This window comes from Photinus pyralis, unplaced genomic scaffold, assembly GCF_008802855.1.
Source record: "Photinus pyralis isolate 1611_PpyrPB1 unplaced genomic scaffold, Ppyr1.3 Ppyr1.4_LG1, whole genome shotgun sequence".
In the NCBI taxonomy this organism is placed as follows: Eukaryota; Metazoa; Arthropoda; class Insecta; order Coleoptera; family Lampyridae; genus Photinus; species Photinus pyralis.
In genome coordinates, this window is record NW_022170249.1 from 52762110 (window position 1) to 52834198 (window position 72089).

General features: G+C 36.9%; 2 protein-coding genes across 2 annotated transcripts in view; both read left to right on the forward strand.

The window, feature by feature from the left end:
• The first annotated feature begins 16227 nt into the window (after window positions 1-16227).
• LOC116162555 lies at window positions 16228-17029 on the forward strand. Its single transcript, XM_031476199.1, has 3 exons — window positions 16228-16492; window positions 16547-16941; window positions 16994-17029. Exons 1-3 carry the CDS (start codon window positions 16228-16230, stop codon window positions 17027-17029), a joined length of 696 nt encoding a protein of 231 aa, XP_031332059.1.
• A 54516-nt stretch (window positions 17030-71545) lies between these two features.
• The window catches only part of LOC116159444, a 1297-nt gene continuing 753 nt past the window's right edge, over window positions 71546-72089 (forward strand). The window contains exons 1-4 of the mRNA XM_031472411.1: window positions 71546-71665; window positions 71727-71829; window positions 71885-72013; window positions 72073-72089. The exon at window positions 72073-72089 is cut by the window's right edge and continues 216 nt beyond it. Of these exons, the coding sequence (XP_031328271.1) occupies window positions 71929-72013; window positions 72073-72089 (102 nt within the window). The 5' untranslated portion in view covers window positions 71546-71665; window positions 71727-71829; window positions 71885-71928. The remainder of the gene's footprint in view (window positions 71666-71726; window positions 71830-71884; window positions 72014-72072) is intronic.

The following is a 72089-nucleotide window of genomic DNA, read 5'->3' on the forward strand; positions in this document are numbered from 1 at the left end:
AGAAAAAGAAATCAAACACAAGGTCAGCTACAATTTCACCATTCATTCATCATTTATTTCATTTAAAATCTTCCATACATATTGTTCATGTTGATACATAATTTAGTTGAGAAGTACCTGTTTTTTTGTCAATACTCAAAATCAAATGTAAAATACTTATAATTATTTCAACGACGGATTTTGTTCCGGTAGCGCTATCCCTTCTTTATTTAATTTTTTATTCGCCGTTTAATTTTTTAATTGTGGTGTTCCTTTCATTAAGAAAAAAAAACCTAATTTGTAAAGGGTACTTGATACTTTGTTTGTATTAAATATAAAAAAATTTCATTTTGTTTTTATTGATCGCTATTGGCGTGATAGTGTGAGCAGGAGTAGTACAATGGTCTTCTGCACCAAGTTTGTAGAATGTGAATGACTAACGATTTTTATGTCAATACTGTTTAATGTTTATGTCTAAGTTCTATACAGTTTATATACAAAAATCATACAAGAATTGGCTAACTAACACAGTTAAGGTTGTATAAGTTGCTACATCAGTACTTACTACTTGCATATTATATTTTTAATCTTACTCTAGTTTCTAACTACACTAATTTCCTCATTTGTTTGTGCTACCTCTATTTTCATTGTTAATATTTTGAGGATGATTGTTAATTCTTTTTCCGTGGTGGTCATTTCCATGTTTTCGATGCTCCCTAGATGGCTATGAGGGCTATATGACTGCTCCCAGTAATTGAGAGGCTGATGAGATTGTTGTCTGTCCCGGTATATTACGATGTTATACCGGTGGTCTTCCGCGTTCCATTTGATCTTCCCTACGTCGTCGGCGTCGGCCGTAATAACGTAGCCATGCTTTCTCCATCTTGTTACAGGACCCCAAAGATCATGTTGCAATATTGGTCCCACATACATCATCTCCTTTAGACTCCTCCCATCTGCGCCTTTAGATGATGGGTCAATTACTCCTTTCCGCTTGGTTGTTGTACTGGACTCCTTCATGATTGCCTGGTTCGGGATGTATGTCATGTTCTCCCTTGAAATTGTAGCTAGTTTCATGTGTCCAAGGTGCAGATAGTCGTCCATAAACTTCTTGTAGGCTTCCTCCAGTTTATTGTCCTTTACAAATTTTTTCTCCATCTACTGCTCTTGCGACTGCCGATAATTTTCTAGGGTGCCCGGATCTTCTTTGGACGGTATTTTTATTGTGTACGATTCGTCACAGTGGTTTGGTGGTAGAGCTCTTCACTCTTCTGCTTGTTGGGACATTTCCACTGCTCTAGGAATTTCCTCGAGTCCCCAAACTTTTTTCAGCTGTGCTTCCTTCCTCTTCTGCTCGTGATGCCACGGTGAAAATTCGATTGTCATAAAATCATGGCCGACTACTAAAAAGAAAATCTGAAAAAAATGGTATCAACTCAATGAAATGGGAATAAGTCAGAAACTGTTAAAGATAGCTATAGGAATATGCATGTAATATCAAGATATGCCAATTTTGATTCTTTATCAAATGCAATAGTAAGAAAATGGTCATTTTATTAAAAAAAAACTTGAGTTTTTAGATTTTTGAAATTTTGGATCTTTTTAGGTGCGGTCGTATGCAAATTAACTTTTTTTAAAGTACACTAAAAAACCTATTCTTTCTCTATTTGCTGGCGAAATATGGATTGCCATTACTACAACCGTTGTCAGGTAATCAATTATCAAGGTACCGTCTGCATCCGCCATTTTTTTCTTCAAAGTCAAATTAACTTCAAAACCATAAATGGTATATAGACATGTGGGTAGCAACTAAAATTTTACGTAGAATCCAAAAATGGAATAAAATAGGGGTTGCTATTTAATATAACGAAGTTACTAGCTACTTCCGGTATTTCCGGAAGTGCACCAATTTTGAAAACATTTTAAATAGATTTGGCCTTCAGAGTATCTCCTAAATACAAGTTTTTAAAAACCTTTTCTTCCCCAGAAACGTTTAACTAAAGCTGACAAAAAACACCCTGTATATCGACCAAATAATACAATATTTTAGCGAAAAGAAATATATTTTACGAGTGCATACTTATGACACAAACGCCCCATCTGAAAGGATGGAATATATTACAAGAATGTATTCGGGACAACTCATTTATCGCCGTAGACAGTCTAATAGATCTATTGGACATCGATCACAGCATTTCTTAAATAATTTAATATACATATTTTACATTTCTTAGATTTATAACATTCCAGAATAACCGTTTGCAACGACAATTCACTAATTATGCACGTGATAACGTCCATGCAATGTACAGTACAGTCTCTTGTAAAAGTAATGTCCCTCGGATAGGTACCTACCACTGTAGCATAGGCAACCAACATCCCAGTCGCCTAGTCCAAGTTGGATTTGCGGGTGTGCGAGGTAGCTATCTATAGTAATGCGATTCATTTTCAGCAGATATTCCCATTTAGCCAAACTAAATACTAGTTAGTAGAATAAAAGTGAATGCCATCGATTTATTAGCTCAAAGGATCTGCGCTGCACATCCTTGGCTTGGTGCAGTAAACATTTTTACATTTCTTACAATTGGTTTGGTGCGTTTTAAATTTGCAAATAGTTTAGCTAGAGACTATTAAGACAAAATAATGGCCTTTCACTTTTTAATTTTTTGAGTAGGTTTTCTTCTAACGAAATAAAGGTGATATTCTTGTCCTTTAATGACATTGAAATTCCAGTGTCATTAATAATTACTTGCGAGTAGGTCTCCTCATGGAATGCGATTAATTGCCCTACAAGTGCACTGTGCAACAATACCTTTCTTTTGTAACTAGCATCAGAAATTAAATGATATGCATTTGTGATACTTGGTCGTGGTTGATTTAATATCGAATTTAGTTTAGGAGAGCTTTTACGTTGCATATTTCTGAGTAGGTAGGCATTTATAAGGATATTTTTTAGTCCAGGTTATAGGTATAATATTTTTTGACAAAAAAATTAGTTACCAGTTAAACCGGCTTTTTCATGCAGGTGAAATGATTAGAAATTAGGGAAAAATAATTAAAACAGCCGAATTTTTCCGCGGGTGCCATCCCGGGGTTTGAAAGGAATGGGAGGTGGTAGTTACAAAAGGAACGGCATTGTTGCGCTTCCAGTGCAGATAATCGCATTCCATTAGGAGGCCCGAGTAATTAATAATGAGACTTCAATTTCAATGTCAGTATAAAACGACAAAATCATCACATTTATTTTGTTAGAAGAAAATCTACTCGAAAAAATTAAAAGTAAATGTCATTATTTTAGCTAAACTATTTCCAAATTTAAAACGAACCAAACCAATTGAAATGTAAAAATTTCTATTGTATTAAACCAAAGATAGGTTAAAGCAGCGCAGATCTTTTGAGCTAATAAATCGATGCCATTCATTTTCATTCTACTAACTTATTTTTAGTTTGGCAAAGTGGGAATACCTGCTGAAAACGAACCGCATTAGATACCTACCTACCTCCCACACCCGCAAATCCAACTTGGACTAGTCGGTTGGGATGTTGGTTGCCTATGCTACAGTGGTAGGTATCCGAGGGACATTACTTTTACAAGAGACTGTACACTTTGCCTGGTTCTTTTATGCGCTGACGAGTTAGTAAAGAATTATGCTAACAACTTCAACAAAAAAGAATCATAAATCAGAATTTAATCAGTTTGCAAATGTAATTAGTTGTATTTATAGTTCACACTCTGTTAAAAGTCAGGAGAATTACACATTACTGATGAGGAATATTCATGAAATTTCCGAGTTATGTATTACATTTTTCCCGAAATTCTCTTTTTTAGTATAAAATTTCAATTTTCGTATAGAACTTTTTATTAATATTAATGTGTCAGTTTTGACAGGAGTCTGTTAAAGTGACAGGAGGCAGGAAAAGTAGTCAGGGAAAGTGTTACTGCCACTGTCATGGAAACGAAAATTTCCCGACATAAAGTAGGCATGAAAATGAAGGTTTCATAACGATTTCGGGAATCTACAGTTTATCAAAACAAACCCGACAAACACGGAATATCTAATCACACTATCAGGTTTTGTTTTTAAAAAATTCAAAACTTATCATCCCTTATTTTTAGAATCTATCGGTTTGCTTTTCGCTATGTAATAAAGTAGAAATTAATCAGTTTCAGGAAGTTTAAAATTTATTACAACTTTATTTCAAGTGCTTAATTCGTCGAATCCGCCAGTAACAAATGCTCTATTTGTAATTTGTTCTTTCATGTTCGCAATAAAATCTGACATTTAATCAGATCGCCGACAGCTGAGGATGTAATACATACATTTACGGATATAGCATGAGGTTTTATTACATCCTATCTACGGTCAACCGGTGTGCAATATTAAAATGTATGGACAATGAAGTATCCAGTGCTGATTTGGGCACATCCCGTACTTTTAGCACGACTTCCTAATTATTCGATCAAAAACTCATCCATTTTGTAATGCTTTTCGCAAGCTTAAAACTGAACGATTGGTTATACATGGCAAAGTCACGTAAAATATTTGTTTTTCTATCCCCTATGATGAAATGTATGTTCAGATGTATTACTTTGTATTACCTTTCTAAATATATTCGGGACTAAGAGAGAAATAGCTAATTTTGATACTTTTATAAATAATAAAAGTACCGATTTCAGCACTGAATAAGATGACATTTTATATCGAAATAGTTTGGGAGTGAACTGTTTCCGGTCTGGGTAAACATTAAAACTTAACTATTTACTTCAAACTTGTAAAAAAAAAATAATTTTGCGTGCGTCTTCTTAAATGATACCTGAAAAAATCATCTAAATTAATGGATTCGTTTGGGCACTGGGGTGCTATTCTTGACCTCACTCGAATTGGTTCGTATTCGTTTTAAAACGAAGTATGAAAATTCGCATACGACTATCATTTGCTATTCATGTGTACCCTTCGTACCACTTGTAATTTCAATTCGAATGATATGTTTGGCAACGTAGAATTTGGTAGTAGTAAATACCTTCATACGATAGGTTTCCTTGACAACAGTTTGTATATGTTGGGCGCAATGCCCGAAAACGGCCAATGGTCGTTTTTTTTACTCAATCTTAGGATTGGGCTATTTAAAACGACCAAAGCCCGAATTTTCTTTCCATTTCGGGCTTTGACCGTCTCCAAACACCCAAACCTAGGATCGTGCAAATATGAAACGACCAAAGTTTAATAAATTCGGTTCCAGTGTCCAGGATGTTAGGGACATTTTAGTATCTTGGATGGCAGATAACAAGGGCACTAATTGGGCTAACGGATTGCGATTTGTTCAACTAAAAAAAATACATCTTTTCATACAGGTATACACAGAAGTCCGTATGAGGCGATGTTTGGGGTTCCTATACGTAATGGCCTATTCGATTCAAATATACTTAATATATTTTTTTACATAGTGATGAAATTATCGGACTTTTCTTAACGAAAAATCGTATGGACCACTATGCAAAAAAATGTCGTGTACAACACGTGTTGAAAGTGTCTTTTTTCCATGAATTTGCTTGATTAACTCGGGCTTCGCCCTCATTAATCAAACTGCTAATTCATGAAAAAAAGTATCACTTTCAAACCTAGTTGCACAAATAACTATTTTTTAATGAAATCAAAATAAAAAATTTTTGTACATGAAAAATAGGGGTTGGTTTTTAAAGTGTTAATGTAATTTTAAGAGGGAGATTGGCAAAACTGTTACATAAAGGGAAGGAGCGGGGATCAAAATTTCGAAATAAGTGTGTTACGTCATTTATGGGTTGCCTCGCCAAAGATTTTGAATGTTACTGAATTTCTATTGAGTCACTATAAAAATGTGTGTCATCAGCTTTGGGTGTTTCCTAATTACTCAGTCTTAGGTTTGGCTGCTTCAGAACGGCCAAAGCCCGAAATTGAATTAGAATTCGAGCTTTGGTCATTTTAAATAATCCAATCCTAAGATTAAGCAAAAAAAACGACCATTGGCCGTTTTCGGGCCAACATATACACAACTGCTTTCTTATAACTGAGCAACTTACAAAAAGTGCTTATGGGCCCCACAGACTTCCGACTTGTTCGTCCGATTTGCACGACGTGTAAATCGGATGGTACCTATGTCGAATAAGTACGACAGACTCCACGTGTTTGTTCGATCGGAAGGCAAAAAGTCGGATGTTGATATTTTACATGACGTCCGATTTTACCCATGCACTTCCGATTTCTTTGTCCGATCGTGCCAACTGATTTACACGTCGTGCAAATCGGACGAACAAGTCGGTCTTCTGTGGGGCCCTTAACGGGTTGCGAACAGTGGAACTTATAACATCTAATTTGGCCGCTTCCAAGAAATCGTACAGCAGCCAAAACCTTCACAAGAATGACTATGCGTATGTAGCTGTAAGGCCAGACAGACCGAGAGACTTGTCTTAAGTCATGCAAGTGCGTTAATTAACATTAACGTGCATGTGAGAGTTTCAGCCCCAGATGGACGTTGTTGCAGGCGTTCGTTAACTCACGTGCAATGTCTCTTGTGTGTTGTTTCGTTAAATGAAACATGTTCATCACTCAATTCCTCAAATGGATTTTTAAACACATTCTGAATACGGTGGACAAGTTACGTCAAGGTAAAAAAATGGCACATGTCATAAATTCGACTGGTTTATACCGCTCGTTGTAAAAACGAATGACATTTACGAATTCGAAATATTTTCGAACGGTCAAGAATACCATTCGACCAAAGTTCATCGTTTTGATTCAAAAAACCAATAACCTTGATAAATACGTAGGGTCAAGAATAGGACCCCAGGCCTTAATCAAAATTTATTTGATATGTTTCTTATAAATAAGAACGGTTCGTAACTTTACTACACGTACTTGCTCCATTAATTATTCGAATTACTTGGGACATTGTATCGCAGGCTGACGATTAAGCTTGATACTTGAGAATGTGAGTGACTGGTAATCACAGCGTTCATGTCGTTGGGAGTTTTATTTTTAGTTAAAGGGACATTCAAGATAAATTATAACAGACGTATTTGGTATGTTTTAGCGACTGTAGCGTTATGCATGAGACGATTTTACTCCCGTTCAAAACATGTAGTGCATACCGAGCGAAAAGAATGAAAACTCTTTCTCAGTTCGACCAAAAAGTAAGATTTCGTACAAATACTTTTCAGCCTACTTTCGTTTCTCAATAATACCTAATATCTAAAACATATATGTACAGTGTGTAAAGCGATGGGGTATAAAAGAGGGAATTTTTTTTAAATATTGATTTATGAAAAAAATGTATTCTTCATGATATTTTGTGCTTGCTTTGAAAGTACCAATAACGTTTCGATAATCTAAAATTTATTTATAAAAATCTGGAAAAATAATAAAATTATTTTTTTTTAGTGAAAGTTATTCTACATTATAATCAAGATAGCGTATTGCTATCAAAGCACAAACAATCGAAACGTTATTGGTACTTTCAAAGAGCAAGCAAAAAATATCATGAAGAATACATTTTTTTCATAAATCAATATCAATATCAAAAAAAAATTCCCTCTTGTATACCCCATCGCTTTACACACTGTATGTTAGTGCATATTCCTATCGTTGGGGTTTGTGGATAAATGTACTGCAAAATGATTGTATATCCAATTACAGTTATTAAAATAATACAGCATATACCGTATAAAGTAACGATGGTCGAAGAACCAAAAGTTGTCAGGTTTTCCGATTTTGCTTATTTACGAACATATTCAAGCAGCACACCTAACCTACCAATTGGTGATACAAGAATTTTTCTTCTATTCTTGATATTAAATTACAAACCATTCCATAATTTTAGTTCGTGTCTCTTAACGAAATTTTTCGTTGAACAATGGAAAATAAACATTCACTTCCACAAGTTCTTCTTCTCCAATAATTCCTACAAAAATAGTATTTTTAATGAGGGTCTAAATAAAAAATAAAAAATTTCGGAATCCAGTCATATAAAAATATGATAATATTATTAATTTAATAATTACCGTCTGGAGATGCTGCCAAATAACCAGTGTGTACGTCCACAAATATTCCACATTTTGCTTTTAAATTTTTCTTCAAACTTGCTAATGGCTACAGCTTCGTTAATATTTCCGTACGCCATTGCTTCAGTTTTAAAACTTGTAGCAGATCCTTCATTTAATTTTATGCAAAATGTAAAGTTTAAAATACGCGGGTATTGCCCGGATGTACAAACGGGTTTGCCGTAGTTAAAGCAGGCGCTGGAAGGGAATTGGATAGTTGATCTTTTAACGTAGTCACATTAAGCAACGTTTTACGCTAAAACCTTGTGGTTGTGGTTAGAATAATTTTTAATTATTTCACACCAGCGCCTGGTTTAGGTATGTTCGTTCACAAGTCAGTAGTTACCCTAATGTAAAACTTTTAGTTTGTAAAGTTATAACAAATAAAGCCAACTCGTCCTGCCATCTTCTTTCAAACCCAACCAACCTACCAAGCTACCGGTGCAAACTATAATTCCGGGAAAGTATTTGGTTGACTAAATTGTGGCACATAGTTGACTCTCTTTGTTTACACACCACAACAAACTTGGAAGCTGTGAGTCGAAACATCCTTCCCGTCAAATACGTAAGTGAATCAAATTGACCCACATCACAGTTTCTTTTTCAATAGAAGCCACATCCTCTTTGGTCACCTGTTAATAATGCAAAAGGTTACGTAAATGTCGCGTTGATGTCAAAATACTCCGTTGTGTCAGTATTTGGCAATGTTTATCCAAATATTAACAAGACAAATAACAAATTCGTACTTGTAATTGCTGGATTTTCTCCATTACTGCACTTACGAGTTGCTCCTCGCTCAGTTCTATTGCTGAAATATTGCTTCCATAGATTTTGATTAGATTAGATTTTGTATCTGATTTTATTTTAAATAATTGCTTACTGTAATTCTTGATACAGTGATTTGTGCATAAAAGGAAAATGAAAACTTTTCTTAAGAAGTTTGAAGATGTCCTCCTAAGATATTACACTAAGATTCTATTCTATAAAACTTATTGTGTTCGAACCTCGATCTAGGATACTTGTACGGAGGACGCGCGCACGGTTTTACACTGTGCGGACAAACGTATCTTCTTAGAGGGACAAGCGGCTCGAAGCCGCGCTATAGAAAGCAATAACAAGTCTGTGATGCACTTAGATATCTTGGAGCCTGTGCCGCACGCGCGCTACACTAAGGAATCGGCGTGTGCGCAGATAGCCGTCGGGCGAGACGCTCGGGTAATCCGCTGAAACTCCTTCGTGCTAGTGATTGGGGCTTGAAATTCTTCCCTATGAAAGAGGAATTCCCAGTAAGCGCGAGTCATAAGCTCGCGTTGATTACGTCCCTGCTCTTTGTACACAGCGCCCGTCGCTACTACCGATTTAGATGCAGCATAGTCGGTTGAATATTTCTGACCTCTGGTGCTGACTGTGAAGACCTGGGTTTCCTTGGCTTTTCTTTCTGCATTCCCGCTGATTCCATTGGCATTTTCCTTGAGAGCGGTGAAAATCGTAAAGATAATGTTTGATATCTGATTTGCTGCAGTTATGTTTGCGAACTCTTTATCTTTCAGAGTAACTATTAAACTACCTTAAACAACCTGTCTTGTGTCGTTTTTTGTTGTCATAACATATAAATGTTAAATTTTGATCGGGCGAAGTTGATTGTTCCAAATTCAAAATGGTCGTCACCAAGCAGTGGCCTTGAAAGATGCTGGAAAACTAAGGGCCGCGGTGGTTGGATTGTATGCCGGGCGCGCCCATCATGAGTGGGAGGAAGGTGAGCCTCTTGCCTGGCCACCTCCTCGCAGCTGCCTCCCGGAATCTCGGCTGGTCGTACATTGTTCTCTTCAGGTCCCACGATTTGGAAAGCGTACGTGGGCCTCCCCAGCACACTTGAACATCGCATAACCTCTTGTGCAATTATAAGTGAAAAAAGATGCTGAATTCAAAAAATGGAAATAATAATAATAATAATATATAATTCGTGTTGCTATACATATTGTACTTACACATGTCAAGGTTGTCAAAGAAAAAGAAAGAAAAATATAGTGTCATTAAATTCAAGTTGATTGCAATAATAACCAAATTTTGTTGGATAAAAAATGGCATTAAATAAATACAGCAACTTTTGTTCGTACATTTTTTAAATTAGATAAATATCTAAAAAATAGAAGGAAACTTTTGTCTCACTCTGCATGGTTGTTATATCCTCAAACGGTGCACGCTGACTAAAGTTACAGGCATTGTATGTTCATGTGAAGAGCAAATTACTAAAAAGTTAATATTTTATGACATTTAAGTATCTAAACGTAGTTTTGCTTCATCCAAAGGAAGGGTTCAATTTCCGCAATTAAATATGTATCATAAAATATAGCTTGACGTGCTTTTAGCAGACATATTTGCATAGATGGAGAAATACTCATTTTCAGATCCAGAAATTTGGTTGCCGGAATTATTTATTAGAAATATTACAAGGTTACCGACACAATTTCGTAATTGTGTTATTTCCACATCTTAAAAACATTCGCACATTTGCAAATGAACTTGCACTTTCAATTGTTCGTTATCCACGAGTAGATATTTTAATTCATCATCAATGCAAAACTGCGGAAATTACGCAATTCGCAACCTCGATTTTCGATCGCCGTCCGTAGTCAGATTATACCTGTTTCTAAATTTGAAAAAGAACTTTTGAGAGCTTCCTTGCGACGACGATGAAAATGCGACTAGGATACATTTAAAAGCAAACGGGAATATACTTTTTAAGTGTATTGAGCTGCTGCCGCGACGATGTAATAAATCAGTAACGAAAAGGCAAAGTAATCGGTGGGAAACAATGAGATTTTACTCAAAAGGTGCCGAGCGTTATGCTATCTGCGGGTGTGTAGATCCGATAAATACACCAAAAACCCACCATAGGATTAGATGTATCTTGCATAGGATTCTAGAGAAGAAAATTTATTGAGATAAACGCTAAAACACAGATTAATTGTATATAAATTATAAACAAAACCGTTTGACCAAACACATCGAGATTTTGCTCTTATAAAAGCCTATTTCAAGGTGAAAAACATACGACTTTAGTTTATTTATCCATTTTACTTCCTTTGAGTACGTTATTTGGGCAATGTATTGTTGATGAGGCGACCAATTATAAAGGCGGTGATTTTTTAGCGTAGGCGGTATAAATTTTTTCGCTGCATTTTGTGACAAAAGCATGAAACTCTGTACACGTGTTCATTAGGTCCAAATCAAACTTTTGACCCGCAGCACCCACCGAAATTTTCGTGTGGGTTCAAAATTTGAACACTTCTGTTCAAAAGGGCGTTCAAGGTTTTAAACCTGTAAAAATTGACGAATTTTGGCATTCTAGGGGTCGTTTTTGAATGATTTAGGGTCACTGGTGCCAATGGCGGCATTTAAAAAATTGCATATCTGACCCTTAGGCTCCAAATTTGGATTATTTTCAAAATAATGGTTAAATTTTGAATTTTGATAGTTTTAACCCTGCGTGATGTTTCGGATGTCGATTCCAGCTAATTTGGACGTGCACTACACGCTAGAAATGTTATATTGACGTTAAAACAGTTACTATTGTGTAAATAGGTCGTTAATCGTTCAATAATTTGTTCAAAATTTGGAATTTGGAAATTCCATACGTGGAGGATTTTGCCGTTCTTGGTGTCGTTTCCATATAATTTGTGGTTGCTGATGCTGATTTTGTATTCAGAAAACAGATGCGACTCATAGTTAGGCCCTTTTCATACTATTTTACTTATTAAGAGGGAATGTTCGGCGCAGTCATGCCCTTGTTGGCCCGGATTGCAACAACTATTGAATGACAAAGAAAGACGAAAGAGAGGGGCATTTCATTAAGATTCGGAAGTGGACATGTTCTCTGACGGGATATGTCGCCTATGCTTCCATTATTGCCCTCCCGTCATCGTTTGTTGGGAAATCTGTGCTTCCAGTCAGTCTTGAGCTCACTCCATGACAAGTAACATCACGCAGCGAGCAAGTTCCGTCCGACTCGTGCCCCTTTAAACAAGAGTGTCTCCAGCTGATGGCCCAGAAATGGGCAAGTTGACATATGAAGGATAAAAAAATTATTAATTGTAGGTATAGTGCAGAGCACATAAACTTTTACTCTTGTACTGTCTTACCTCTACAACCACAATAATTGTAATAAGCAATTATCGGTCAAGAAAACCATGACACTTGGGTTTTTGGACTGGTTGCTTTGCATTTTGCTACTTTTTTTCATCTCTAAACGGGGGCCGCTGCCCTCCCCCGCCCCCTCTGGCGACGCCCTTGCCTTGAAGCGAGGATATCACAACGATACCGTGAAACACCATCGATCGCGACGCAGTCCCTGGGCGTTCCCTGAAGTCGCCGAGGCAACCCCAAAGTACATCAGACAGCCTGCCATACGATTAGGCCGCGAGTCACAGGCGTTTTAGGCTCTGCGCGTCGCTGTAGGAACTCTAAGCGCATATTGAGAGACCGTTACCACCATGACCATCCAGAAGCTGGTTCTGGCCGCCAGTCTAGTGCCTCTTCAGGTACATCAATAGCACTGGTAGAAGACTACACTTTTAGTAAAAGTTTATCAAATTTAGTCCCTTGGAACTTCGATGCACAGGCTTTGTGCCACTTTGCTTGGTAATGAATGAAAGCAGCTTTAAAATCCCCTCCATTCGTTGAGTTGTTGCACCAGATAACCGGCCTCTAGCGTGTATGCATAGGGTACTGCATAGGTAACTGCTCCAAGTTCGTACCAAGAGATAGATAGCTCGTGTTACGCTTCGCAAGCACTGGATTACTGGCAGAACACACAAGTTTTTTGTTGAATTGCTCTGGCATAAACAACACACTTGCCAGCGCACCGCTGACCAGTGAGACTGGCGCCGCCAGAACCACCAGCTTCTGGCTAGTCAGGTCATGGTGGTAACGGTCTCGCAGAGTTCCTACAGCGACGCGCAGGGCCTAAAACGCCTGTGACTCGCGGCCTAATAGTATCGCCCGCCGTCTGATGTACTTTGGGGGCTGCCTTGGCGACTTCAGGAAAAGCCCAGGCACTGCGTCGCGATCGATCGCGTTTCACGGTATCGTTGCAATATCCTCATTTCCAGGGACACGAGTCGGACGGAACTAGCTCGCTGCGTGATGTTACTTGTCGTGGAGTGAACTCAAGACTGACTGGAAGTACAGATTTCCCAACAAACGATGACGGGAGGGCAATAATGGAAACATAGGCGACATATCCCGTCAGAGAACATGTCCACTTCCGAATCTTAATGAAATGCCCCTCTCTTTCGTCTTTCTTTGTCATTCAATAGTTGTTGCAATCCGGGGCAACAAGGGCATGACTGCGCCGAACATTCCCTCTTAATAGGTAAAATAGTATGAAAAGGGCCCAACTATGAGTCGCATCTGTTTTCTGAATACAAAATCAGCATCAGCAACCACAAATTATATGGAAACGACACCAAGAACGGCAAAATATCCTTCAAGTATGGCATTTCCAAATTTTGAACAAATTATTGAACGATTAACGGCCTATTTACACACCAGAAACTGTTTTAACTTCAATATAACATTTCTAGCGTGTAGTGCACGTCCAAATTAGCTGGAATCGACATCCGAAACATCACGCAGGGTTAAAACTATCAAATTCAAAATTTAACCATTATTTTGAAAATACTCCAAATTTGGGGCCTAAGGGTCAGATATACAACTTTTTTAATGCCGCCATTGGCACCAGCGACCCTAAATCATTCAGAAACGACCCCTAGAACGCCGAAATTCGTTAATTTTTACAGGTTAAAATCTTGAACACCCTTTAGAACAAAAGTGTTCAAATTTTGAACCCACACGAAAATTTCGGTGGGTGCTGCGGGGCAAAAGTTTTATTTGGACCTAATGAACATGTGTACCGAGTTTCATGCTTTTGTCACAAAGTGCAGCGTTTACCTCGATATTCAGTTGTACCGCCTACGCTATTTTAGAAATGTTGCACATTAAACAACTTAACATTGAATTTTAGATCGGACATTCAAAATCCTAGTAGTTACTCTCACTCAATTAATAAAATGTTATTCCATACCCGGTAGTCTATTCTTAACGTGCCATATATATCGAATGTCAAGATCGTGACACTGCTTTTTAAATACCCCTGTACATATTGCTGTGTAAACAATGTCAATGTGGACGTTGATGTTTGGTCCAGACGCTTGAATTAATGACGGGTCAGTAATGTTAGTTTCTTCTCATATATAATACAACAAGAGATCCGAAAATTGTCGGTAACTTTTGCATATCGTAAATAGGAGTATTTGGTGTGACGAAAGCGCGAGTGTCGATTTTATAAAGCAACAAATATGAGTACCTGCGTGCAAAAATTTGTGTTTAAGAAATCGTTACTCAACTGATCAAATCAGGTATTGGAGAGCAATAAGCCTTAACAACAACAGGGCCTAGCTCCGCAAATTCTATTAAACCTTATTTACAACCTGACCAACATCAACATTCCCGCCTGGTTCAGTGCCTTAGAAAAGATGAGGAGAATTCGAACCTCTTAAGTGAAAAAAGCGAAATTGAGTCCAGTCTATCTTTGCTAGAAAATAGTTTTACGAAAATGAGTCCAACCTAGCTTTGCCAGGAACTAGTTTTAAGAATTGTACATTTTACAATTGTAATGTCAAGTGAATCTGTTTAATTAACAATTAAAGTTATGTATAAACGTAATGCAAATGTAATGTAAGTCTAATGCAAGTATAATACAAATGGCAAGTGTAATCGCGGTGACAACTTTTCTGCCAAAAAATTGCCGCTGCTATTTTTTATTGCAGCTTTTAATTGGTCGATAAAAAAAATTCAACTATTCGATTTGGCCAAAATAATCGAGGTGAATTGTCAAATTAATTAATTTTCTGGTGGGTATTTACGTGTTTAACACAAAATGATTATTGTTTCTAGTCGTATCCAAGTGGTTTGTTTTTCCCGTTTAAAAAATTAATTTCTAGAATTTTTAAATGTAGGGCAATTAAAACAGTCTCCCAAGAAAAAACACCACATCAACCAGTTCTGCTTGAGTCGCAACGCTGATTAAAAAACAATCATACTTGAACATCTTTTGTTTCATCATGGCACACTTGGGATCGGAAAAGAACTTTTTTTCTCTGAAAAGTAGAATTACAATCTAACTATCGGACAGTAAAAGGACGAGACATTAACTACTACATGAAGAAATGTTACAATGCTCTTCCTGACTACATCAGGGATCTGGAAGAACAATTCAGAAAAACAGTCAGTGTTCGTGCCAAAGCATTCTATAGTAGGTATTGATGGTAGGGTAACGGGTACAGTTGTTGGCCGGTCACTAGTGATTGGCCACTTTTACAAAAATCCGAAATATTAAGGTTTTCAAAAATTATAAGGAAATAAATATATTTACATTGCAATCTGGCAACATTGATGTTTAATTTGGCTAACTGTCATCTGTCTCATTTTAGTTATCTTGTTGTTACGGCGCGTATTGTTCGAAGCTTAACAGGTGCATCCAGTTTTAAGAGTTTTACAAAGAATTTGTTAAGGAAGTCTATCAAACAGGTATGTTATTTTGGCTAATAGTATTTTGTATCTTGGTATATTACAGTTTCATAGCGATTTAGGGGGGGTATTTCTTACATTATCGGTGGTTTTAAAAGTAAGGTTATAAATTTTGGCGGTAATTTTTAGTGGCCAACAACTGTGTCTTAAATATGTACGCGTTATAATGATTGGCCTACCGGCCAATTACTGTACCTGCTTTAAATTAAAACGTTTATTATAATTTAGGTTGTTTTAGCCTATTGGTCAAATACAAGATTATTTAATGCATTTTTTTTTAAATTTTTATGGCAATAACCAGTGGTTGGCCGACTGCCAATCACTAAACCACCGGGTGGCCAATAATTGTAATGCGTAATAAGAATATATTCTTTGTCTAGATTAAGTTAATAAAATTAGTGCCAATGTGGGCAATAGAAATCAAATTTTAAAAATAAAATTAGAATTATGCGTATTGTAGCTAACATTATTACTTTTAAATTATTTTTATTTTTAGATTAAAAAATGCCAAATGTTCAGAAACGTATCACAAAAAATATACAGAACAAGACCTTCGGTCTGCTTTTGAGGCCATAGAAAACGGCATGAGCCAACGAAAAGCCGCTGAACAATTTAATGTGCCAAGAGCAACACTGCAGTTTAGAGCAAGCGAAAAGTTTAATGAAAAAACTACCCTTGGCCCCAATCCTATTCTTTCTTTGGAGGAAGAGAATCGTTTAAAGAATTGGATCATAACATGCCAAGACAAAGGTTTTCCAGTGAGAGTGGAAGATATACAAGACTCGGTTAAAGGTTTTCTGGACGCAAATCCGCGTGCCAATCCTTTTACCGACAATCGCCCCGGAAGAGGTTGGTATAGATCCTTTTTAAAGCGACACCCAGATTTAAGCGAGAGAACTCCAGAAGCGGTGACAGCAGCAAGTTCAGTTGTGTCTGAAAAAGATATAAAAAAATGGTTCACCAGTGTTCAAGAATACTTGCATCGTAAAGGTTACTTTGATGTTCTTCAAGATCCTTCACGTGTTTTAAATGGGGATGAAACCTGCTTTCTCTTGTGTCCCAAGAATAAACGAGTATTAGCTGTAAAGGGAAGCAGAAATGTATATCAAATAGAGCATCACTCAAAAGTAAATTTAACAGTTATGTTTACCTTCGCAGCATCCGGGGAAGTAACGGCACCAATGGTTATTTACCCTTATAAACGGATTCCTAGCAATGTTGTAAATTCAGTTCCACGAGAATGGGGCGTAGGATGTAGCGATACGGGGTGGATGAAGAATGAAAACTTCTATGAATACGTAGGAAACGTCTTATATAAATACCTAGTTGATAAAAACAGAAAATTTCCAGTTATTTTGTTCGTCGATGGACATAAAACTCACTTAACCATTCAAACCAGTGAATTATGTTCCAAATTACAAATCATTTTAGTGGCATTGTATCCCAACGCGACTAGAATTATGCAGCCTGCAGATGTTGCTGCATTTAAACCATTAAAGGTAAATTGGAACAGGGCAGTATCAAAATTTAGACGAGAAAATCCAAACTCAGTAGTTACCAAAGAGAATTTTGCATTGGTACTAAATACAGCCATTTGTGAATTAAAACCAGATTCCATCATTAATGGCTTTAAAGCAACTGGATTGTATCCATGGAACCCTGAAGCAATAGACTATTCCAAATGTTTAGGGAAGATCAACGACCCGAATAAAGATATTAATCACAATATTTCTGAGACAAAATCAATAACATATGAAGAGTTTGTACACACAGTTGGAGCCGCAAAAATATTAGAATTTGAAAATTTGGAAACTCCCGAAGAACTAAATGGAGATTCAAAATTGCTCTTTAGTATATTTAAGAAATTTCAAAATACCACGGATCTACCCACGATTCAACCTACAGAGACCGATGGAATTACAAATGATATACAACATATCTCTATCATCACAGACAACCATATACCTTCAGATAATCCACTTGAGCCGGCAGAGAGCAATGAAATCATATGCAACATAGAAGATATTCCTATTATCACAGAAGACGACCTACTTTTGGATTTTCGAGTTCAACTTCCAGAAAGCGGTGATATCACATATAACATGAAAGATACTACTACAGTCACAAAAGATATAATGGCCTTAGATATTCCATCGACATCCAATAATATCCCTTTACTTAATCAAGATATCTTTGGAGAGGCTTCAGAACAACAATTAACAGAAGAAAATTCACTGTCGAAAAATACTGGCACCTCAATTGACAAATTCTTTTTCTGGCCAAAAACCCCAGAAAGAAAGGGTAAAAAACAAACAGAAAGGTTGCCTTTCGTGCTTACTTCTTCGGATCGTCAAAATGCAGAGAGGCGTAAAATTGAAGAAAAAGCAGAGCAAGAAAGAATAAAATTAGAACGGAAACAAAAGCGAATTGACGCAAAAGCAAACCATAAGGGCCAAAAAAATAAGGAAACCAAGATCAAAGTAATAAAAAAAATTGCCACAAGAGATAATGCTGAGAGCAGAAAAAGTCAAACTGTTGTGAAAAAGAAAGAAAATTCTTCTTTATCTACTGACAAACGAGTAGACCATATTGGTGGCAGCAGCAAAGAAAGATTTTATTATGACCTAAATAATGCTTCCCGAGATCCGAAAGTTAATACACATGATAGTGTAGGTGCAGATATTTTTAAAGCAGACACACTTTTAAATCATACAATTAAAAGCACTACTTTGAAATGTGGAGTTAGAGTACACATACCAGAAGTAATTAACCCGAAAAATGAAAACCAAGAAATATCACGGAACCAATTTCCTGATTCTGTAGAGGAAAATGATAATCTGTCCACAATTGATAAAAAATGTTTTGATGTTTGCAACAATTTTAAATTTTCAAACTGGAAGAATACGCCCCAAAGCAAATATACTAATTTGGAAACCAGCATAGGGAAACGTGCTGGTGAGTCGGTTAAAAGAAAGTTGTTTTTCGAAACTGAGGGGTATCCAGAAGTTGAAAAAATACGTATTCTTTCAGATATAACGGTGAAACATTCAGAAGACACCAACCCATCTGTAAAGAATCTTTTGTATACTGGATTATGTTATTCTTGTACTTATAACATAACTAAATCTAAAATTGGAATAAAATGTCAATTTTGTATTAGAGGCTATCATATTGGCACTTGTGCAAAGAATCAACAAGAAATCGAAAACTTAGATAACTTTGTGTGTTCTGCCTGCAAAAACAAAAAAACGAACTTCAAAAATCAAGAACTTTGTAATGGCCAATGACTGTAATTTTATATGCCAATAACTATGTTTGTATGGCCAATAACTGTCTAGTTTTATAAGTTTTTAAATTTGTGTTAATTTTGAATATCTATTATTATTTTTACTTAAAATAATATGACTTTTTGTAAAATTTGATGTTTCATTATCATTAAGAAACCCTTACAAAATATTTCACTTTAAAAGATACCAAATTACAATTTTAATTCAATTCGCTGTCCCTTAAGTGGCCAATGACTGTACCGGTTACCCTAGGTCACATTTTGTTATATTTTTAGTATAAATAGTAACTGGCACAGTGCCAATAACTGTGGTTTGTAGTGCCAATCACTGTACTTCGCCTGTGGTCGGAGCCTTTTAGAAACATTCTTTTTCANTATTGAGCTTCGACAGCTATGGTCATTAGCTCTTGTTGCTAATTTAAATGTTATTGTACATGTCTATTACTTTCAAATACGACATTAGGTCTCGATAATTATCACTAATGTTGTAATTGCTTCTTATAAGCTCTAAATGGCCACATTCAAAAATGAAGTGTACTACCGTTAATTCGTGTCCACATCTGGCACATATAGGAACTGGTTCTCCCTTCAGTAGGTATGTATGCGTTACTGCAGTATGGCCTATTCCCAATCTAATTAATTTTGATATGTCTGTTCTAGTGAGTGCAGGATTATCCCATTTAGCTATGGTAGGTTTGATGTTTTTAAGGTGAGTATTACACATATCCCAATCATCTTGCCATTTGGAAACAGTTACACGATTATATTTATTTTTCAAATCTTTGTGTTTTATTTCCGGTACATCGACCGCATCCTGTTTGGTTGCTTCCAGGGCTACCTTGTCAGCTTCCTCATTACCCTGTATGCCCACATGACTGGGGACCCATAGTAAGGTAATATGCTTTCCTTGATTTTCTAAGTATACGATAGATGAATGACACCATTGTGTTATCGTATCATTGTCACAGTTTACTATCGATTTTATAACGGACAAGGAGTCTGTTACAATGCAGAAGTGTCGATAACCCAGTGACATATCACAGTACTTCAGCGCTTGCCTTTCGGTTGAAAATTTTGGGTCAAATTTTTAACTGCTTAGTGAATTGCTCAAATTTTAATTTCACTCTAACGACAGCTCTCATTTTGTAAAGTGTATTGGTAATGAATAAGCGGAAATAACTGAAATTTCTGTGTTTATTAACCCTCCCACTATATCCGTTATCGATTGATTGAGATAACATTAACGCAAAAAATCAAACATTACTTTCAGTAGAATGAACAATAGACCTGTTCATTACTTCTCAGCTCATCAGGAAATGACTTCATTCACTTGTAACCGAATTATCTTTATGGTGCTGATTTATTTATTTTTCAGAAATTTTAAAGCAAATGTAAACTGAAATAATTACTCCTACCTACCCTTTTATTCTTTTACAATCCCGCTTGAAGAGCCAGTTGGTCCTTCTGACACTCTGAGTTTCAGGTGTCGTGTTTACATGAAACAGGGTGACATTTTTTCATGTAATGATGGGAGTACGGAACAACGACTGTTGCAAAAGAATGCAGGTACCTATTTAAGAAAGTCATAACTCATAAGTCACTTTCTCCAAGTGAGTGACAGGTACGATATGCACGTCCATATCAGGGATTATTTACCCATATTTTGGTAAAGCTTTCGTAAATGTCTTAACATCATTTCTAACTGAGGCTAATCTTGCTGAAAGTGCATGCTAATTTCCTTCGTATGTCCCCATTGTCGCCAACTTAACTCTCCAAAGATTGTGTGATTAGAAAGTCTATAACTCCTTCCAATAGAATTTAATATAATTCCCCTGTTTCTAGGACTGTTGATCATTGATTCTGAAGTATAGTAGGGAAGGAACGCAAAATAAAAGACTACGACGGCGTAATAGTATCTATAATTCGTATTAGAATAATTCTTTGCATTTTGGTCAGTTATTTTAATATTGAAACTATTGTCAATATATGAGATAAACTGTTGCAATTGATTCACAATAAAGCATGATAAATATAAATGACAATGTTACACATAAAATATGATATAAAAACACGTTAAAAGTAAGTTGCAAAACAAAGAACTGGTTGGAATACAAGCAGGTAACAAAACGAGGTAACTGTACAGGGTGAGTCAACGATTGCGCGGAGTAACTTAATGCCTTGAAGATAAGATTTTTCGATAGAGTGCTATTGTAATATGATATCGTTGAATATTCTTCACATTTTAAAAATATTTGGAACTATACAGGGTGCGCCCACAAAGAAGGTCGGCAAAATGGTACATGTATTTGAATGAATTTTTGAATTATACGCGTAATTGTACGCCCTTTTTATTATATGGTTAATGTCCGAAAAACTAGTATTTTTAAAGATAATTTGATTTGTAAGAAAAGTTGGGCATTTGCAAGCGCCAGTATAGGTAAAATAATAAGTTTTCCGTTGCACGTCATTAATTTTCTGACGTCGTTCTTATGCAGAGTTGACAAACATTTAGTATACTATAGAACTATTTACAAATCATTGTATCTACTGCTTGCACATTTGACCTACTAAGCATGTAGTATCAACAATAATTTTAGAATCGCTTTTACGTGCATGAAATTACCTTTAAATTGCAGCCATAAAACCACACTTTTTTTATAGTAGGTACCCCACTCAGTACCTACTCATAATTAATATATCCTTACAATCTTGAAAACTTGAATCAAATAAACATTAACACAAGAAAATTATACAAAAATAAACCCACCAGACAATCTATAAAGGATACAAATCTTAACTCCATATTCAATTGTCATGAAGTACAAGATATTTACGTGTACAGGAATGTCGAATATCAATTGCTTACAAGCGATCGACTTTTTAATGTTGGAGCTTTATGTAAGGATTAACACTTTGAAGTTACATACTGGAAAGTTAAGAACCGACAGCAATTTCGATAAATTCATTAATTAACTTTTCTACATGGTTTAAAGGCTTCACAATTTACATGTCATACTTCACCATCAAAGCCAGGGGATAGTATTTTGCAGTAATAAGTCACTTTTATGTAATTATTTTATAATCTTACAATGTAAATAAGTACAAATTACTTAATTTGCAAATTAACAAGAATCTTCTGTGTCACTCTCACTATCTTCCCCTAAATTTATTATAATTGGCAGTATATCTTGCATATCTAACATTTTTTCTCTTTCATACCATTTCATTATTTCACCTTCAGTGTGTTTTATTGAATTTTTCCACATATCACGACATTAACTGCTTCTTGCCACATATTTAAACAATCAGCCTCTGTTCTCCCATCTCTACCAATATGTTTATTATAATAATTTTTTGTTATACCCCATATTAACTCTATGGGGTTAAAAATACAATGGTAGGGTGGAAGGCGCAACACTTTATGACCATATTGTTCCGCTAATTGGTCAACAAAATATGTTTTTTCTGGTTTATTTCTGGAAATAAAAATTTTTATATATATATAAAACACGTATGGGTACTTACTGTGACACCTTCAACAGAAGTTCACTTTTAAGCATCTGCTCAGAATATACAATTCCTTCATTAGTTAGCCAGCTTTGAGTGTCACCTTTTTTCCATGAAGCATTAGGTGCTTTGTTAACTTCCATATTGTGATATGGCGCATTATCGATAATAATGACAGACGGTTCACTTAAATTTGGAAGCAATTGATTTTGAAACCAATGTAGGAAATTCGTCTGGTTCATTTCTCCGTGATAATCACCACTTGAAGTTTTTGATGCAAATATTAAATTTGCACCAGGTATGAATCCTTTCTCATTTCCAGCATGCAGAATTATTTGTCTGTAGCCAAGGATACTATATAATATAAGGATTGCTCGACCACTGAATTTTTTCGCCGCGTGTAGTGACGTCACTCGCGGACCCAGTACCAGCGCATGCTTTGATTAAGGCCGATTCCCATTATAGCAGCATCGAGCAGCGCGGCGCGGTGAAAAGCTGCACTGAATTGTTCGCATGTAAATAAGTAGATCCGTTTTCACCTAGGCAGAGCGGTGCAGAGCAGAGCGGCGCGGTGCAGCGCAGCAAATTTAAACGCGTCGGGAAGCATTGAAATTCGCGGCGCTGCTTTGAAACGCGCCGCTCTGCGTGTAGACGGACAAGTGGGAATCGAGGAGCGAAGCAGATCAGCGTGGTGCTGCGGCTTGTGAAAAGCATTTATTTGTCTTCTGTGTTGAGCTTGCGTGTGTTAGTGGATTCGCTATGGACGGACAAAGAAAAAAAATTAATTGTACTCGTCCGCTTTCTTTTTCTTCTTTTTTCGTCGTGTACATGGCATAGTGCCGCTATAAATATTATGAAATCATCTGGTGATGATGACGATGATGGCTCTTCTTTGAGCGTGTAAGAATACATTCTCCCTTAAACTGAACACAAGCAGAAACGCTGTTTCGTCACGCTTCCAAAGGGTGGGGGGAATACCGCTCTACAATTTGCTGCTAGCGACGCGCCGCTCGGTGCTGCTCTAATGAGAATCGACCTTTAGGATTACCATAAAATACGTTCAAATGGGTGTTGTAGGCAGGCATTTAAATTAGAAACACTTGTCCATTAATCTCGCTTGCAGCACCATATCCATTCCTTGCGTATTAATCCATCGGTTTTAGGGAAGTTATGGTAGGTAAATGACTTCCGGGTTAGTGATTTTTGTGCAAACACGGCTGTTGTTACAGTCTAATATTGCACATCGGCATCCTGGCGTCCATGCAAATACGTTCACAACTTAGCAAATTATAACTGTCAATTCTGACAGCCGGGTCCGTTGGTGACGTCACATATGACTTAAACTTGGGCAACATTACAAGTATAGGGATCGAGCAATCCTTATATTATATAGTATCCTTGGTCTGTAGCATATTTTTTGCTATAATTATTGTGACCACCATTAATAATAAACCAACCGCTTTCCATCAGTTTTGATAGTTTTCACACTTCTTTCATTACTATCTTGCCATGAGCGTTGTATAGTGCCATTTTGGAATATCCACGTTTCATCAAGAAAAACAAATTGGTACAAATCTTTTTCCTTGAAATCTTTGTATTGGCGCAGAAAACGAATTCTTTTACTTGCCACATGGGGTAGTTCCATTAGACCTCGCCTGGGCTCGTCTTTTCTCCATTTAAATCCAATTTCTTTTAGCACTGTTCGCAATGATGCCAATGAACCATGAAAAATGACTTTTTCACGAAGCTGTTCATGCACAGATGCCAATGTAACATGCACTTCTGCAACTCTGATTACACAAAGTGTGATCAACTTACTGTTTTCGTACATTTCATAAATTGTGTTTCTAATAGGTACCATCTAATGTTCAAATTATATACATCTGTCACAGGCTTAAGGCGAGGACGATTCTTTGAAGGCGATTTCAACACTTCATTCTTCTTCACCGCCGCTGATATGGTACTGACCGTGGAGATACTGATACTTAAAGCTTGTGCCACTCTCTACGATAATTACACAGTAGAATAGGTACACTATAATGTAAAAATTATGCTTTTGTTACCTCTCTTACTGCCTGCAAAGGTAACAAGGGGCCTCCAGGGTCACGTTCTTGTTCAAAATACAAAATTAAAGATGCTACCATTTTTTTAGCAGTGCTATCCAAATTCTTCGTCATCGTAATAGATAATGCTTCACAGTACGACACAAAGTTGTTCTGCAAAGAACAGTTTGGTTTGTGGAATTAAGAAGCTTGATAAAAAGGCACGAAATTGCGATAAACTAAACGATCCGAAACACACGCAAGGTGACAGAATGGGTGACAGATAGCAACATAACCTTAAATGCATAGTACAGAGTCGCGCCAACGTCGCATTTCTGTACCAACCGTATAATTTTAAATAAACTGTTTTTAACTTATAACAACACATCCCATTTAAATATTTAGGTTGGTACGTGAAATTATTCATTACCATATTTCCTTTGTCGGTATCCACCTCCGACGTTCCAACGTGTAACGTCTCGTTGTTTCATTGAATGTACCCTTTGTTGTACCACTTTTGCTTTCGTCGTTGAATGACAGGTTCTTATTTTGCGAAATAAAGTTGTCTAAATTATTTATCTAGACATATTTACATGGATGGGGTTGTTATTTTTTGAGGTTATGCCATATGTTTTAATTTAATTACCTACCTTTCAAATTACATATATATCGCAAACCGAAACCCATTTATTAATGGTTTTTTACACATTTTGTCATGCACTTTGCCATTGTCGTATCGAACTGCTCTGTGATCGATCCTGAATACAGAAGTTGCGGAAATATAATTAACTATAGTCGGACGGTGTATTATCTTCTTCAACCGGTCATTTTATTTACAAAGGCGATGATTTTTAAAAGCAAACATCAAGTGACATGGTAATCATGGAATTACGAATAATCAGCCCACTTAGAAATCTGTTCGTGTAATAACGTCAGTATAATTTCATTTTATTTCCCTTATTATTAAATTATATTGTAGGTATAATTGCGCGTGCTTTAAAGACTATTATCGACTTGTTTCTTAATATACTATTAGAGTGTCAATGACCAATAATAATATTTTTGAGTAATAATTTAAAAATAATAAAGGTTGAGCACCCGGTTCGATTATAGTAGATAATGTATTAAGGGATAAAACAAGAGTATAATTCCCTGAGGGAACAGTAATACTCCGTTTTATCCCGTGGTACATTCTACGTTTTATTTTTTATTGATAATAGTAGAATTGCTGTTGAAAAGTAAATTAATATGCAAATAAAAATTTCACATCTGATTCGCGTTGTTGCATATGGGGTTGGCTGCGACTGCCATGGTTACCTAGTTACGTATATAAACAACAAAAAATGCTGCGTCCGTCATTTTGAAAGCAATTTTTGTGTCGTTTGGCTTTGTTCAAGAACGGAAAATGTTGGAAGGGAATGAAGATGATGATGTTCCCATGGGGGAATAAAAGAAGCTGAAGACACTCTTAAGGAATTAGTGCCGGCGACTTCAAAAACATTATATGAAGACGAATACTCCAAGTTATGTAAATTGCGATCGGAAAAATCCTTGAAGATTGTGAACGAAAAAATTCTTTTGGCGTATTTTAGTGAACGATCTAAGCAGAGAAAACCGTCTTGTTTGTGGACCTACTACTCCATGCTATTAGATCCATGCTGCGTGTGCGAGAGAACCTAGACATTTCAAGGTATTATTTATACACATTATTAGCCGAATTTGAACAATACTAAGACGTTCTTTTAGATTATAGTTATGGGCAATTGAAAACGTTTTTAAAAATAAGAATTAGGGATTTAAGCCCAAGAAGTCTAAGATTCGCCATTCCCTGTCTGAGGGAAATCTGAAAAGTACCTAGATGTATTTCAAAATGTTGTTTTACACACAATTGCTACGACAATGGATCTGTATATCACAACCTACAAAATGAATGAAGTTAAGTATCGTAAAAGAAGACCATTTTAAGAAATATAACATGGTTACCACCTATGAAATGTCATTCTCGTTCCTTCTGTAGGTTTTGACTTAAGCGCGGTTTAGACGGTACGATAAATTGTAACAATTTATCGTAACGATTCGATCGTTTGGTTGCGTGTGAACAGAGGATTGTAGCGATTTATCGGAATTGGAATTGGATTGGATGGTTGATGGCGGCCGGCTTCAATTTCTGCGAATCGTAGCGATAAATTGGAACGTGCAAACAATAACAGCGATTTATCGCTACGATTTGTGATTAATGTTTCCAACGTGAACCATTTTTGTATCCATTTGGGCTACTTATAGATTGTCTCTAGTGCACACGTTTTACATTTGGCGAGTTGCGATCAAGTTTGGGCACCCAAAAAAAATATTTAGCGACACATGGCTACTCATAAATCATAAGCGAGATTAAGAGTCTATTGTAAGCAAGCAATGTAAGCAATAAAATGCGAGTATAATTTATATTAGTGGACAGAACCAAAAGACAAGTTGAAAAGTAAAAAAATAAAAACTGTATTAAACCGTGATCGACAATGAGATTGGAACAAGAAATCGTTACATGTAAACAGTACGCACTCTTTCTGATTTATTGAACGATAAATTGGACAATCAGATCGTTACGATTTATCGAAGCCAAGATCGTAACGTCTAAACCGCGCTTTATATTACACGATTGACAGCTAACCATTGTGTTTGACTTTACCGCAAATGTCAATTAATTGTCAAAGTAGTTCTATTGTTCAGACAGGGAATTAGATTTTATAACTCTCGTTGTTATGACAGCGGGAATTATGGGTCTGTTTATGTGGCTATAGACTAGTATTTTAACCACCATGTAAATTATCAATAAAAAATAAAATTATATTATTATATTAAATTATATTTCAAAAATTAAGGTATTTCCATGACAATAATAAATAAACAACTACGATCACTTCTTTTCTATTGAAACTTGAAACTTTGACATATGCCTGGCGTCGCCGCCTCTCCCAGGATTTAGTCAACTGTCGTGAGGATGCGTCCCTGGTAGGCACTATCAGGGACGTTTCACCACTACTTTGTTGCCATCGCGCTGGGCCGCGACATATGCCAAACAATGTGGTGGAGTTTGTGGATTGGGGGGGTTGTGGGGGGGCGGCTAACTGGGTGTTATCCGACCCGAACGGGTACGGCCACAGCTTCGCCACTGGTATTCTGCCTTAGAGGGAACTCTGCTTTCTAGTGATAGCTTCTTCTCTGGGCGTCTTTCATTATTGAATTGGTTTTGATTCATAATATTAATCACCAAAAGAAAGTACATTAATTATACGGAGACTAATTGGCTGGAAATTATTCAGATGATTTTAATAACATTGGTCGTGATTTTACAAATTGGAAGTGAAAGTACGTTGAAAACGAGTTGGTACATTGAATTCTGAAAAAGTTACATTAATAGCATGGGATTTGGATCTTCCGAAAACGTTATGGGTACAATAGAAACGAGTTTTGCTGCATTGAAGCACATTCAATTTTGAACCAGGTACAATTTTTCGCGGCCAATTTCACGGGAGCATGCATTAGAAACGAGTTTTGCTGCATTGAAGCACATTCAATTTTGAACCAGGTACAATTTTTCGCGGCCAATTTCACGGGAGCATGCATTTATGCAGCCATCAGTTTATTTAGGAGAGACTGTTTGTCTTGTTAAATTGCTACATGTTAAGCTACTGTGCATCAGATCATAACAAAATAACAGCACTGTAGATAATGGGCTTATGGACTAAATGCCTCTACGCCTTGTACCGTCGTTATCGCACTTGGAGAGATGTGGTACTAAAATTACCGATATACGAGGGCATATGGTTATAGTCAACATGACACTGCCGTATCTTCACATTTCTTTGGTAGTAGCGCATAAATTAGTGCCAATTATTTCTGAAGATTACGAATTTTGTTCTATCATACAAAAAGATAAATCGTCAGATAAGTTGGGTACCACGATTTGGTCTATACACCGCATTACGATTACTCTGGGGCGATTTAACTACATGAAACTACATTTTAGTCTTGCCATACACAAAACACTCTTTAAACCTAATTAGCTCTTTAATTACGACTTTTCCCGGTGCAGATCCTCACCCCGGTACAGAAAAATGGTTTAAATCTGACCTTAAATTTCTGATCCACGGCAGACAGTGGGCAAGATCAACATCCTTAAATTCCAAACGAACTGCTCTTAAATTTTGACTTAACACTTATAGTCCAAGATCCCCACACCTTACCTAATTAAATTAAGCTAACTGAAACCAGAGACACCTGAACGTGAAACGCACAAACTTTGTCCTACAGTTTCCTTTCTCCGATGCAGTATGGTCATGTTTTCCTTATACTTCACAAAACGTAGCCCTCATCGACTTGAAGTCGCCTTCCGACGCTTCCAATAAAATCGCTCTAAATGCTTGTATTTGTTGAAACTTTTAGAGTAACAAATGCGAAAATGAAAGCCACAGAAACGTGTATATATTTTTTTTCAATATGACAGCCAGACAATATTGCTACAATCAATTGAAATACATTTTAGCACTCTACTAATATATGAACGAAAGAATTACCAAACGATAAGTACTTCAATAGTATAAACGTAATCAATAAAAACTGCATATAAATGATAATAGCCAATACAAGGAAACCTCAAATCGATAGGTCCGTACTAATTCTTAGAATTTTTTTATCTAATTCAACAGTTTCTATCTAGTTTTTTTTTTATTATTTGAACAAAGAACATTAGCAATCAGAATTATATTTTAAAAAATCCATTCTATGAGCCAATTTGATCATATGTATGTAATTGTCTTGAAGAGGTCGGTGTCCATTGAAGCTGCCTCGTCCCTTCCTTCACCTAGCGGTCAAGAATGTTAGTTTCACGGTGGCGGATTCCCATTATTCAGTAGATCCCATGGCCATTTTTTTTTAACTTCGAATATTGGGTTGTTAGTGGCGTTAACGTGTCGTTGGGATGACCTATAAGCCTATTACGGTGTCTGACCGCTCTGTTCTTGATTATATCTCGAACATATGAAATCTTGGTGTCAATATGAAGCGTGTGGTTTGTGACGGACCAAGGAGCATCCATGAGAGTTCTTAGTGTTTTAGACTGGAATCTTTGTATGATGTCTATTTTAGAATAACTAGAACAACCCCATAGTTCACAACCGTATGTCCAAATAGGACGTACTAACGTTTTGTATAACCGAAGCTTATTTTCTGGGGTTAAAGGTGACTTTCGGTCTACCAGTCAATACATCTTTTTGACCTTCAAATCCATCTCTTTGCGCTTCTTTTGTAAGTATTTTTTCCATGTTGGATTTTTATCCCAGTGTAACCCTAGATATTTGACTTCTTCAGACTACGGAACAACTACGTTATTGATGGTTACTGGGAGACACATTCCTCTTCGTGTTGTGAATGTTATGTGGACGGACTTCGTTTCGTTCACTTTAATTCTCCATTTCTCCAACCATTTCTCTATTAGGTGTAGGTGTCCTTGGAGTAAATTTGTAGCAGTTTGGGGATCTTCACTGCACGCGAGGACTGCAGTATCGCCTGCGAATGTTCCCATTTCGGTGCAGTTCGTGCTTGGGATATCGGCGGTGAATAATAGATATATAAAATGGGGCCCAAGACGCTTCCTTGGGGAACTCCAGCGCAGATAGATTGTAATTCTGATGTTTTATTGCCGAATTTTATTTGGAAGTTATTAGAGTTAGTGGAGGTTGTAAATAAAGCGCTGGAAGTCGTATCAGAACAAATATTACTATTTAAATATATCGAACAAAAATTACACGTCAATAGAAAATATATATTGACAACACTCTTGTTTATAAGCTTATCTCAATGGAAACCGTTAATTAAATTTAAAATTCTAACAGAAGTAGCGATTGGAGAGATAGGATTAGAACAGGAGATAAAACTGGAGTGGGAGCAATGCTTTAAGTTTGGTTAGTAACCCTTTGTGTCACACTTTATCGAAAGCTTGTCGAACATTTAGAAACGCTGGGGGTGCAGTACTTTTTGTTGTTTAATGATTTTTGAATAATGTCAGACACTCGGTGGCACTGCTGAATAGTAGAGTGGCTTCGTCTAAATCCAAATTGGTGTTTTGGAATTAAATCTTCTAATGATGCGTCTTTGTTTAACCGTTTAAGTATAAGCTTTTCTAGGAGTTTCGCAACTGTTGGTAGTAGACTGATTGGTCTGTATGACCGAGTCTCATTCGGTGCCTTTCCTGGTTTTAAAATTAGTATTATCTGCGCCACCTTTAGTTGTGCGGGCTAATGAGTCAAACGCAGTATAGAGTTGAATAACGCCAGTAATTACCTTTCTGCTTTTTCAGCTAACCGTTTAAGGATGGGCCCAGTTATGAGGTCGTAGCCTGGTGCTTTTTTGTTGCTTAGTAGTTTTATCTCCTGCCGTAATTCGGTAATTGTAAAGTCTCGTATTGGGTGTGAAAGTTGTAGTGGAGCCTCAAGGAAGGCATCTATTTCTACATCTGCTGCTTCTGAGTTGGGCATAAATACTTCTGTCAAGTGTAATGCAAACAGATGAGCTTTTTCTTGTTCAGTTCTGGCCCACGAACCATCACGTTTTCGTATTGGTGGTACTTGCGTCTGGGGTCTCTTGAAACCTTTTGTTGCCCTCCAAATGCTAAATCTCTGGATAAAGAAGTTACATATTGTCGAAAGGTGTCGTTTTTTGCTTCGTTTAGTTTTCGTTTTAGCTTATTAGCAATTTGATTAAATCTAGTTTTATCGTTACGTCTGTGTATACATTGCCAAATTGCTCTGGCTTTTCTTTTTTCTTTCACCAATTCCAATACTTCTTGTGGGATATTTTGCGAATCAGATCTTTGCCCTTGTAATTGTGACGTAGCGTCCCATGGTGCTTCTTGTGTGGTGGTTATGAGTTTGTTAACTTCGCTGTCTAACTCTTTAATTGTTTTTAGACGTATGTTGGTTTCAAGATGTTGATTCAGGTATTTTTGAAAAGTGTCCCAATTTGTCCTTTTGTTACATAGCGTTGGTTTAATTTCCTTTCTAATTATTGTAGCACTGATTGTAACTATAACAGGCGAGTGATCGGAAGATAAATCATAGCTGGACGTGATATGTATATAATTAGTTGATACCCCGTTGGTTATAAAGAAATCTAATAAATCTGGTATTTTACTTGTGTCGGTTGGCCAGTATGTTGGGCTACCTGTTGACAAATATCCGTAGTTATTATCGGTTTTGAGTTGATTGAACTCTCTTCCTTTTGTCAATCTGCTACCCCAGCGAGTATGCTTCGAGTTAAAATCTCCACCAGCTAGAAATCTTGGTCCTAATGAATGGAAGAATGGTTGTAGCATGAGTTTTGTTATTTGGTATCGGGGAGGGCAATAGACGGCTGCTACTGTAATTGGGCATGGTAGTTTTTCTACTTCGATTACTGTAGCTTGCAAGAAGTTTTCTTAATATTTTGGAAGTTCTTGATGTGGAATCGACTCCCTAATAACAATCGCTGTGCCACCATGAGCAGTGCCATCTGGGTGCTGACTATCGTAGATAAGGTAATGTGGTATTTTTAGATAGGTTCTTGCGGTAAAATGTGTTTCTGATATAAGTAAGATATCGATGTTGTTAATATTAATTATACCGTTTTTTTAAAGATTGAAATAGTCACGTTATCTCATACAATCACCTTTATCTTTCTCAAATAAATGAAAAGCTTAATAAATCATATCGAAACTGTCACATTTTAATTAATGAGCACCTTGATAAAAAATAAAAATTACATTCCTTAATCTAACAATTCTAGAAAATACCTAATCATTTATACAGACAATAAACAAATACAACCTTGACTGCACGCTTGATTTGGAAAATTGTTATATACTAAAACGTAATAAGACTCACGTTAAAATAAAAATGTTGACGACAATATAATTAACAATTATGCACCAGAATTCATTCTAAATGTCATAAAACAAAATACAACGTCCTGCCTGATAATGTTTACACAGCAGTATATAATACCGATTAGTCGCTAGAGGGAGCTCCCCGACCTAAGTGAATTGTTTGATGACCTATCGCGCTGTTGTAATTAAAGATAAACCGATACAACTGAATATCGAAATAATTTTGGGGACATTTTGCTCACAAACTTCTGACCTAGAATCCAGAGAATAGTTATATTGAGCCCACAGTTTTTCCTGTGTCCGATTCGCTCGAAGTCCTATAACTTTTGTTTCGATTAAGCCAACCTTGAAAATCAATAGCGTCCGTCCTGAATGTCCAAAGTACCCGTACACCAAATTTCAACACAATCGGTCACTTTTTAAACGAGTAATAGCGCACAATAAACGGGCAGCTAGCTCACGGATGTTACAATTAAAAAAAAAAGAACGTGAAAAACTACAGCGATGGTTCGTGCTGGGCATATATCTTGGACGTTGGAACTTACCCAAAATTGAGCGCCACCCAGCTTCTCTGTCATTAACTTTTCCTGTATGAAACTGAAAAACTTCAAGGGAAAGTAAATATTGGTTTATTATAATTAGTATCGGATACAATCACTCCAAAATGAATGAACGTTTTCCATCCTTCCCACAAATGTGTACGGCGTCGGGTCAGGTAGACACCGCGAGCTCATTGTGTTCAACCGTGCTCAGTTCCCTGAGCGAGTAGTTATTCTATCTGCAATTTTGCTTTACTTATTGAAAATTTAGGATTGCAGGATTACAGCTGCACAAGACGCATTTGCAATTTAAAAACCTCAGTATCCGATTAACAAAACCGTTGTAATAGCTGTCCTCAATATGTTGAAATCATAGAAAAAACTTTAAATTCAATCCTCGTTAAACAAAGCAATAGTTTACGTATGGATCACATTCTTAACCAACTTTGCAGTCTCGTTCTGGCTCGAAACCTAGAATTTGCAGACCCGAAGGGCGTTCGTTTATTAATGTGGACGTTCTATCTGTACCGAGTCGAATAAAAGTGCATTCTAGACTTTACACATAATCGGGTGTACTAAGCGCATTACATTGTAACCTTGCCTTGTGGTTTCTAAATAAGAATGTATCGGCACGGTTCACTATAATTTGAACTTTTCCGCTGGAAATTCTAGATTCTGGTCCAATACAGCACGGAAATTCTCATCAACGGATAGCAGAGATCTTTCTTAGTAATTTCCCAGGTATTAATATTGCACTGTTTATCCGGTCGTATTTTTTAATTTAACAAATAGGTAGGTGGAATTTAAAATATACATATATGAATCCCTTCCATTCGCCGTGCGTTAGAAAATATGGCGCGCGCTGCCGCCGAATTTATGTGATGCAATAGTAAACTTATAGCTCGTTTAACGTGGCTTTTGTAGGTATTGAACATTAGGATAAAATATCGGAATCGATGGAACTCGAATCACAGTTCAATTTATTCATTCCCTTAAATAAAAGGTTGAAATTGGTATATGCGTATACGGCATTTGAGGTAATCGAAACAATTCGTAACGAATTTTGAACATTACACAGTTAATTGTATAGTAATTATAAGGAAATAATATGTAATATAATAAAATGAGGGGGCTAATGAAAAATAGAATCTTTTAATTTTAAAGGAATCACAAATGCAGCTGTTAAAAAAACACGTTTTCTGTACCACAAACTGTGAAACTTAAATCCTCTTTGAGCCCTACAATTATAGTTGGCCAAAGAAATACATCAATTCTAGTAAAAAAATGTTTCAAAACCCATTCGTGGATGTTGCCGCGTAACACAACTGTAAATGCCTTATTGCTTTTATTTAAATTGATAGGACATTGTGAGATGATAAAGGTGGCAAATTTTGCCTTTGTATAGATATTCCGAATTGTTAGAAGTCAATTTGTTTAAGGCATTATTTTCTGTATAAAAATCTAGATAAGACAATAATTGACAACTCTTTTGTTTATACGATAAGAGACAAATTATTTATAGTGAACGCTGAGTGACGCTCTGTTACGTTCGAGGAGGTTGAGTTTCTATAGCAGTTTTAAATGCAGAGCTTTGTATATTTAAAAAGTGTTTTTGTTATACCGGTACAGTCTCGTTGTAAAATTGAAGGCCGACCTATTCAGTTTTCTGGAATTAAGTACATTGAAGATTATAAACAGAACCGGAAATTAACAAGATTTTAATATTTAGTGTTGATATTAATTATAAACAGAAAACATTTAACTAGAGCTTATAACTAACGTTCTAATGAAATAATAAGAAATTTAAAGGGATAGCTCAACCCAATTAATAGTGAAATATGAATAGTTTGTGTTAATCTGCCATTACTATAACCGTATTGTCTCACAATACAAAGAGCAAAACATAACTAAGCTGCCCCCATCACACATCATATTGCTTGTATGCACATGTTACAATATAAAACAATCGGGAGTTAATTACCCATACAAACACACCTGGAGGGCAATTTGTGCGCCTACGAACTGGGAAATGATAAGCATAGATTAACATACACAGATAATTTGTGCGATTTAATGCAAAATTCTGATGTTGATTGAAAATTGTTAAAAAAAAAGCGGCCGTAAAGTCCTATTTTGAAAGCTTTAACGATCGAAACGGGTTTTATTTCCCATACTTGGTGAGATCCTTCTATCATCAAATCAAATATTAAAACCGTTCTACCATCCTGAAATTTATTTACTAATAAAATACGCTCGGTTACACGAAAACATTCTTTTCAATTTTCCATTTTCAGAGATTTGAAAATTAAACCGATTTTCTTAAGGCTAGTCATCAATTTATAAAGAATTTCGCTTGATAACCAATTTAGGTCAATCTTAAGTTAAGAAACTTTTGAATCATTACGTATTGCTAACATTACATTACCTGAAGGTAACAATAATATTACGTGCCAACTTATTGTTTGTATAAACGATATACATTGTTAGATTCTTTGGCTCGATTTATTCCTCTTCCCACGTCTGCATATATTTGTTGGAATTGAACGTTACGGTTCGATGAATTTGTTAGTTTAAGCAGTTTAACACGTACTGATTGGGAGATGGTTTTTATTTACCCTCATAGTATTTGATGGTGGGGTGGTAGAACGTTTCGGGTACTGTAAAAATCATTGAAAAAGCCCAAAGACGACTATTAGTATATTATATAAAAATGATTTCAACATATTACATAACCGCCTGGTTTCACACACGATCATTGGTTAATCAATGATCATAAACATAAGGTAAGGTTTAATTTCTAGAGTTATGTTTCGGCCGCCGTTACTGTAAACAAAAGCTGTAATTTATTCGCCGTTTGCAAGCGTTCCCGTCTTCAATTATCTTTGTTGCTTCCGAAAGCTCTTATCATATAGAAGACGAGGAGGCAAATTAATATTTTAGAATTTCAGCTGCGTCGTGCAGGTTTAGACCGGTATTAAGGGACCTTTTGGCCTGACCTGAGCAATTCCAAGAGACAATGGGTGTTAATTAGAATTTTAGAGATGTTATCAGGCAAATTAAGTAGATACTGTAATGAGATGCAGAAACAGCTTCCGATAAATTCGGAAATGGTCTCAAAAGAAGCGCTCTCAATTAATTTGAATTTTTAGACCAATCACAGATTTTTAGGACGTACGCAGGCCGCACAATTTAGTTTTAATTTTTGGATATAGAGAACCGATTACGTGTCGGCTCGAAAACCGTCGATCCCTCCATAAAATAGCCGAATCTGCATCTTCGCAAGTTACGTTCGTAAGTGCCGTAATTTTGAGCGTTTCCTAAATTTACTTTGGCAACCATACTGTATTTACATAAATCATGGAAATTTAGTCTTTAGTGTTTTAACCGAAACGTAGGATCTTTTGCCTTTGGCATGTTTGCCAGTTGGCAAGGCACGTTAGCTTAATGTTTATCACCGTTCCGTTAAATTGAAAGTGTTCGATACTTTTCATTCTGTAATTATAAGGGGGGTACGTACAGCTTTAGTTTTCCCGTAGCTACCGCTAATTAATTTATGCTTTGTTGCTTGCATTCCCGTTGAGGCAATCGCTACCCTGTCCGTAATTCTCCTTTCAGATTCTTCTCAGGAGACGCCAAACAAAACTCTTACGTGGCAATATCGTCGCTCGTGACTATACGCGCGCAAAGGTTTACTAATAGGCATGTGAATAAACGGCTGTATGCACGTAATGAATATTCGACGCAGAAAGGATTTTTGTATATCGTGCAAATGTCTTTATTGAATTAAAATGCCGAGCGCTTTCGGCTACAAGTCATCTTCGGCGCCTCTCTACAAGTAAATAGAACCATAAAAGTTGTTTGAAATTGAATTGAAGGAAAAAATCTACTTGTCACAAGTTACAAAGAGTAAAAAATGAGACTTCACAAGTCATCACAATTATACAATAAACATATACTTTTGCATTTCTGTGTTTGCCTCTCCGATTTAACTTGTCTTCTTGTCGTTAGAGGACATTTAGTTTGTATTGCTTTTTTATGTTAACCATTAAATTCCCTTATATGGTCATGTATCAAATACTGCTCTACTATTCGGCAGAGATAACTATCCGTAGCTTTGGCTTGGGTAAAATTTCGAAACTTGTGGCGTCTTCCAGCAACCTGCAATAGAATTGGTCGTACTAAATTCCCGAATTTGGGGGTTTGACATATTTTCCAATGGTCGAATTGATTTAATACTGAGCGGAAGCATCTTTAATCAATCGATTACCCGGTGTGCCGACAATTTGTTTTTGGACGTTCGGTTACAATTTTTTCCGAAATGGACTTTTAATACGGAAAACTCGAGCATCCCAAACGTAAGTGTTTTCTTGTGCACGAATTGAGGTTACCGATGTTCTTTTTTCTATTGTAGCGGAATAAATACTGACCATATAGTAAATTTTGGAGTCATTTGGGACGTATCCAGTTCTTTTCTTTTGTGTACTGTCTGAACAAGAGGTTAGCATTATTGTGGGTTATAATGTAGTCGCAATTAGATTACTTTGTCTTTGCAAAGGGGTTAATATTCAGCCGGGGAAATTATCGACCTACTGCAGATGAGTGTGCTGTAACACATCCCGTAGAATCATAAAGATCTTAAGAGCAGCCGAACGTAGATCGTGAGAGAAATATACCTGTGGAATTGCCCACACAATTTATCATTAGCGGTGACGTACCTTCAACTTTTTTTTCTTTTGTTAAGATCTAAATATCTATGAACAGTTTATTTGACCCACATTATGTACCTAAGTGGAAATTTTTACGTGTAATTAGTATGCTTGATCGTTAGGACTGTTTAACTATCATACGAATTACTCTAGAGAAGTAATCACTTGTAAGGTAAAGAGCTCGTTACTACGATTAACTTCAACACCTCAAGCTACCGATTATAGTACATCATTTTAATTTTAATTTCTAGTAATTATACTTGTCGTTGCTTAGCGGTACGAGGTGTCAGATAACTTCAGGGGTTGTTAGTGGGTTAATTTTTGCGTTAATAGTTCATGGGAAGATTTCATTTTTTTTTGTATTTTGCATACTCTTTGGTTAATAAACAATAATTTTTCTTATGGGTCAATTGTTGACTCTTTTTATACAGAAGCTACCTTTCCTAATTCCGGTGGCTGCAGATAAAATTGTTAGTTGAATTAGGTGGCGCCCGAAAGATTTGAATCGAAGCACCAGTAAGTATTACTAGCGGAGATTTACTTGGAACCTTTTATAATAATTTGTTGTCAAAGTTTTTAATTCACTTACCTACTACCCTGAGTAGGAGCATATCTCTCTACGCTGTTAACTATTTGGCTATCGGAGCTAGCTGGCCGATCAGCGACGTGTGTTGATTTCAAATTGCACATGGTATTTTATAGTGCCCTGCATTCAAAGCTTGCGCGTTATACGTACCATGTTTCTCGATACCGGGTGTTCAGTAAAGATGGACAACTTCACAAATGTACGGTGCGGTCATAACTTCGGGGCGCAAAACGAATGCTTCCTTACAAACAAATGATTAAATGAACGACCCTCATAACTTACAGAAAGAAAATTACGAAAAAGAAAATTATGGAAATGAGAGAAAGGTCGACGAAGAAGATTTAAATATTTATTGGCGTATAGAGAAATGTAGTCAGCTTAAGGTGCGGTTAAGGCAGGGATGATGGGAATCGTTTGAAACAGAAGACGGTGGGCCAAAGTGTTAATAACGAATCTAGGGAATGCTATAGCGAAATTTACATTCAGATGGCAACGTTACAGAGACATCGCAACGGTTCTATACGCGAGTATGTTTCCAAAACCAGTTGATCCCAGATCCTTTGTGTCATATCGATGTCCAAATGGCCGCAAGTGTAGTAGATTAACACGTTGAGGGACACTTACGCCGTACAGCGTCATAGATTTATATACAAACTTGACATGACATCATACAGCGTCCTCCGTTTAAGTACGTGTATTCGACAAAACGCTGTGCAGCGTCAATCTTGCAATATAACCCAATGATACTTGAATACTTCTGTCACACTTACAATTTCCATTTTTGTTCGCTAATACCGTTTGTTCCTGAAGTAGTGTACGTACACTGTCGTTTTGGCGGGAAGTCGTGTTTATAAGTTGTTTGTTTTTGTAATTAGTGATTTTCTGTAGGACAAGTTAGTCATAGGTATTGCATATCGATTTCTATGGGTTCAAGGATCAGTGCTATTGAAAATGAGCCGGATTAAAAGTATGGTTTCGGAATACGAGCGGAGTGGCAAAAAATTCCGCTACTGAAAATCGTATGCGATTCTTCGTACCTTGTTCTTGTTACTATTACCAAAGAGTACTCTTTGCTATTACTGGTAAGGGTGAGTATCCAGCTTGACGTCTATCAGCGTCGTGGCCATATGGCGTATGAGACACCCAACAAAGTACGCCAGGACGCTGATCAGCGTCAATAAAAAAAAGGGACGGAAGGGCTTTAGAATGATGACTAGTTTTATTTCTCAACCCGAAATAGCAATACAAAATGAACCATTGGCAAGTACAATTGAAGAAAGTATACTGTCACAATTTGAATTAAACGCATCCCATATGTATCCTTCAACGTGTTAATAAACTGCCATTTGAATGTGAATTTCTTTATAGGAAAGCAATGGAATTATTTATCGCAAAAGATAGGTAAAGACACGACTATACCAAAGAGACGTTTGACTAGGGTTGTACGGTAAAAGAAAATAGGGACGTTTAGAAAAAACGTGATAGCGTTAGTTTTGGGTAAATTTTATTGAATACTATCGGCGGACCTGGCGAACTTCGTACCGCCCAGTTGTCAATGTCCCACTCCCGGATGGGATATAATCTCGCTCAAATGATCTGCTCCGGGATAGACTAAGTGTGAGGCGCCCTCACCTTCTCCAAATGTTCCGATCCCGAATGGGACGTAAGCTCCGTTTCGGGTGCTGCGCCGCCTCACCTCGCGCGCTTTTAATTAATCGAAAACCTTCTCGGAGGTACGTCTGACCATTTCCCAAAGCTTTATCGGAATTGGATGAACGATTTAAGCAGGTATAATGGGCAAACAAACACACAAATATTTAGGTATATAAATTATTCGGTAATTTGATTTATTAGCAGGTGTTTATTTATTTCCAATTGTTGAGCGACGTGTAACAAAATATGATTTTTAGGTCACCTTAGAAATTTCGTTGAAGCCTACTGAAAGGCAAGGCCGAGTTTAATTTTCGTTACCATCTCTGTAAAGAGAGTTTGGAAATATTGTATATCTATAACTTACATAAAAATTTTGTTAAACCATACAAATGGTGTGCGTTCTGTGGTACGTTAAAAGAATTATTTACTTTTGTATTCACTTCACGTCAAAATGCGAGCGTGTAAATTGATCAATCGATCAAGTTAGTTGGTATTAACTACGCGTGCTAAATGAAACTTGATAAAGTGCAATAATTCGAAAATAGGGGAGCGCGAAATGATCACACAAATTGTTACTAGTGAATAGCAGCGAAAATTGTTTGTCAATTCAGATCTTTATTTTGAAGCCTTTAAGAAGTAAAAGTGTTGTTTTAAAACCGCAAATATAACGTTAGTCAAAATTCGTGGAAATAAAAAATCTCCCAAGCTCGCCAAACACTATGAATTTTATTGAAATTGTGCCAGCCACCCCGCTTTCTCATTTAAGAAAGGAATAAATTTAATGCAAATTGTCTCGGAGAAGTTACAAGAAAACGAATTCATTCTCGTCATACTTACATCTGTCATGTTCTCGATTTTACGCTTTTTCTCCAATTAAACAGTTCAAAACCAATTGCCAACGTAAACAAAAATTATTCTATTGACTTAATTAATAAAAATCCTGTACCTATCTCTATTTAGTAAAATATCAGCAACCTTTTTGTGTGCATAAACTGTCGCCTCACTTATGAAAATTATTTTAAATGCGACACAGTAATTAAGCTTCAAATCCCCTAAAGTTTGGGCGGAAAGTTTTAACTGAAGGCAGGACATTTTTCCTTCGTGTTGTATAATAGTTTGGGAATTCTTCCTCTGTACGGCACGCTACAACATTCTCGAGAGTTGTGTTTTGCAGAGTTTCCTAACGCAAATATGTAACAGTAGCTTTTAATTACTTGGAAAGTCTGCGTAAAACCTCGTTTTCCTTGTATTTTAACTAAGGTTTTGCCTACTAAATTCTTTATGCACAAGAAAAACGGAAGATGTTCAAAAATGTATCCTTTGACAACAAACGCTTCAATTACGTATTCAATGGAGCTGCATCACATCTACTGTTGTGCATTCTTTTCCTGTGTTATTATGATAATTTATGCAAATCGTGGCGCTTGTACTACGTATAATAATATGAAGAATTCGTTGTCTTTAAGATTCATATTATCTTATCGTGTATGTTCTCTCGTTACTCTACCACAGAGATTTTCAAGTGCCGCAACGGTTTTATACCTTTATGACTCCACTATTATTTAGAGCAACCTAAAAATATGGAAATGAAGGAAAGATCGTGGAATGGTAAACGAAACAAGCTAGGGACATTTTAACATCAAATATTCCTTTTGTGTTTGAATTGGAAAATTATGTCTTTCATTTTTTTTAATAACTTATACGAGATGGATATTAAAAATGAAATAATATTTAACAAATAAGTTTTCAAATTTTAAAATTTGGAGAAAGTATTTCTCCCACTTATGATCGAGCATGTTGCTATATTTGTTCCGTCTTTCGTGATCTTACTTTCTTTTTAAGGGGGAACGCTGTAGAACGTTATTGGCAATAAAATTAATTCGCTCGACTGAAAAAAGTATGTCAGGAAACTGGTATAACTTAGTCTTAGTTTCTATATATTAGTTTTTGAGGTAATTGTAGCAATTGTACATAAGTTTCTGTTATCGTCTTTACCGTATCAACCCGTTTAATGCTTGAGATCGGGTAATAGCAACACGATTTTTTACTCTGGGAAAACTGCAACATATTCCGAGCTAAGTCTGCCACACCGAATAGCATTTCGAGGAAATGCGTCTACATTTTCACCTTTGCTAAGGGGTAGCTCATTGTAATTTTTACGGAAGGTACTAATAAATTGAACTTTATTATTTCATTAGCGATGATCGAATAAGTATAAAATCTAAACTTTCGAACACGCGGTGGCGACTGTTAACAATTGTAGTACATAGTTGGCACGGTTAACACAATTAAGTCAACTCCTCTGTTCACCTCTATATATAAGCTCTTATGATCCCCTTATGCTATATCACATTAGAATTCCGTGGCATTTATCTCCCCATGTGCTGTAACTCAATGCAATCATTAAAATTCATGATGATGGCAATTAAAATTCCATGCGTTCTAAAGCAGCACCTGCTGCACTCGGTCACGGCTCACAAACGAAGGAGGAAGAGAACCAAAAACACGGCGCCGGAGAAATGCACGGTAAAATCGGGTTCTCAAATTCCAACAATGCATGGAGCCATCAATTAAACTGCTTCCCAAAAGTTACGAGGATCATTCAACGAAATATACCGTGAACAATAATAATGCTTTGCAATTAAGAAAATAAACCGTTACAGGGTAACATAGTTTAGCAAGTAATGTTGCTAGCGATCGCTAGGATAGCTCAAGTTGCATTCGTATGATAACGCTTGGTTTTGTTGACGGTGTTCAGTGATAGCAGTCTTTTTGCCCACATTATACTTCATGTTGTATTGCCCGGCAATGAATTTATCAAGGAATTCAACCTTTTCAGTTCGAGTAATTGGCCAGTGAGTGAACCGCCGACTATTATTAAGAATCTTACCTGTTTTATTGCTGGAGTTGCACCAAGTTTTAGTATAGCGTGACTCATTATGAATAAATTACAGTAGCTGTCAAGATATTAGGATGTCCGCGAAAAACTGTAATTACAATTATATCAGATTCCTTTTACAAGAAACACTGAAACATGCGGTACTCGACCGGGACGGGTCAATAAGTCTCGAGCGCCACCAGACGTTGCTTCTTCTTGCTCCTGGTCAAGGTCGGCAGAACGGTCACCCCGAGTTCGGACGAGTATACGGCGATCGGCTAATGTACAATAGAATTAATCGTGGGCCTCATCGTCTGCATCGTGCAAGCAACGTAAATTATTCGTTCTTGCCGCTGAAAAAAAACTGCCAACTTCATCGTTATTACAACTGTTCAAAGAGCAAAATCGTTCACAGTAAAACGGACATCCTTGAAGAGCGTCCACGCTAAAGCAACGTCAATTAATTTATTCCTTGTTATTCGTTATTTATAATTCACATGCACTTACTCATCGCCAAATCAACAAATCAATACTAATTTGTTTAATGAAATACGTTTTATTTTGTACAATTTTTAATATAAATATTTAACTTGTGTATTTGTTTAATTCCTTTCAACGCAATCATATAGAAATTGATTAATCCCAATATTATAAATATACATTGTACAGTCCGCATTAAACGCCCGGTTGAGTGCATTTATATACAGTGCGTTCATTATGTCTGGTAGATTTCATGGCGCAAAGCAAGTGCTTGTTATAGTTTACCATTCCTGATGGTATTGGTATTCCAGCGTGCAAGTGCGTCGGTAAGCAAAGCCATCTTTTAAAGAAAAGTCAAGCTATTTATCGCTCTGTACGGTTAACAGGTGGGAATATAACAGCATAAAACATCATTTTTCTTACCTTTACTGCAACTCGATTCTATAATTTTAGTAACTTCTTTTACCAATAATATCGATAAACCTCTTACGGCGGCGAAAACAATTAACAAGAACATTATTGTAACGTCGAAATAAGTCAATATTTTCAACAAAAATGGAACGGATATTACAGGGTCTTCAGATATTAATATTTCTCTTTAACTAATAACTGACTAAACGAATTTGTTGATTATGGATAGTGTAGTCTTTAAATAAGATTTTAGATACACGACCCACGCTGTCAACTATTTGTATATGTTGAGCGTTTCTAGGAGCTTGTGTTGACAGAGGTGTAACAGTTTAGTTTATCCATATTCAAATTTCAAAATTACCGCTTGCTACATTAGGCAGGATATAGGTGAGATGGCGCCACTTGTACGCGTGCTTCTTTCCTTGCGCAGGATCGCGTTAATTTTTCACTTCATTTCCGTTTTTAAAGCCAACGAGGTTGTACTTGTAGAGCGTGGCATTGTGAATTCTTCTAAAACCAGTGGGTAATATTTGCCATCATTCACGTAAAATCTCTGGCAATTTTACCTGTTTTATTGGCGTTGTCGAGTAGAGTAACTCAGAAGCCGTTTTCTCCGTTGTGAGGCTATATCTGGTGGAAGTTCATCGCCCTACCTACATGTAAGTGAAATGGCGTTGACTTTCTTTTACGTTAGGTTATCTAAAATTCTTTCAGATTCACAACCTCTTGGATAATTTCCATACCTATTTCATTGATTTAAGTATTTTTCATTACCCTCCTGACGATTTCAGGTATGTTATTAAAAATCTCGTTAGGGAGTGTTACATCTTCATTACTTTTAGGGGGTCCATGTAGTAGATGAATTCTTGTACCGATCAATCCATGTAGTAGATGAATTCTTGTACCGATCAATCCTTGTACAGACGAATCCTTGTATGTAAATGAATTTGCATCTTGCGAATATTCCGGAGTACGAACACCTGTTGATTGCCGGCAGTTATCCGGCGTACCACCGAGTAGATAAGCGCTAACACCTAAACGATACCGGGAGCGACCAGCTGATGGTGGAATTTTCGGAAGATACGATCTTTTACACAACCTTTTTTTTATTTGCTTTAATAGTACCGTTAATCTAGTGTAACCTTACGACGATTTATGATCGGAGCTTTGTATTTTGTTCGCATCAAGTGTTTGAGGTCGTGACTCTCTTCAAGAGCAACGCACCTGTATTTAACGTATGGGTAAACGAGCCGGCTACGAGTAAGCTTTTTTTTTTGGCCCTTCTGGCTCATATAATCGTTCCGAGCGTTGTAGCTTGGGGTTTGTTTTTGTGTTACAGAACTGGAACTTCGAAGGAGAGCTCTTTTTCGGAGGAGACAGCGTATGTGTTATTCAAGGTAAGATTTTTAATTTACTTGTACCCAGTGTTGCCTATATGAGTTGTTATTCGGGTTAACTTAATTCAATCTTTGAATCTATTGAAATCTTAACTACATTTTTTGCTCGATCATTGTTGTAGGGGGCTGGTAACGTAATTATTAGGGAAGTGTTCAGGAATTTATTTGGGGATTATTTTTGTCATTTAAAGTATTTGTTATTGTCGTATTGAAGATACATTTTATTTGCCGATCCTGCACAGTTTTGTCAGGATTAATAAATCAGAATTGCTCGTAGTGAATTTATTATTTGGCTCTCCTGTGTTTTCCCAATTTCTATACAGGAGAGGTCAGAATTTGTGCAAAATTGGGTGGCGCTCAACTAATCATTTCTAGTGACTACCAAAGATCAAAAACTTATGTTATATGCCCAAACGAACAAACCGCTGTGGAAGATTTTCATCTTGAGCCCTTCTTTTAATTAAGAATCTGAGCTAGCTGGCCGTTTATGCGGCGGGGTTTGAGTTTTACAGCGCCGAACTAACCTCACGTTATAAAGTGACACCCTTCAACGTGTGGCCTGGCCATAATTTGTTTAAATTTAAGTTTTTGGCCTTATTTTTAAATTATCTCTTCTAAATTGAACTTCGTACTTGCAACTTATTTTTTATTTGTGGTTATTACTGATATTTGTGTATTTCTTGGTATTTAACAGGTACCTATATTGTGTTATCTTTTTATATTTGTATTTTGAATCTATTGTGTGATCATGGCTATGGAAATTAACCGATTAAGAGAGACTGAACTCCAATATGAAATTGAGATTAGAGCGGGACAAATGGGGAGTAATATGAACGAAAGTCGTTTAATTCTCAGGAAATTGTTAGAGTTAGAGAAAGCACCTGGTTATGTTGCTCCAGAGTACCCTTTTACCTTTGCTCAGGATTTAGCTGCTCTTACTGAATTGACAGTGATCCTTCAGAATAAGATTGACAATTTTGATGATGCTTTTGGGGGAGGTTCATATTTGTCAATTGTTACCATGCTAGCTCATGCCGACAGACGTTTACATAGGACTCGCACATTATTGCAGCCTTCTGCTGAACAATTAAGTAAACTTGGGGAATTAGTTGGTTTATTTCGACAATTAAGAGCTTCACTCGATAACAAAGCTTTTCATTTTAACGACTCAATTATGCCTTCAGCAACTGCTGTAGTTTCTTCTACACCTACTAGACGTACTGCAGAACTACAACCAAGATTATCCGTACCGAGTACTCCTGTACATAAATGGGGATTAAAATTTTCCGGGGATAGTAGAGGTGAAACTTTGAATTCATTTATCGACCGAGTTGAGCGAATGGCTCGTGCTCGTGGAGTAGATCATCCAACGTTATTTGAGACCGCCTACGATTTATTTGAAGGTACTGCGAACACCTGGTACAACATTAATTCTCATAAAGCTACTTCATGGGAGCACTTAGTGCAATTACTACGAGATGCATTTCTACCACCACACTATGAGGAAGATTTGCTCGACGAAATTAAAGCTCGTTTACAGGGTCAGAATGAAAAAGTAGACATTTATTTTGCAGTAATGCAGGGTTTATTTTCACGACTAAAATTACCACCTCCAGAATATGAACAAGTCCGTTTAATTAAACGCAATTTATCACCATTTTATTTGACTAAATTAGGTCCTAATGTTCCTCAGACATTAGATGAACTTTTAATTGAATGCAGACGTTTTGACGATATCAAACATGATTTAGACAGACACCATGCCTTACGCAACCGAACATCATTACCATTACTCGAACCTGGGTTTAGCTGTCCCACCAGTAGTCGACAAATGTCACCACGTCCACCTATTTATGCAATGGAAACTCCAAATTCTCCTTGCTTTAATTGCCAAAAATTAGGTCATCATCGTGTTGATTGTCCTGAACCAAGGCAGTTATTTTGCTGGAAATGTGGCGCACAAGGCGTTACGGTGCGCAGTTGTTCTTTTTGTTCGGGAAACGCTCCGAGAAACGCTCATTAAGTCGTCGTGACGTTTCTTTAGTACAGGCGACAAAAATTTTGAAAATTTCTTCCAAACCCAAACTTGACTTTTTATTACAGCATGTGGGAAATGACTTGAGACCTTATGTCCAAATTAAAATTTTAGACATTCCTTTTTTGGGATTATTAGATTCTGGCGCTTCACGTTCTTTTATCAATTCCGATACTTTAATTCAATTGCAAATACTCAATTTCAATTTTGTACCGAAAGTTATTTCTTGTACGGTAGCAAATAGCTCCGATGCACATTCGATTGGTTACATCACTGTGCCAATTACCTTAAAGGATCGTACTGTGCTGTTAGATTTGTTGGTGATGCCTGATTTGGTTACTAATTTAATCCTGGGAGTAGATTTTTGGGATAGGATGGGTATCATTCCGAATATTAGCGATGACTGTTGGCATTTTACTTCTTGCACGCCAACTCAACCTAGTGTGGCCATAGTGGAACAGTCTCGTCTCACTGATGAACAACACCATTCTTTACAAACCCTCTTAGATCTGAAATTTTCGCTCATGGGAGACAAGTTAGGATTAACCCCAGTAGGTAGACACGAGATACGCCTGGTAGAGGGCGCTGTTCCTATTAAACAGCGGTACTATCCAGTAAATCCGATTAAACAGAAAATCATTAACGACACCATTGATGAGATGCTTAGGGACAGAGTCATCGAACCATCGAACAGCGGATGGACTTCACCTGTCTGTCTGATTCCCAAGAAAGACAAAACCTATAGATTTTGTGTGGACTATAGGAAACTTAACTCTTTAACTGAGCGCGACGCTTTTCCTTTGCCCTATATCAATACCATCTTAGACCAATTACGTGACGCTAAATATCTTAGTTCCCTGGACATTAAGTCAGCTTATTGGCAAATAGAGGTTGCTGAGAATTCGCGCCCTTTCACAGCTTTTACTGTGCCTGGTCGTGGTCTTTTCCAATTTCGAAGGATGCCCTTCGGCTTGACTAATGCCCCTGCGACTTTTCAGCGCATTATCGATACCATTTTGGGACCTGAATTGCAACCCAACCTTTTGGTTTATTTGGACGATGTGGTTATTATATCACAAGACTTTGACTCACATTTAAAAATTTTGAACACCGTTTTTGACAAATTAATTGCTGCTGGCTTCACTCTGAATAAAAACAAATGTCACTTCTGCCGTTCAGAACTTAAGTATTTAGGGTATGTTGTGGATTCCTTTGGCTTACACCCAGATCCTGACAAAGTCAAGGCGATTTTAGATATTCCAACACCCACTACGGTGAATGATATACGACGTTTCTTAGGAACTTGCGGTTGGTACCGTAGGTTCATTCCTGATTTTTCAACCGTTCTTGCTCCTTTAACCAGACTTCTTCGGAAAAATGTTAAATTTGAATGGACGTCTGAATGTGAGGAATCTTTTCTCAAATTAAAAGAACTTTTGGCAACTGCACCTGTGCTCAATTGCCCGGATTTTACCAAACCTTTTGTCCTTCAGACCGATGCTTCTGCTTATGGGCTAGGAGCTGTCTTGACTCAAACTTTTCCGGATGGGGAGCGAGTGGTATGTTATTTATCCCGATCATTATCCCGAGCGGAACAAAATTACAGCACGACTGAACGTGAGTGCTTAGCAGTCATTTGGGCGGTAGAGCAACTTCGACACTACCTCGAGGGAGTTTCTTTTACAGTCATTACTGACCACCATTCTCTTTTGTGGTTGCATTCTTTGAAAGACCCCCAAGGACGTTTAGCACGCTGGGCTCTTCGTTTACAGCCGTATACCTTTACTCTTGTCCATCGTAAAGGCAAGGACAATATTGTTCCCGATCTTTTGTCACGTACTGTACCTGTGATCGAAGCTGTACATTCTTCAGATGTTACGGTGGATCGGAACGATTTCAAAACTTCTAAAGACCCTTGGTACCTTGGTATGTTTGAAAGATTAGAGCGAAGTCCTCATAAATATCCCGATTGGCGAGTGAAAGATTCGTTGTTGTATAAATATATCAAGTCCGCTTTACAATCTCATGATTATGAAAAATGGAAACTTGTTGTTCCTTCTGATTTTAGACAATCTCTTATACAAGAGAACCACAATAATGTTACTTCAGGACACCTTGGTGTTTATAAGACCTTTTGGCGCATTCATCACCGATATTATTGGCCGAGAATGAAGTGCGATATTAAGCGTTATATTTCTCGCTGTACCACCTGTGCACAACATAAACCTGAACAACTTCGACCTGCAGGGCTTATGGGTTCACATCCTCAAATTTATGAACCGTGGCAGATGATCAGCTTAGATTTTATTGGTCCTTTACCTCGATCCACTCAAGGGCGAACTCATTTATTAGTTGTTAGTGACTATATGAGTAAATTTGTACTTCTTTTTCCCATAAGGACGGCGAATGCCAAAACTCTTGTCAAATGTATTGAAGATTCTGTATTTCTTGTGTATGGAGCTCCACAATTCCTTATTTGTGACAATGGCGTGCAGATGCGCAGTAGACTTTTCTTAGATCTGTGTGAAAGCTACCGTGTAAAGGTTCGGTTTACTCCTTTTTATCATCCACAGGCTGATCCTGCGGAGAGGGTGAATCGTGTGGTAAAGCAATTGATAGCCACTTACGTTAAGAACAATCACAAACATTGGGACGTTCATTTAGCTTCGATAGCTTGTGCTCTTCGAACTTCTAAGCACGAAACCATAGGTGTGACTCCCTATCGTGCTAATTTTGGGAAAGAATTTCGTATTCGAGGGGACAGCTTCGACACTGACATGACGGACAATGAGCCGATTGACGTAGAACAACGGTTAGCGCAACAGCAAGGACTGTACGACAAAATTATTGCACGCATTAAAGACAGTCATGACCGCAACAAACAACATTATGACTTACGACGTAGGCATGTTAACTATGAGATAGGAGATTTGGTTTGGCGTAAAAATAAGACTTTGTCTGATGCCACTAAAGATTATTCAGCGAAGTTAGCTCCCAGATTTTTAGGACCATTTACGGTTAGCCGTAAAATGGGGTATTTGACCTATGAGTTGAAAGATTCTAATGGTAAATCTTCTGGAACGTGGCACGTCCAGGATCTCAAACCTTATATTGAACCCGATGATCATGGTTAGACATTTATTGTCGCCGGATTGCTTGTTTGTTGACGATTTTGAACCACTAATTTTGACGTATTCTTATTCTTGGATTTGACTTTGATATATGTATTTATATGTTATATGTTCCATATTTCTTCTTCTTCTTACTTTTTGGGTGGTTTGGTTGGGCACAGGGGATGGACTCTCGGATCGTAGCAACAACACCTGCTAGGGGATTCGTCCCGATCCATTATCCTCCTTCTTTCTTTTTCTATCTGCACCTCAAACACTTTTCTTCTTCTAATTTCCTCAGGGGAAATTTGGGAGAGGTTGCCCTTTTCTTTTCGCTTTCCTATATTCTATCTTTTTCTTCTCTTCTTTCTTCCATTTCCGTTCCATAGAATGAATGAATGTTTGAATGGATGGGTAGTTGACACACAAGAGGAAGGGGGTGGGTGCGCCTTCCCTGTGCGAGCCTCGGTGACCATGGGACCCCTGGAATCGGCATGAATGAGTTTTTTTTTTCTCCGCAAATGGGATTTCTTCTTTCTCTCTTACTGTCTTCTATCCATAGCACCTTCTTCATTTCATTGCGCTAGTGCATGGTGGAGTTGGGTTGGAAAGGTACCTTCTTTTTGGGGGTTTCCTTCTACACTTTTTCGGCAAGGGGGTCAAAATTTGGGCTTTTGTGTCGTTTTTAGTCAGGGAGGGGGGTTTCTTTATTTTGGGGATTTTGGTGCTGCATCACTTGAAACTGTAGGGTTTCTTTCTTCTGGGTGGGCACTGGATTTGGTTTTCTTGGGGGTGACTAGTAGTTGGATTGGGTTGTAGGAAAGGGGTTGCTATTGTCATGATACCCGACGGCGCGAGATTCCATCTTTACGCGAGGGCATGTCAATACCTGATTTTGCATACCTTTTCCGCTGCTGGAGAACCTGGGAAAATTCTTTGAAGGTGAAATTCTTTGGGGGGGAGTTTTTTTTACACTGGGGTGGGTTTTCGGGTTTTCAATTTGTTTGCTTCCTTTTCGAGTGTGTGTGCTGGGTTTTTCGATCGTCGGAAAACTTGTAGTTTCCCTCCTGTCGAAGGAGAGGGGGGGTGTAACAGTTTAGTTTATCCATATTCAAATTTCAAAATTACCGCTTGCTACATTAGGCAGGATATAGGTGAGATGGCGCCACTTGTACGCGTGCTTCTTTCCTTGCGCAGGATCGCGTTAATTTTTCACTTCATTTCCGTTTTAAAGCCAACGAGGTTGTACTTGTAGAGCGTGGCATTGTGAATTCTTCTAAAACCAGTGGGTAATATTTGCCATCATTCACGTAAAATCTCTGGCAATTTTACCTGTTTTATTGGCGTTGTCGAGTAGAGTAACTCAGAAGCCGTTTTCTCCGTTGTGAGGCTATATCTGGAGGAAGTTCATCGCCCTACCTACATGTAAGTGAAATGGCGTTGGTTTTCTTTTACGTTATGTTATCTAAAATTCTTTCAGATTCACAACCTCTTGGATAATTTCCATATTTCATTGATTTAAGTATTTTTCATTACCCTCCTGACGATTTCAGGTATGTTATTAAAAATCTCGTTAAGGGAGTTTTACATCTTCATTACTTTTAGGGGGTCCATGTAGTAGATGAATTCTTGTACCGATCAATCCATGTAGTAGATGGATTCTTGTACCGATCAATCCATGTAGTAGATGAATTCTTGTACCGATCAATCCATGTAGTAGATGAATTCTTGTACCGGTCAATCCATGTACAGACGAATCCTTGTATGTAAATGAATTTGCATCTTGCGAATATTCCGGAGTACGAACACCTGTTGATTGCCGGCAGCTATCCGGCGTACCACCGAGTAGATAAGCGCTAACACCTAAACGATACCGGGAGCGACCAGCTGATGGTGGAATTTTCGGAAGATACGATCTTTTACACAACCTTTTTTTTATTTGCTTCAATACGTTAATCTAGTGTAACCTTCCGACGATTTATGATCGGAGCTTTGTATTTTGTTCGCATCAAGTGTTTGAGGTCGTGACTCTCTTCAAGAGCAACGCACCTGTATTTAACGTATGGGTAAACGAGCCGGCTACGAGTAAGCTATTTTTGGCCCTTCCGGCTCATATAATCGTTCCGAGCGTTGTAGCTTGGGGTTTGTTTTTGTGTTACAGAACTGGAACTTCGAAGGAGAGCTCTTTTTCGGAGAAGACAGCGTATGTGTTATTCAAGGTAAGATTTTTAATTTACTTGTACCCAGTGTTGCCTATATGAGTTGTTATTCGGGTTAACTTAATTCAATCTTGGAATCTATTTGAAATCTTAACTACATTTTTGCTCGATCATTGTTGTAGGGGGCTGGTAACGTAATTATTAGGGAAGTGTTCAGGAATTTATTTGGGGATTATTTTTGTCATTTAAAGTATTTGTTATTGTCGTATTGAAGATACATTTTATTTGCCGATCCTGCACCGTTTTGTCAGGATTAATAAATCAGAATTGCTCGTAGTGAATTTATTATTTGGCTCTCTTGTGTTTTCCCAATTTCTATACAGGAGAGGTCAGAATTTGTGCAAAATTGGGTGGCGCTCAACTAATCATTTCTAGTGACTACCAAAGATCAAAAACTTATGTTATATGCCCAAACGAACAAACCGCTGTGGAAGATTCTCATCTCGAGCCCTTCTTTTAATTAAGAATCTGAGCTAGCTGGCCGTTTATGCGGCGGGGTTTGAGTTTTACAGCGCCGAACTAACCTCACGTTATACTGCCCCTACAATTATTGGTAAGGTAAAGAAAACTCCTATGTTGATGTGATAGTTCTTCATTTTTGATTTCTAACGCGACTTTTAATATTGGGCTGGGCCTCCACGCAGTTTCATGATCAGCATGCCATTTGTTTGTATTCGATTTATTATTGCTTTAATTATATGTATATTGCGGTGTTTATTTCGTCCCGCAGGATGAAATTTTGGAAATTTTAATTAAGACGGACAAGGGCGGTCTCCTTTTTGTGCAATAACATTCATAATTAAATTATTAATTTGTCGTTGGTCTATGTAACGACATGGAGATTATTGTGTTATACGAGAAAGCGGTCAAGCTTGTTTTTGTTTACATTTTATTTAAACGTAGAAAAGTTCCGGGAATTTCTGTTTGCTTTTATCTCTTATCAATTGTAAATGCTTAATTTAATTGACAGGTGGATGTGATTTATCGCCTTTTCTGTGTAGTTAATAAAGATGAATTTTTATTTTTCCTAGTATTAATGTCTGATAAGAATTTGTTTAGTAAAATTATTCAAAATCTGCTCTTCTTAGAGCCACAGACCATATCATAAATAAAGAATTCAGTAACCTAACTATAATATACCCTCGATTATACGTATAATATTAAAGTGACTTAATAAGTTCAGGATGCGTTTAGTCCCTTTGGAGCAACATGAATGTTCTGATGATATATATTTTTTGATGATTCAACTAAATTAAGGTTGATTCTTATTGCTCTTTTCAAGGAAATTAGTTAAAATCGGCCAAACCGTTAAGAAGTTAAAACAGGTTATTGCAAAAACAATTGAACGCCCCACACCATCTTTGTTTTTGAAATAACTCAGTTTTTTTTCGAAAATGATAGATAAACTGGTTCTCTTTAAAAATGCGGAAAAAAATTGTTAGTTTATTATGCGAAATTTACAGAAAATGCAATTTTAAAATTTAAGATTGCACTTATGCCCTCTGGTATTCATTTTTACAACTTGAAAATATTTTCCAGCGATTCTTCATGACCGATTTACCCAATAATTTTTTTTACCCCTAAGTCATACGACGAACGGTTCCCGAGATATGGCCGAAGAACGGTCTTATTGGGCCATCCGGTACAATGTGAAGTATACCGTACAGGCGTACAGACGACAATCAGGCCGCAGCCCGAACATCGTTAGTGTAATTGACGTACGACGGGTAGTTTTACGTTGTTGCACTGAACATTTGGCGACCGTGAAAGGGTAGGCCTTTTTTACTGTGATAATCGTTTTCGAATATATCGGGTGTGTTGAAAATAGTGATTACCAGACATACTTGAGCGCGCGTTTTTTTATTTGTTCTTTGCGGTAAAAACGTGCAAGGCAATTAGTTGTTAGTTTTCCTGCCACTTGGGACAATTATGGTAAAATAGTGGACTGTCTACTTTCGAGATTCGGGGGACGATTTGCAGATAGAACGTGCGGGAGTTGCTAAAATTAGTGATCAATAACACTTCGTCGGACAATAAAATTTACCGTCAGAACTATTAAGAGTTTGGCAGCGTATCCCCGATATAGTTGGTTCAAAAGCTTCTGTACATTCCACCATAGAAAACAGACGTAAAAATCTCATGGAGTTTTTGAAAAGGGAAGTTGACAATGAAAAGCATATTTATTTAGGGGTGGAAGGTTTTGATTTACGCGGTGCGACAAACAGAGATGATAAACGCCCTAGCAAAAAATCTCGCACAACACAAGAAAATTTTCCTACCGCGATGGATCTGATAAATTCAGAAATAACATCCAAATGTCTTTTTTCGCACGACAGCACCAACTGTTAAGGCTCAGAAGTTAAGCTACGAGCAAAGAAGAGAGAATTTGGTCCAAAAGAGGGCCTGCTTTCGCTGCTTAAAACTTGGTTATCGAGCTCGGAAATATCGAGGGCATTTGAGTTGTGTAATCTGTAGTAAATGTACCTTTAATGTGTCCGACGCTGTCAGTTAATAAGACAAAATCGGAAAATTTACAGCAAAAATAGATTAAAGATAAAACGTCAGCTAAAGTCGATCAAACGCTTGCGAACAGTATAACTATGGATACCCAGGTTTGTTTTGCAGTGTAAATATGTTCGAAAACCAAACTATTTCTCTGAAAAACATATGTACGTGCAAGGAAGACATGATCTGCGGTTGCAAAGATATATCGTTTATCGTACCGTGTGTATTACGAGAAAGCGGGTAATTGGGTCACATTGTACAAGGGCGATACTTATAAATATGAGTGTAAATAGTGGGAAAGGAGCATTCGTTAAACGATTGTAGGCGGTACCGAATCTGCGCCGGTCGTTTTCGCAAAGCGCATCGCGCAACCTTAAGCCAATCGGTCCATTGGTTTGTACTGCGCGGGTCGAGGGGGACCGTGAACACGGGAAGTGTTGTTGCAGAGGTTCGGCCAATGATGGGTCGGGTGTCACAATCCCTGTGGGAGGGGTTGAAGGCGACGGTGGATCGAGTGTGGTAACATCAGTGAGCATTCTATACCCGGTCCGTGCAGAACCCAGTTAGAGATTATAGTTCATTTTTTGGCTAAGAACGGGGACGGGCCGGTTGGGTTTGGGTTGGGCAATAAATAATACCAACCACGTTTGGAAGGTTCCTTCCTGAAAGCTAACGGTCTTCACCTTCAATTTTGTTCTCTATTTTACGTTCATTGTGCCCTCTTCGAAGTCAACGAACAGAATTCGCGTCTACGTTTGACCTTCAGTGACTTTGTCTGCTATTTGACCTTGGGACATACAGAGATGGCAAATGAGTCGCTAGAGAATGACCATGAACTTGGCGCATGCGCATAAAAGTCAAAATGACCCGGCCTTGCTTATCTGCTCAAGTGTGTTTCAAATTAGGAATAGTGTATGTACAAAAGAAGTAGCTTGTTACGTTGCTTTCTATAAATGAAAAACCAGGATATCTTTCAGTTATGTGTAGACATCGCTCAAATTTCACATACTGCTTTGTGAAAGGTAAATGTTCATTTTGCTAATGTGTTTTAAAGACATATGTAACTTACCGATCTGGACTCAAGACAAGAAATACCAAATAAAACAAACAACTTTTATAAATATACCTACCGAATGAAAGATAAATCCGTAACCCTAACGATCATCGGACAGAAGATAAGGAGAACGAGTGCATACTAGAATAAAAGGAGACCTACAATGCAGACATCTGGGAGGTAACGGTTTGACTATTGAAAAGCAGGTAAAGACTTGTATTGCGTTGCAACTCGATAGTTTTTTTTTGTTTAGACATCTTTCATTAATAAAATCGGAAACACATCGATACCGTGGGGTTTACCACAAGTTGATACGTAATCTGATGCATAATAATGAGCGTTACAAGCCGTATATTAGTTGCCATAAATTCACTGGACTTTGTCAGTGAACAGAATAATTGAACGTGACACCTTGAGCCTAACAGAACTGATGATAGGGCTAAAATGTGCAGTATTATTCAGTAGGCAGATGAGAAGCTGTCCCATTTTCCCGACAAATAAAATAAGCGAAATAGGAAGCAGAGGCTTAATTAAACTTTATATTTCTCAAGAGTCATTTTGGTTTCGTGTGCTTATTGTTATTAACTCTTGAATAATTTTTTCTAATGTTGGAACTAAGTTAGTTAATGTATTATGGAGTCTCATATGGATTAAAGCTCCGAATTTGTAGTTAGAAAGTTATGGTGTACAACGCTGGCATTTAAATTAATTTGTCGAAATAAATGGAGATTTAACACACAACTTTGTGCCATACGAAATTATACCGCAGAGGATTGTGGAAAACTAGGTGGGCGAATAATGAACAAGAATAAACCCCCGAGTGGAAATTATTTTTCCAAACATGCGGCAATAATTAGGTCAAGGGGCATATGAATTACGAAACAACCTCGTTTGAAAAATGCTCTTTTCAGTTTTAGCGCATTTCCCAAAAGAAATTATTATATTCTCTTCGTGAATTGGTTAAATTAGAAAATAAAGCGTTACCGAATATTTCAATTCTCTACCCTTGAAACAGTAAACAGTCCTTTATTGTGACTCTGACCTTTTTGGGCAAAACTTAAATACTTTTGCAAAACTCTTGACACCAATACATTAAAGTTTGCAAATTATTGTCGTAGTAATGGTAGGTACAATTCAGAAAAATTTAGGAACCACAGGACTTTGATTCCGCAACATCTGTTCTTTCATGCCGATGCGTTGGGACAATATTCTCACCTTGCGTTTCACTTAAGCTGTATACTTGTTCTATCCACCCCCTTGCTTTCATTATACATATTATTTGTACACAGTTTACACTTAGAATGAACTGCAAAGCCATCTTCGCGAACCACAGTACCCTTTGAGAAATCATTTAAAATGGTCTACTTAATTCTTTCTGGATCATTAAATTTAAAGGGAGGAACATACTACTAATGTTAGGTAAAAGGGTAACTTTAAAAGTATGTAACTACTTTTGTGAGTCAGACTCAAGGATTCCTAGATAGCAACTAGTCAGGTTGGAATGCCCTGCAATTTACAGAACCAAAATGTTAAGGCTCAATTTTGGCTCCACTGACAGCTGCAGTGAAATGGTCTGTGGTTTATAGAACCAAAATTTAATTTTGTATATAGTCTAAGGCAAGAGAGGCAAGCAAAAGGAAATAATTAACCCTTTCAGCTGAATTTAATATAATTTACGTTAGCTGCTCGCATATTTGGGTAAATTAAATTTGTCACGGACCTATTTACCCCTAACGCCAAGCAACCCTGCGGACACCCCCCAAGATGCTCAAACTAAGCCACAAGTGCGCCGTAAAGACGCCCAGAAACTAGTTGAACGTCAATTCTACAGAAGGGGGCCACATACCTTCGCACAGGCGACCGTCAAATCTACGCCGAATGACCGTTGGCAAAACCGAAACGGAAGGCAAGCTCAACTACCGCTTCGCACATAAAGCTTGATTTTCCTCAAAAGCGGTGCCACCTTTTAGCGGCCGTCAAAGTACGGTGCAGGTGACGCCACGTCAGAAGCCTTGGGATTTCAGAATCCATACTTTTTAGTATCGCATCATCATTACCTAACACACATTGAAGAAATTTATAGAGTGGAATGGTTTATGGAAGAAATTGAAATACACACAACGAACACTGTCATAAGGGATCGTAGGAAGCAGATTAACCAATGAATTCTTGACGATCTAGAAGGGCGAAGGATATGAGAGGCAAAGATACCAAAACTAGTGAAAGGTGACACACCAGTTCCATTTCGAGCGCTCCGGCCTGTAATGCCCAGTTGGACCATCAAAATTAAGGTTTGCTTAAAGTTAAGTCGAACTTAAAATCTATGGCAACGATTATTAAGACAATCGTTGCTATGGCATCTTAATTTTGACGGTGCAATTGACCATATGTATCGTAGGCATGAAATGCACGAATTTTATCTAGAAACATTGAAAAAAAATAAAAAGCAGCGCTAGCTTTGTTCAACATTATATCCTGATTTATGTTCGACTTGATTGGAAGGTAGAAGGTTAATAAAGCGTCTAAAGCAAAAAAATACATTTTGCCAATTACTACCCGACACGGGCAGAATATTATGATCTACCTTTTCAGAATTTTCTTTTACTAATCACTTAAAAGCTCGTATTACAGAACAGAATCGGGTTACGATTTTATTGCAGATTCGTGTGTCACATCGCACATCAATCTGAATTTTATTTCAAGCGGTTATTTTAGTACGTACCTACATTTGTTTGCCATGTCATAATTTTAGTGGATATGCCCACGTGTATAAGAGAAATATTGATTTTAAAGCGGGAGTGCTATTGATTTCAATGCTTTTAAGGCGAACCGTCGTATACTCCAAGGAAATTGAGTTTATTGGATGGTGACATCGGTAACTAAGATCAATTAACGTACAACGCGTATCTGATCTTTTTTGCGTCCGACAGTTCCTATATTTTTCGTTGAGGTGCTTTTAACAGAATAAGACTGTCATTAATGTTTAAATTTATGTCAAATTGTTTTAGGTTTTGTCGTGTAAAGAGATGTTTCTGGCGTAGTGTCCGTAGAGTATCAAAATTATTTAATCCGGTATAAATGCCTTTATTTGAATGCGATAATTTTAAAACAAATAAAGAATATACATAGTCTCATACGATGTGTTAGTACAAGATCCGACATAAGGGCAAATTTCTCCCATCTGTTTACCGAACGAAATACATGCTTAGCAATTTTAATATGTGAACAAACACATTGCAAATGGGTTGCCTACAAAAACTAAGTCAAGACTAGCGTTGGGCAAAAGAATCGATTATTCGATTATAATTAAACGATAATCGGCTTTGGTTATTCTTTTAAATTAATCCATTAATCGATTATTGGTTATTCAATTATTAAGTTAATTTTCATTGACTATTAGCTCGACCATAACGTAGTAGCCACGGTATAATTCATTGTTTTATTTTGTCGTGATTCGCTTTTATGTACTTTTAATTAAGTCTTATTTTTAGGTCTTGTTTCTGCTGTTTAATTTTGCGTAATACGATTGCGATGAAAAGTGAGGTTTTACGTTGTACGCGGCCTTCCAAATAAAATGCTGTTGCATTTTATGGAATATGTTCACAATATATACAAAATGGTTATCGAAGTGAGCGCGGATGCGGCTCTTCTGGCTGGTGGAGCGTGGCGCGAGGTCGAGCTGGCAGGGCGAACTGGTTCTGCAGGCAGATAGCTGATTGCTTCTTGAAGCACCGTCGAAGCGGCAATTTCTTTGCAGAGTTCGGAGCTCTTGCTTTTAAACGTTTGCGGGCAGGGACGCTACGCTCTCATCGATTGGCCGTTTTGATCAATGAGGGTGGAGCACGTTTTAATTTGCTGCCGGATTGCATGCGACTATCCCACATAGTATAAACTTATCCATAGTATATGAAATGGAGATCCACAGTATGCATATCCATACAGTGGATATATATGTGAAAAACCTACATTGCATATCCATAGTAGTTATATACTTAATCTACATTTAACATACATTGTACACAGCGCCTTTTTTTCCACTAGGCCCATCAGGCCCTGGCCTAGGGCCCGCACGCTGAAAGGGCCCGGAATCGACACAGTGATTACAATAAAATAAGAACCAAATTTCAAATATTGAGTAGCATTGGTCAGGGCTATTTAATTTCCGCGTAAAATGCGATCTAAAATTAACGATTTGAGGTGTTTCATGGACACACAGAAATTATACGATCCTTTAAAAAGAATGTGGGGATATTTACAAAATGGATTGTAAGGATATATAAATCTAGATATAAATAAAATTTAAGTAGACCAGGCATGGTGTAAAATTACACCGTGGTCATAACACACCGGATATGGGTATCGCTGAATCATTTGTATCATTGTTTGGGTTTGTTTGAACTGCAAAGGCGACGTGTCGTATTTCATTTACTAATTACCTACATTATAAATATACGTACCATCATTTTTAGGATAGACGAATTTTACTGCACTCATTACTACCATTGATTTATGGTATTTAAACAATGCTACTAATCTTATGAACCCTGTTTGACCTAATACCTAGTTTTCGTTTTTTTGTGTGTGCTGTGTCTACTGTCTGTGTCATAAAACTTTTTAAATTGCTATTTTATTGCAATAAAGACAATAAAGTGAGTTATTAGTAGGTAAGTACATACCTTACGTGTCGCTTAAGCGCTTTACGTGAAAATGGAAGAAACCCCAATGTTAATGAATGTCATGTTTGATTACGATTTCTGTCCTTTCATACCTATCTGAGACTAAAACTAAGGAAAATGTTTATTTTAGAAAAGCCGGTTGTGTTGATACCATGAACTACCAACACTTAAGCGGCAGTGAAAAACGGAAAAGGAGGAAAGTACAGGAACTTGAACGAGAAAAACAAAAAGGGGCCATGTTATCATTTTTGCATTCCTCTCAAACTCGAGAAGATGGGCCGTCGTCTAATGATAATGTAGTAGTATTCGCGTCAACTAGTACCGAACTAGATACCCCGTTAGCATTGTTAGCAACGTCCCCACAAATTCTAACCAGTGCCGATTTAGGAGGTACTACCAGTACCACTATGGCTCCAATCCTCACAGATTCAAATTCAAAGGATGGTATTGAGGAGGATGTAACTATAGATCGGTCTGCTTTGTTTCCTGCTGATATTGCAGATTGGCCAGAGCAAGTTAGTCTCATATTTGAAGAACATTTTATCAATAATCCACCAGAGTCAAATATAGACCAGATTAGTGGCTGCGTAAAGCAGGTGGAAAAAACTAAGGTCAGAAAACTGCAAAGTTCATCATTTTATAAAGTAAAGGTGAATGGGGAAAAGGTTCTTCGTGAATGGTTAGTGTACAGTCCACAAACTGGTTCAGTTTACTGCTACGTTTGTAAACTATTCTCCAAAAAAATTTCAAACCTTACCGTCAATGGTTATAAGGACTGGAAAAATATTAATGAAGCCTTGAAATCTCATGAATCCTCCAGTGAACATATCACATGTATCGGTACTTTAGTAACGAGACGTCGAGTAGAGGGGCGTATAGATACTGACATCGAAAATGTTTACCTCCAAGAAAAAGAATACTGGAGGGCTCTTCTACAACGTGTCGTAGCCACTATTAAGTTTCTTGCAAAAAATGGATTGGCTTTTTACGGATCTACGACTAAAATATTCGCCAAAGGAAATGGGAACTTTTTAAGTGCTTTGGAATATCTTAGCGAATTTGACCCGTTTTTAGCAAACCACCTCAAAAGGTACGGAAATCCTGGAAGTGGACATGTGAATTATATATCTCCCTCAACTTGCAACGAGTTTATAGCTCTTCTTGCGGATGCAGTAAAAAAATTCATAGTATCTGAATTACAAACAGCAAAATATTTCTCTATTATAATAGTGGACTCGACGCCCGATATTTCCTATGTAGACCAGATGAGCATTATCGTAAGGTATGTTCTACCTGATGGACGACCAGTTGAAAGGTTTTTGGGCTTTGTACAAATTACTTCACACACTGCAGAAAATCTGGCACACGTAATCTTAGGACAACTTGAAGATCTTGGCATTGACATAAATTATTGTAGAGGACAAAGTTACGATAATGCTTCGAATATGTCTGGAAGATACAATGGATTGCAGGCGAAGATAAAAACTGTGACAAATAGTGCCCATTTTGTACCTTGTTCCAGCCATTCGCTTAACTTGGTAAGCAACAGTGCGGCGGAATGTTGTTTACAAGCGGCAATATACTTCGAAAACGTGCAAAGTTTATACAATTTTTTTTCTGTGTCCACTTACAGGTGGAGCATCCTACAAAAGAATCTGGCAACTTCTAACAATCCTAAATTAACAGTAGTAAAAAGACTTTGTGACACTAGATGGTCCGCCAGAGCAGATGCCATCAAATCCATTGCGCTTGGTTTTGACCAAATTAAAATGGCATTACAAGAACTGGATGATGATAGCAAGCAGAAACGATGTACCGCAGTGGAAGCTATAGATTTGTTAAAGAAAATGAACACTTTTGAATTTGCTTTCATGACTATTTTCTGGAAAAAGATTCTAGACAGAACGAATGCAACAAGTAAATCTCTACAAGAGATGACTGGAAGTTTAACAGTCGCTTGTTCTCTTTATGACAGCCTAGTTAAATTTGTTGAAAATTTAAGAAATCAATCCGATGATATTGAAAGTGAGGCAAAGCAACTGCAGCCAAATAACCAACATTATGCAGATTTTGCTTCAAGAAGTCGAAAAAGGAAAAAATTTGCAGACGAAGGTCTTGGCGAAGAAGTTTTATTGACTGGCAGGGAAAATTTTAAAATCAACACTTTTATTCCCATTTGTGACAAATTGATTAGAGAACTAAAAAAAAGAATGGAGTCATACAGTTCTGTAAATGATATTTTTAACATATTCTTTACAGATTCTTCGGATAAAGTATTCCAAACCAGTTTAAAAAATATTGAAAAGTTTTATGCCAAAGATATCAATATCATGGAATTACCTGACGAAATTGAGCAATTTAAGCAACTCTGTAAGGGTAACAATGTAGCAAAAAACCCAGAAGACATGTTGGAATTTATAATAAACTCGAACATAGTTTCCACGTTCTGCAATATCGAGATTCTATTGCGCATATACCGTTCAATTCCTATAAGTAACGCATCGGGTGAGAGATCGTTTTCCACATTAAAACGAGTCAAGACCTATTTAAGGAACTGTTTGAATCAAGACAATACTTCGTCCTTGGCAGTTCTTAATGTAGAAAGTGACATCCTAAATGTAATAGATAAATAAACTTATAGACGCAATTCGCTGATCTGAAAATACGGAAACGAGTAATTTAGATGTATGTTTGTGTGCGCATTGTAGTATTTACCTACCTAACTTACAACTGATTTTTAATTATTATTCACTAGATTTTTATATTTTGTATCGCATTATGAGAATATTTGTTTGATTTAAATTTTATATATTTTTTACTTATGCTTATTATAATTTTTTGTATACCTAAATCTGACATATACGCTAATGTCTGAAGTAGTGTTTGATTTTACCTAAAATTCACATGCACTGTTTGGGCATGAGGTGGGGCCCCCAAATATTGAGGGGCCTAGGGCCCGCCTATTTCAAAATTAGGCGCTGATTGTACAATAATGTATATTCAACAACGCGTGAGACAGCCAATTTCTAATTCAGATGCACCAGAGTTTTTAGGATTCAACGTTACCGCCACTCTAAAAATTTAAAAAGGTAAAGTTTCCTCCAATTAGACTTCAATTAAATCAACAAAATCACTCATCGACCAAAGCCTTTGAATCAAACTGAATATAGGTGATACTGTCATCTTTGATATTATTTAGTATATATAGTGACATTGGTATTGCATCCCATATTAACACCCCCCTTGAATGCTACTTATTTTGTAATTTAGGGTATTCAGAACTTTGAATGCCTGTTTTTGGAATTCTAAAATAATTAAATTTAGTTAATATAAACAAACTATAAATTCCATTCCAGATTGCCAATTCTGCTTTAATACTGAAATCATAACTTAATCGACACCGTTACGTTCTTTTCGTTCGTAATTCAAATTTAGTATTCTTACTCTCCTGCAGTAAACTGGTTATTATCGTAATATGTTTCTTTTACGATGCTCTTTGTTTTGCCGTCCGAGGTCATGCAGAGTTCTTTCTAATTTCTTTCGGCGCACATACTTCTTTTTAAAAAGACAAGATTCGATCATTACTTATTACACTTCATTACAGTTCTAGTACTCGACAATTTTGTGTCAGCCTTTTGGGTTTTTATTGGTGCTGTTAGTTATTTGTGCATCGTAAAGTATTTTTCTAGAATATAATGTCACATTTATACTGTTATAGCCGAATTATAAAGATAATCCGTGGTCGATCAAAATTTTGCTGTAGTCATTGATTCTTATTGAGTGTAATCACAGTTTTATATCCGATTACCTCCGCGTCAGACGTTAAAATTGCTTACGCAATATTTTATATGTCCAGCTATTCACTACCCCTTTTATTTGTTTGGTGTGTTGTTTTCTGTTACAGAAAAGGCTGAACGCGCCCTCTTGAGATCAAAACGTTTCAATCCGAATTTCAAAGGTAATTTTTGTTTTGCGTCGACTCCTTGATATAACGTTTGATTACATATTAGTTTTCGATACAATCGAATTGTAATTATTACATTTGTTTGATATTCACTTAACGATTACAATTCCGCTATGTTCTGCGGAAGCTTGTTTTGATATTAATATTTGTTTTGTTTTTATTTGTAATATTTTTGAGATCATTGATTAAATCACCCTCGATTGTGACGTTAATTATTGTTTACGGTCTATCCCCACCAAGTATTAGCTTTATAAAACCAGAACAAGGATCTGACTTGTTTCCCCTTTTGGTAAGTACTTATTCTCACCTTTCTTGTAAAATTTACTAAAGACTAAGTAGCGCCTATTCGGTTTAGTATTATTACCTTTCACTTTTGCTTATTTTTGATAGTGAACAAGAAATTCAGATTATGTGAATAAAGATATAGTAGGTGAGCTAGTGGCACATTTTTTTCAACAGTTTTATTATTGATGATATTTGGATGTAAGATAGTTATGCTAGTAACATATCCGAGCGTGTGGCAGCAATTTCGTGGGTTGCTTGGCGGTGGTGGGTGGTCGAAGATTTCAAGTGACCATGCAAGAAGGGCGTTCAATTGAATATGCTCCAGTATTGTTAACTCCCACCCAGCAGAGATACAATAACATTCACAAGGAACTTCTAGCCCTCGTATTTGTTGCGAGAATTTACATTATTACCCTTTTGGCCAGAAATTTCAACTAGAGGGCGACCATCGACCTTTAATAGACTTACTCAAAAAACTTCTTAATGAGACACCGAGACAACGATTAGTCCACAGACTTCTGAGATGTTCATTTAATCTAAAATATGTACCAGGAAAAAACCAATATGTTGCCGAAACCTTATGCAGAGAACCTTTAAAAGAACACATCTATACAAACTACCTGGAGGAAAACCTAAGGGTGTATTCAGTATCACCACAAAACCCGAAAAAATCATGACCTTCATAAACACAAATATTATGCACAAAACAGTTGGCCTACTCATAAGTGCAACTTACCTTCATCTCTTAAAGTATAATATATTGGTCAAAAAACCTTAAGAATGAATTTTTAAAATTGCTGCATAAATCGGATCAAGGAGTGATCTCTACAAAACTAGTCGCAAGATTCCGTACACTGGCCAGGTCTCACCGTGGCATCGAAAATATGGCAATAGGTTGCCTAAAACATTTGAGATCGAACACCCGAGAACCATTACAACCACACAATGTTCCGGACCATCCGTTGCAGAAGACTGGAATTGACTTCAAGACATTAGGGCCCTAAATTTGATAGTTATCATTGACTACTTTAGTAAATTCATTGTCGTTAACAAGCTTCTGAGCAAAACAGCTGAAAGAGTTATAAAAAATGTATTCGTCATCAATAGTCTTCCCGAAAAATCATACCCGATAACGGACCCTTATTTAATTCAAGGAAATTCCTCAACTTCGCCCAACAATATGGCATTAAGGTCACCAGGTCAAGTGCAACTTATTCAGCATCGGTTGAGAGAACAATTCAAACCATTAATGGCCTACTTAGGTACTAAAGCCCTTGAGGAAGCCACTGATCCATTTCAGTCAATACTATCGTATCGTATAACATCACGCCCTAGCGTTCTGTTCATGGGTCAAAAACTTAGAACACTACCAGTTGCAAAATGTGTGCTGAATACGAAATACTACTATAGGTATAGTCCATTGAAATGTTACATTTTTTTGGGCTTAGCGTGCGTTTGTCAGAGGACGCAATTTTATTTTTTAATATCAAGAAGGACTTAGTCTAGTTAAATCCAAGTTTGTGGGGTTGTAGCCCTTGTCCCGCGGCCGCCATCTTGAAAAAAGGGGTGCAAATGGTTTTTATGGTTTATCTGACAAACTATTGGTCTCACAAAAAATTTATTCAGACATATTTGAATAAGAATTCTCTACAACTTTGGTCCAGTAACTTTTAGTCGTATATCCAAAAGTAACAAAGTTAGTGTCGCACTAGTAGACGTGAACCAAATTATCTGAATAGCCAACCACCGCACAGTGGGGTATTTGAATTAATTAGCTGCCCAAAATTTCAATTTGACACAATTAAAAAAATTCACGCAAAATTGATTCCGGAGCAAAGCCAAGAGATCAATGAACTATAACAAGGATGGGGAAATAATAATAATAATAACATAAAAACAATGTTGTTCATGAAACACCTACCAATAAATCGTGCCCATGCAAAGGTTATGGGCTATGAAGATTTAAAAAAATTATTGGTGAAAATCGAATTCAAGAAACGCGAAAAACTGTTTCTGTGGAAATGAATGTCCATATTTTCGGGGGCGAAAAACATTTTTCTAACAGGTTTTAATCATGTTTCACATTGAAATAGAGAGTACATTTATTATTTGTGAAGATTGTTGAATATATTAAAGACTGAAGTTCGCAATATCAACAGAAAACCATCTCTGACTCCCCATTTTGCAAAAAAATAAGAAATTGACAAATATTTACATGGAAAAGAAAATGGCACACCGAAAGTGCCCCTTTCGTGCAAGTTGTGATACATTACTGTAATCAGGAAAAAGAAGGAAAAACAATTGACTCTAAGATATACAGAGTGTTGCATTTGAAAAATAAGAACATTGGGGCAAATCTCAGACACTGTGGCCCAAACATTTTAGTTTGCAACACTTTTTTAAGGCCACACAATTAATCCCAAACAAAATGCCAATGCCATATGTTTTCGTAAGGTTGACCACGTGGATTTATTTTTAAGTATTTATTTATTGGCCAACATTTTTTATCGTAAAACAGTACTCGCGTCTTCTATTGATAAAGCAATCTTTAACTCACATATGGGTACTTTCTGATTCGAGAAGATATACCTGGTGCGATTTAACAAACTAGAGTGGAAAATTTGAACAAAACAAATCCACCTGATCATCCTTATCAGGTTAGACGCAGATAGTGATTTATAGTCCCTTGATAACCAAGTTATTTAGTTTCCCAACTAGGACATCCCCTTAAACTAAATTACTTAGAGCTTAATTTTGCGCTAAATCTTAAAGTTTGTCGTACAGTTACAGGTGGATGTAACGTTTACATAATGAAATTTGCCTCTTCCGTGAGTTAACTACCTAGATTTATTAAATTATAACAAATTAATATCACACATTTCGTGTCTTCATCAAATCACATCCGCCATTGCCCACAATCGCATTTTCTGCTAGAAAGAGAATAATGTAAATGTACCGTTCCGGTAAAATGTCGATATTGCCAGTTGTATGTCTAATAATCTAACATCGCCACTTAGTTATTCTGCCAGCTTCGATCCAGTCTGATTTCCCCTTTATTGCAAGTGCGAATTTTCCTCAGGTCTAAATTTGTAGATATTACAACTTAGAAATGCCGATTCCACTTTAAGATTATTCTTATCCGCATGAAAGTATACCATAAATAATTCCGCTTTCTCAAAGTGGCCAACATTGATTAAATTTAGGGTGGTTTGGATTGCGTGTTCCCCTTTTTAATAGTTCAATGGTTCATTACTTCTCGGTCAAAAGTTCAATTAACGCAAAACTGCGAGTAGACAACGTTGAAATGAAAAAAATTATGAACAAAATTGATTCGCGAGCAAACAGCACCAAACCTGCATCGGTGGAACTGTGTAATGAGTCGACTTCGCGTGCAAGTTAATTTAAATGAAACTAATAAGGTAAATTTCCGTATCGCCAGTCAAGTGCTTTCATTAGAATTCATTAATGTAAAATTGTAGTGTCTTTGAAGTTATCAGTTGCCAACCATCAGCTTTCTCATTTACAGTGATGCACGAGAGAGATTATGCGTAAAGTGTTCTAGGTGCCCTTTTTTTTATTAACAGCAGCTAATCTCCATTATGCCTAACTATGAAAACGTATTGTACCATAAAGAAGCTGTAATGCTTAATATGCCCGGAATCTTATTAATCCTGGAATATTATCTCTATGAGTCACGCGGCAACGTGGATTACCCATAAATATATGAGAATAATTAGATTGGGCGACGACCTGAGCGAAGTATGAAATGGCAATGGCTGCCATTTTGACGCCCGCCATACAGTAAATAATAATATAGAATATGTGTATTTTTTCAAATTATAATAGTTATTTATGGTATAAGTGTGTTATATTACAAATAAGTCACACGAGAAAAAAGTAAGCCCACGAGGCCGTCAGGCCGAGTGGGGTTATTTTCTCAAGTGACTTATTTGTAATTAACACACGTGCACCATACAAAACTTTATCCAACACCTCCTCAAGCTGGTTTAAAACGTGGAAATCTTAAAAACTGCGTGTTCCGCGAAAAGCTAGAGTGCATGGAATACAAAAGCAATAATTCGTTGCTATGGGGAATAATAAACAACAAAAAATTTAGTCAGAAAATTTTCTGAATAATGGCAGATTTGCAAGAACCCCTTTTTGTTCCTGAAGAAGTAATGAAACAGGCTGAGGCAGCATGTCTTAGTTTGCTGCCAAGAAAATCTAAAGACAATTACGACAAAGAGTTCCGCCAGTTTGAAGAATGGAGGGAACAGCAAGGTCTGAATGGAGTCAACGAAGAGGTCATGCTGACTTATTTCCACAATTACAGAAGAAAATTGGCACCTTCTTCGATGTGGACGAAATATTCCATGGTAAAAAGTACTTTGAAGGTATATAAGAATGTCGACATATCAAAATATGGAAAACTGATCAGCTATCTGAAGAATGAAGCAAGGACTCACAAACCTAAAAAGGCGAAGACTTTGGAAAGAGAACATGTAGAGAAGTTTTTGACACAGGCACCTGATAGTAAATACTTGATGATAAAGGTACCGATTCATAATTTCTTTATATATTAGCTTTATGTTCATGTGTTTTGTATTTCTCTAGGTTGCATTGGTAATGGGGATATCAGGTGCCTGTCGTTGTGATGAAATCACCAAACTGACAGTTGTGTCACGAAGTTTTACTATCATGACAGAAGGATTCTCTATAAACATTCTGGAGCTGTACAGGAAATATGTTTCTTTGAGACCCAAGAACGTTCCACACCGCAGATTTTTCGTGAATTACCAGAAAGAGAAATGCACTCACTATCCAGGCAGTTGGTATAAATACCATATCTAAGGTACCCCAGGCAGTTGCTTCCTTCTTGAACCTACCCGAAGCCCACTCATATACTGGACACAGCATGAGACGTGCGTCTGCAACTCTTCTGGCAAACGCAGGAGCCGATATAACAACACTGGAAACGCCACGGTGGATGGAAATCGTCCACGGTGGCCGAAGGCTATATCCAAGATTCAGTCAACAACAAAATCGATATAGCCAAAAGGATTCAAGGAGGCGCCAAAAAAAAAAGTCGTTGATATTCCGTTAGCCTCGACTTCCTTCTCGAATGAAATGGATTGTGTTTCTGTTGAAAATTCTTCCGACATACTTCATGATTCCAAGGCAACATCGAAGAAGAAAACGATTTCCTTTAATTTCAATATCAATGTGAATTTAAATTAGATTTTTGTGTTGATTTTGTCAGAATAATTAATAAAAGAATGTTCCTGTACTTTATCTTGCTAGTGAGTTAATTTACGTCCATAACTCATTAGTGGGTTATATTATACCTTACTCGTTTAATTTCGTCATGATAATGACTGGATAACATAGAGGTGTTGGATAAAAAATCTTAGATTAGAAGCATTGTTTATTTATTTAAAAAAAACTGAGCTAGAAGTGTTGTTTCCCATCCGAAGTAGTTATAATGAAGCTTTTAGTGTACAAACCAGGTATGGCCATTAATTGGTGTTGCAAAACAGTACATCCGCGAGATATGCGACTTATAACGCTTTGTACCTCTTCACACTGGGCGATTTAGTAGCACTGCCTAGGCGCGCTGCGGGACGGGACGCAGTGCAGCGCTACTGAGCAGACAGTAGTGCGACGGAGTCACCTTAAGGGTCTGCCGTACTAAAATCAAGTTGATGTGATCGGATTAATTTTAAGGTATATTACAGCAGTTACTTCTATGAATGTTTCTTAAAAAGGAAATTTGAATTGGAGCTGTACCTTTTTGTCAAAAATTATTTAAAGTTGTAAAAAACGTAAATTTCATACAATCATAAGTTTGATTCTATAAAAGGAAGTGTTCAAATTTTATAACTAGTTAGATTAAATCATACCGGTATATTGCATTATGTGAAATGTTAATTACATTTTAGTTAAATAGTAAAAAACTTCAAACAAGTGTTTTTTTAATTTTCCTATATACCGATGTCTGTAGCATGTTCTGTTAAAAACTATACAATTTAAAAAGTTTATGATTACCCTTTGTTTAATTACTGAATTTCTCTTGAAATGCACTAAATCCCGCCTATATGTTCAGGTTAATAAAATTTCACCTTCCACCACCCATGGGATGGGTATCTTTGCGTCTTATCGGTGAAAATATCCAATCACATTTTATAACATGGTATAATTCTTACCTAAATTTTTAGGTAAGTAAGGTAGGTTAGTTTTGTTCAGGACTTCATGTATAAGTGTACCCATCTTACCCAATACAAACAGCTTCAGATCAGCGACAGTAGATAATTATTTTATACACTTAATATTAACAAACTTTAAAGATGAGTCAAACTTCTTGCTTCCCAGATAGCACAGTTCGTTTTATGTACGTCCGTTATTAAGCTGTTATTAGTACATACGTCCTTGGACTAAATATGTACTTCCATCATACGTACAACAGCACACGTTCCATGTACGTAAGGTACACGTATGTACCGTGTACGTCCATTTATGAGTTATTGTTGTTGCGTAAGACTTATTACCAAATTTGTACATCCATCGTACGTACGTGTTAAGACGTCCTATGTTGGTACAACACCGTTCGTTCAGTGTTACTATTCGCGTTTACAGTTTACACTGTTGGTAGCGGCGGCTAATTTTTTCGTAGTTGGTAGAACTCGACACTCGTCCCGTTACGTGTTTTACAGGTTCCATTTGTTTAATGCTTTGTTTTGTTGTAGTGTAGTTATTTTATGGATTACACTTTTACAGGTAAACAAATAATAATTGCAAGTAGTTAAAATGAGGAATGAATTTAAATAATTTGTTGCAGGCGTTGTATGAAGTATTTTCGCGGTTTATTTTGTACGTAACCTCAAATTTGTTGGCGGTAATTTTCAGGATTACATCTCCAATTTGTAGAAAAACTCAAAAAGGTATTCCTATAATATATCCTATAATTTAAAAAAATAAATGCAAACACTTTTCAAGTGCGCAATGATCAACAACGTACTTATATCGAAGTACAACAGCCTATGCTTGACAAAAATTGTGACAAAACCGTTGTCCATACACTAGAAACACCAAATCAAAAAGAAATTGGAGTTAAAGATGTTTATAGTAAGTGCTAAAATAAGTTTTTTCTTTTGTACTCCACTGGTTTATGATTACTATTGCAGACCTATTGTTAAGGCTC

Coding starts and splice junctions, on each gene's coding strand:
- LOC116162555 (XM_031476199.1), top strand. CDS start 16,228: ATGAGCCAACGAAAAGCCGCTGAACAATTTAATGTGCCAAGAGCAACA. Junction 16,493..16,546: donor CGACAATCGCCCCGGAAGAG/GTTGGTATAGAT, acceptor AGAGAACTCCAG/AAGCGGTGACAGCAGCAAGT. Junction 16,942..16,993: donor ATGAAAACTTCTATGAATAC/GTAGGAAACGTC, acceptor GAAAATTTCCAG/TTATTTTGTTCGTCGATGGA.